This window comes from Coptis chinensis, chromosome 2, assembly GCF_015680905.1.
Source record: "Coptis chinensis isolate HL-2020 chromosome 2, ASM1568090v1, whole genome shotgun sequence".
Classification (NCBI taxonomy): domain Eukaryota; kingdom Viridiplantae; phylum Streptophyta; class Magnoliopsida; order Ranunculales; family Ranunculaceae; genus Coptis; species Coptis chinensis.
In genome coordinates, this window is record NC_141457.1 from 43,211,249 (window position 1) to 43,283,337 (window position 72,089).

The 72,089-nt window shown below is 39.7% G+C and overlaps 2 protein-coding genes across 2 annotated transcripts; one reads left to right on the forward strand and one right to left on the reverse strand.

Moving 5' to 3' along the window:
* Window positions 1-8,826: 8,826 nt before the first annotated feature.
* On the forward strand, window positions 8,827-9,432 carry LOC147516130 (uncharacterized). The gene has a single exon (XM_086593173.1). The coding sequence runs from the start codon at window positions 8,827-8,829 to the stop codon at window positions 9,430-9,432; it is 606 nt and encodes a 201-aa protein (XP_086449299.1).
* A 40,277-nt stretch (window positions 9,433-49,709) lies between these two features.
* Window positions 49,710-60,144, reverse strand: LOC147516131 (putative receptor-like protein kinase At5g18500). Its single transcript, XM_086588778.1, has 7 exons — window positions 59,381-60,144; window positions 59,193-59,297; window positions 53,198-53,320; window positions 52,933-53,103; window positions 52,696-52,825; window positions 51,968-52,180; window positions 49,710-50,339 (listed from the first exon to the last, which is right to left on the reverse strand). Exons 1-7 carry the CDS (start codon window positions 60,022-60,024, stop codon window positions 50,214-50,216), a joined length of 1,512 nt encoding a protein of 503 aa, XP_086444904.1. The 5' UTR covers window positions 60,025-60,144; the 3' UTR covers window positions 49,710-50,213.
* Window positions 60,145-72,089: the final 11,945 nt, after the last annotated feature.

Genomic DNA, 72,089 nt, shown 5'->3' on the forward strand with positions numbered 1-72,089 from the left:
GCGGGTGGAACTCTTATAGAGTTGCGTCAGTTTTTTATTTCCTATATTAGTATGTTCTAACCTTGTTTTGCAGATGTTCCAGAGTTTCACGCGTTTCCATGGTATTTTTCTACCCTCTTTATTTAAATGCTTTGAGGACAAAGCATGCTTCTTGTTTGGGGGCATAGAAACACGTGTAATTAAGGCATCTGTTAGGATATAGATATGTATAATATGCATTTGTTTTCAAGTTAAAAAATTTCAAAAATATAAATAAATAAGTTTATGCTATACACTTAGGAATATTGGTATTGTTTTATTTCTCTATGCTCTTAACAATCTAGAAGTCTCAATGAAGTTTTGCATCGTAATAATTGTTAGAAACTTAGGTTAATATGTAGGTAATAATCTTTGCATCTATCTATAAATATATTACATGAGTATCAATGATTGTTAACAGTAAGTTTCTGAAATCTAGGCTAGAGTACTTGTTCTACAGATCCTATGAGAATATAGCCTAAAGCCTTATATGAGCGAAACATTTGAGAAATGACACAAGGGAGAAGTAAAATCCGGATAGAGAAATCACACGTCCACTTGCTTGATCACTATGCCATATCTTAAGCGAGAATTTAGGCCCTCTTTGGATCGATATAGCCGGAAATTCAAACCTATGAATTATTTTCCGCTAATTAGCCCCTCCGAGCCTTTCTTTAGCCTTCCATAAACCATAATTCCTTTTACCCTCGTTACAAAACAAAACAAAATAAAAAATTCAACTTACCCAATCTAGAATAAGTCCGAGAATAGAATGAGTGAAGAAAGAAGAAGAGAAAAAACACTGTGTAAACAAAAATTAGTTAGTTGCTTCGGAAAAGAAAAGAAGTTTCCATCCAAGGAAAAGAAAAAGAAAAATAGAAATAAATAAAAACTCCAAAAATAGAATAAAAGGGAGTCAAAAGCCAAAGAAAAGAAAAAGAAAAATATGGCTAAGGATGGAAACAAAGTATAGAAGCAAAAAGAAAATAACAAGGTTTTCTCTAAGTTACATAATATGAAGACTCTATTATCTCGGACTTGTCCTTTTTGAATATCCATTTCCTTCCTTCTTAAACCATCTCCTAATCCCCAAACACCTAATAAAGACCTCTAGCTCAATTGGGAATAGGTTAGTGTGATAGTAAGTGGTAGATGTGTTGATCGACTCCGGCTTCCTTGTGTGTCATTGAGATTGTAAGGTAAAGTGTGCCCACCAAAGACCGAGTAAATAAACTTGAGTGGAAAAATCAGAGTGTTGTATCTTGACTATTATTGTGAGAACCTACTTAAGGACGCTATTCCGAGTTTCAGAAACGGACCTGTTAATGCATTTCATAGTATTACTCATTGTATATATGTTTATTGTAGAAGATTGATTATTATGCATATATTAGCTTAGGTTTCGACTTGATTATTCTATATTCATTGCTAGTGAGATGTATAGTTAATCTAGAGCATGAATAAGGAAACAATAGTTTTATTTCTTAGTCGTTGTAGTATAGATGAAGTTTGTGAGTACCTTCATCGAAAACTCTCACGAGGTTACAACTCGGCCCACTAGGGAATTCCTAGTGGTTTAAGGCCTTGTTGCATATGGTCAATGCAATCGCAAAATGAAAATGAGATTAGGTAGAACTCCATTTTTGGTCACTTATTCTAATTTCTCATATTTGCTTGAGGACAAGCAAAATGCTGTTTGGGGGTGGTTTGATAAGAGCCCAAAACTGTAGTTTTAACCCCTTAACAATCATACTTTTAGACCAATTATGTGAATAATAAGTAAGAGTTAATACTGATTATGAGTTTTTATGCATTTCAGGCTTCAAAGTCCATTATGTGCAGAAATGTGCCACTTAAGCGAGATAAAGGAGCAAAGGTCGGTTGCTAAGGAGTTATGTGATTAAAGGCCAATTTTTAAGAAGACAAAGCCTCTGTAAAGCCCGGTCAAAAGATGAAAAGTCAAAGTCCACGCGGGCGTAAACAAAGTCACAAAGTCAGAACTTCCAAATACCATATCTTTGGACTCAGACCTCGGAATTGGGCCTACCTTATGTCAAAACGACCGGCTCAGAAAGAGCTTTCCAATGGTCTAAGCCTGGACCAAATAAGAGTAGTAAAAGTGGACAAAAATTTTGTCAAAGCCAACTCCAGCTGAAGAGGCCTTTTTAGACTGAAAGAATTGGGTTTTGGGCCTGATTTTTCGGCCCAAAATATGGCTCTAAGCCCATGCACGATTTTTGGATCTGAAGCATATAAAAACAAAAGTTTAGCTCTTTGTTAATGGTAGCTAATTAGACCTAAACTATAGATAATTCTAGATCTAGTTTTAATTGTTTTTAATTAAGTTTAGTTTCAATTCAATTCTTGTTTTAGATTAAACTCTTAAATCATTGTTCTTCATCGATTAGACAAATAAAATAGTAGATTCTTGTTCATTTCGATTTTGTCATTTACAATTGTATAGATCTAAATTCCTTTATTACTTGTTATTCATTTCCCAGTTATTACCTAAGATTTCAATTATTGTTTAGACAAATTGCATAAAGATAGAATTTTTATATGATGTCTAGTTTTAAATTAATAGGAAATGATAGTTGTATGAATCAAGGTTAAACATCCATTAGAGGGGTTGAAGAAGCCTTGATGAAGCTTGATCTTTGTTAAACTTAGAAATCGTCGTGATAGTTATTCTACTCTAGAAACGATTAATTCACCATGAGAATGGGTTTAATCGCTCACATGCTAGTTATGAATTGGTAGAAATGCCATGTATAATTAGGGATTAGAATTACTATTTTGATATGCGAAGCATTCAATTTAGATCACAACGAGTCTTTGTTAGTAGGATTAAGTCGAGTTAAGGTGGATTCAATTCCCTTTAATTCTTTATCTAGATTCAAATCCTTAGCATTCTATCATTTTGTTATTCGTAACTTGTTAATTGAATTCATCTCGTAGTATAGAATTCCCCTCGTAAATCTCTCACTAGACTTATGATTGATTAGTTGACACGAAACCATCGCATGCTAAAGAACTAGGAGTGGAACGAACTTCCTACTCCACTATATCTTAATTTGATTAAGAGTAGAAATCTTTGATAAATTAGATACATGAAAATAGTTCTAGTTTTACTAGCGTTTAGAGTTCTCACGAGCTTTAGTCATTGGTAAAACTACTCTTTTTTTCATTTATCATCAGCCATGTGAATCCCAACAAATCTGCACAAAAGTATCAAACTTCTGAAGCTCCCACCTCTTGAACCAGGACTCCGAATGTGACAAGTGAGCTACTCAGACAATCAGGGCGATGAACTCTACGCATAGACGGGAAGTTGTAAAATTGCCAAAAGGCCGAACTACCACTAGACTGCACGTGGACCCACTATGTGGGCCCGCAAGATTTGATGAGTCATCATACAAGTCAAGACAAAGTTACAAATAATTGGTGCAAAAGTGACACCTTGCATGTAGTTAATAAAGTTAGATGAGATTAGTTATTAATAGTGAAAAAAGATAGGTGTCACTTTGTTGTGGATTGTGTGGTTAAGAAGGAAGTAAATGTAGTTTGGTGTTTCACGTGGGAGGAAATGAGATTTCTCTCAAATGGAGAAGAAAACAAAACAAGGGGGGACACTCCATTTACTCCCTTGACTTCTTTTCCTTTACCATGTATTATTTTAGTTCCTTAGTCTTAGATTTTATTTTAGTTTTAGTTTTTGGTAGAAAGCTTGTAATAGTTTTAATGGAGGAAACCTTGTGTTCTTCTAGTTAAAAACAAATCTAAATGCAAGTGAGTTTATATAGATAGTTTATTCTTTTTGTTCTCTCTCTCTCTTTTTACATTCTACACTTGTCATCCTTTATCCCAAGGATCATGAGCTAACCTTCCCTTTGTGGGGAGTTAATAATACTCATATGAGGGAAAATCTTTGTTATTTGGTTTAGTAAGTTGTTTAGGATGAACAACTAGACCTACATCCTATCCCAAAATGATAGTTGGTGTAGAGTCTAGTTAGGTACCTAAGTGATGAGCTTAAAGATAAGTCATTGCTTTGGTTCTACATACTAGCATGTATGAAACTTAGAGATGAGTCATATATGTTAGGGATCAAGTTTTCTTTTATTAGGACTTGTCTAAGAGTTCTAGGAAGATTAAGATGCACTTACTAAAATCAAATAACAAAAGTTATTTTCACATGAGGAGAATTAACTCTCCATTTTCGTTTTAAGTAAAATTTTATCGTGTCTTAGTTGCATGTTTACGTAACTTAATGTTTTCAATTTTTGTGTAGTAAAGAAACCAAGTATTTATTATTTACACAATCATAGCTAAACTTACTCACTAGTTTCCTAAAAGAGTAAAACCAAATTATAAGTGGTCCTAGAATTTAGGTTGGTTCGAATCCCTACTCCAAATTATATGAACACGAAGAAGTGAGTAAGGAAATACTTTGTTTTTGCATTTTGGCCAAGGAAGAGATTCAAATCTCTAACATACCAAAGGTGAATATCAGCTACCAAGGGCACGGTCGCACTTCGTACTTCACTGATACCCAGTGATTTGGGCACAGGTGGCGCTCCAAGTTAGGCTACCAAGGGCGCAGTCGCGCTCCGTGTAATCCTACAAGGAAAATTTCAGTTCTGAAATGGACAACCACAGTTAGAATCAAACAAGGGTGGGTGGGTTTAATGGGACTTTGGAAAGACTAATTATACTAACGAAAACAAATCTAAAGGGAACTAAGATGGCAGCGGCGCCATTTGATAAAAGTAAAATTATAGTTTTACCTTCGAATAAGTGATGAAACTCAAACGCAAGTAAAACTAAAACTAAACTTTGCTTAATTTATCAAAGATTTCTACTCTCGATTCTATCGAAATAGAGTTGGAGTAAAAGATTCGTTCCACTCCTAGTTCTTTAGAATTTATATTTCCTAAGATTATCAATCTATCTGTAGTGGCATGATTCCGTCTTGGAATAGCATGGGGATTTGGGCCGGACTTAGCGTAACCGATAGGGCCGCGTTGCACCGGTTGGATGACAAAGACGGGTCGCTGGTACGGAAACCCTACACATGGAGGGGAGTGGACCAGGAGATGAAAAGACAGGTGGAGGGTTGAGATGAAACTTGGTCGCGGTACGGAAACCCTACACGTGGAGGGGAGTGGACCAAGAGATGAAGAGACAGGTGGAGGGTTGAGATGAAAGGGGGTCGCGGTACGGAAACCCTACACATGGAGGGGAGTGGACCAGGAGATGAAAAGACAGGTGGAGGGTTGAGATAAGAGGGGAGGGGATATAAAAGAGAAGAGAGGAGAAGAAAAGAGGAGAAGAAAAAGAAAAAAGAGAGGGGGCGGCCAAGAGAGAGAGAGGGAGTCTTGCGAGAAGAGGGGAAGAGAGCATTGTGTAAATCATAGTCCGCAGAAGAGATTGCCATTATTATTTTGCGTTGTAACATTTGGCGCCGTCTGTGGGGACGACAAGATAGAAATGGCACCAAAGAAGGCGGTGGGTAGGCCCCGAAAGAAGAGAGGCACGGAAAACGGAGGCGGCGGAAAGAAGGAGAGGGAAGGGAGGAGGAAAGAGCGGAGGAGGAAGCGCGGCTCATGCGAGAAGAAATTGGGAGGCTGAGAGAGGAGAATGAGGAGCTGAGGAGAGAAAAAGAGAGAAGGGAGGAAGAATCGGGGAGTGAGACAGAAGAGGAAGCGGAGAGAGAAAAGGCGGAGGGGGAGGAGCAAGGACCGGCCTTGGTGGACAATCCGGTGACCGGATTAACAATGGAGCAGGTCCAGCAAATGATTAACAGCCGACAGAGAGGCTTAATCTTCAACCGCATTAAGGGCCAAACGGGCGCGGCCAGCCAGTGGTAGCGGTCTGAACCGCGAACCGGGCGGACGCCGATATGGACGTCCGAGGTACCAAAACGCTTCAACCAGCCGAGGTTCGAGAGGTATGACGCACGGGGGACCCGCAGATCACATCCATCACTTCAGATACAGATGCCTCTCCGGCAAGCAAGAGGCGGTATGATGGTTCAAGTGTGCATGATGTTCCCCGCTAGCCTTAAGGGTGGGGCCTCCGATCGGTACTATCGATTACCCTCAAAGAGCATAACGAATTTCCAAGAGCTAGAAACAGCATTTGTGGACCATTTTATACATCGGAAGAGGAGGGTAGTAGACATCGCGTCCTATTCAATGTCGGACAAAGATCCGCTGAGTCACCGGAGAGATCTATCGCCTATCGGACTTCACCTTAAAGGTGGAGAATCTGGACGAGAGAACGGGCGGTAATAGCGTTTGAAAGGGGCTCGCGACCCGGCATAATGATCCATCCATCCGGGTGGCTAAGAACGAGATTGCGAACTTGCATGAATTATACCCGCGGTAGAAAAGTACATCAGGTCACGAAGATACCATCTGCGTAAGGAATCGAAGAGAGGGGGCAAGACAGTATCAGCGGTGGAGAAAGAGAGGGAACGCGGTAAGACTGGGGGAAAAGACCGGGGCAAAGAAAGGTACCGCGGACAACCGTCGAGGCCGGAAAGAGGGAGGGAAGTAGTTCGAAGAGAACAGAGGGAGAGGAAGCCATACCACGAATTGGAGACCGTCCCGCTGACGAGACCGCTGAGTGAGATATTGCCGTTGATAAAAAATGTGCAAGGATATGAAGGGCCGCGAACCATTCCGGCTGAAATGCCTAACAAGCCATACTGCGACTACCACCAGGTGCACAATCACGAGACCAACGATTGTTATGCCTTAAAATGGTTAGTCCAGAGATTGGTGGAGAAGGGGATGCTGAGGGAATTTGTGGGTGAACCTCCAAATAGGGAGCGGTAGCGCGTCGGGCGAATCGAACTATAAATGTTATTTTCAGCGGGGAAGCACTGAGCCATAATGCCCACCGAGACAAGGTCAGAAGGACCGCGAAAGTATCCAAAGCAGTCAACGAAGTCACACCGAGGACAGAGATACAGAGAGGAGACAATGGAAGAGACAATTACATTCTCCAAGGCGGACCTCCGAGCCGTGGACACACCGCATGAGGATGCGTTGGTCATTACAGTAGCGATGGGTAATTATGTGGTAAAAAGGGTTCTGGTAGACTGTGGCAGCGCCGTGGATTTACTGTTCAAAGGGGCTCTAGAGGAGATGGGAATCGACCCGGGGCAACTGAGACCTCCGCGGACAAACTTGTACGGGTTCAATGGAAGCGTCACTGAGCCTATGGGGGAACTCTTGCTGCCAGTAACCGCGGGACCAGTGACAGTGTTCTCGCGGTTTATGGTGGTCGATTCCAGCTCCCAGTACAACGCAATCCTGGGAAGGAGATGGATACATGAGATGAGGGCAGTGCCGTCGACGTACTATCAAGTTATTCGATTCCCTACCCCAAAAGGCATATATGGTCCGCGGAGATCGGTGGCATCCAAGAATAGTCACCAGAATACAATCAAAAAGAATGTCCCGCGGACCAGAGGATAAGCCGGCGAGCTCCAGGAAGAGGGCCACGTAGCAATTACAGTGTGGGGCCGTGGAAGAGGGGGAGAAAGCCGCGGTGATCCCAAAAACTTTGGATGAGATAGAGACGGTTAACCTGGGGCAGGGTGAGGAAGAGAAGTTCACGTCGATAGGGGCTAGTTTAGCAGAGGAATGGAGGGAGAAACTGATACAATGCTTGGTGAGAAACAAAGACGTCTTTGCGTGGGGGATAGAGGATATCACTGGTTTAGATCCAGAGTTCGCTTGTCATCATCTGCACATGAGGGAGGACGCGAAGCCAGTGAGACAGAAGATGAGGGGTGTGAGGCCCAAATACGCGGAAGGATCCGAGAAGAAGTTATCAGGTTGAAGAATGCAGGAATTATAAGGGATGTGGAATTCACGGACTGGTTGTCCAACATTGTCGCGGTCCCAAAGAAGAATGGCAAGGTCAGGATGTGTGTTGACTTCACAGACGTGAATTTGGAGTGCCCAAAGGACAGTTATCCGATGCCGCGAGTTGACGAGTTGGTAGAAGCGGGACGGCGGGGGTTCGGCGTGTTCTCATTTATGGACGATCGATGGGGTACAACCAGGTGGCAATGTATGGCCCGACCAGGAGAAGACCTCCTTTGTAGTGGAAGGAGGCACCTCCATCGCTACACGAGAATGCCGTTTGGGTTGAAAAATCACGGGGCCACGCCCCAAAATACCGGCGGAGAAGATGTTCGAGGGCAAAATTCGCAAAGGCATTGAGGTGTACATCGATGATATGGTGGAAAAGAGCATGACGGAGCAGAACATTTGGAGGGTTGGAGGAGACGTTCGATAATCGCGGACCCACAATTTGAAGCTCAATCCCGAAGTGTACATTCGAGTAACCACAGGGAAATTTCTAGGGTATATTGTGACGCCGGGGGGGATAGAGGCAAACCCAGAGCAGATTAGGTCGTTGGTAGAGATGCCCTCGCCGCAGACGGTGAAGGAGGTACAGCGGTTGGCTGGAAGGGTTGCAGCTCTCAATAGATTCATATCGAAGTCGTCTGACAAATGCAGGCCGGCAGATCGACCGGGCTGAGGAACTCCGCCGGATTTCATGGACGGCAGAGTGTGAACAGGCATTCCAGGGGCTCAAAAGATATTTGGGGGAGATCCCCTTGTTGTCGCGACCGGAAGAGGGAGAGAAATTGTATCCTCAGATCTCTAGGGTCACCGATTACGCTAAATCGGCTTCGATCCTTGTTCGAAAGTAGTGGATAAGATAGAAAGACCAGTGTACTTTCGAGCAAGACGATGTTGGATCGCGAAACCCGGTATAGTCGCTATGGAGAATGCATACTTGATATTTTCGCCCCTGAAACTAAAGCCCTACTTCGGGCACACGGTGATTGATTGGGTCACGAACTTGCCCCTTAAGCAGGCTTTGAGGGCAGAGAAATCCGGGAGAATGTTGAAATGGGCCGTGATGCTGAGTGCTTATGAGATCCAGTACCAAGCTAGGACAGCGGAGAAAGCTCAGGCCCTGGCCGAGTTCTTGGCGGAGTTCCCCGCAGAGGACCCTACTTGGGGGGAGGAGATGGTGTTGGAAAACGAGGGAGCAAAGGAACCTGATAGCGCGGACCCATGGGACGAGGGGAACGGTTGGAGAGTGTTTGCCGACGGGTCAGCCACAGATGCAGGCAGCGGAATAGGAGTAGTATTGGTTACGCCCGACAATAGCAGGCTAGAGCTGACGATGAGATTGGGGTTCGCGGCATCCAATAATGAGGCAGAGTATGAGGCGGTAATCGCGGGCATGGGAATGGCAGAGGGCTTGGGGGTGAAGGAACTCACTGTGTATTCTGATTCTAATTTGGTGGTGTGCGGCCGAATGGAGGATTCGCGGCACGGTGTCCCCGGATGGCGAGATACTTGGAGGTCCTCCGGGTAAAGCGTCCTAAGTTCGCGGAGATTAGGTTTGTACATTTGAACCGTGGAGAGAAATCGCGCCCGATGCCCCGCATATGTGGCGCGCCCATGCCGGATCCGAAGGAAGGACTATAGAGGTGAGAAGACCGACGGACCCGAAAAGCGAGGAACCAAATTGGGAGTAATGAAATAATCGGAGAGCGGCGAGGGTGGATGTTGCCCGTCAAAGCGGTTTTGACAGGGAAGGGAGAATGTTGATCCCAGGGAGAGACGAAGGTTGGAACAGACGGCTCGGAGATACACCTTAGTGGGGGGAGAATTATATCGGAGGAATTTCAAGGGACCTTTGTTGAAATGCTTGGGGCGGTCCGGTCCGGGGAGGTGCTTTCGATGGAGTTACGAAGGGGATTCGCGGGGAGCCACTCGGCGGCGACGACAACGATTACCGCTTGTTGACGCAGGGTTACTTCTGGCCTCACATGAAGAGAGACGCTGTGGAGTTCTCCAAGAAATGCGAGAAGTGTCAGAGATTTTCCCAGCTGATATGGGCCCCAGCGGAGCCGCTACACAGTGTGTCCAGCCCATGGCCATTCGCGATGTGGGCCCTCGACATAGTGGGGCCGCTGCCCATGGCCCGTGGTAAGAGGAGGTTCTTATTGGTCGCGACTGATTACTTTACAAAGTGGATTGAAGCCACAGCTCTGCAGCAGGTTAAAGAGGTGCAGGTGATCAAGTTTTTGTGGGAGAACATCATTTGCCGTTTTGGGTTGCCCTATGCTATAATCGCGGATAATGGAACCCAGTTCACTGGTTCAAAGGTCAAGGGTTTCCTGCAAATGTATCACATCAAACAGGGATTCTCAGCCCCATACAACCCCGAAGGAAATGGGCAGGCGGAGTCCTCTAACAAAACCATACTCAACAATCTCAAGAGGAAACTGGAGGCGGGGAAAGGGCCTGGGCGGCGAACTAAGTCGGGTACTGTGGGCCTATCGGACGACCCCACGAACATCCACCGATGAGACCCCTTTCGCATTGGCATATGGTGTAGAGGCCGTGATACCAACCGAGATGGTGGCGGCGACCACTAGGACGACGGCTGTCGAGGATAAGTCAAACTGGGGCATTTTGGCCAGAGACTTGAACCTGGCCGAGGAAAGGAGGGACACAGCGCGCATCAGGTTGGAGGAGTATCACCGCCGCCTTCAGAGGCAGTACGGCAAAAAGCTGAGAGTGAGGAGATTCGCGGTGGGAGACAAGGTGCTCCGGAGGGTGACTCCCAGCACCAAAAAAGCCAGTGAGGGGAAGTTGGGCCCGACGTGGGAGGGGCCCTACGTGGTGGTCGGGGTAGGGGGAACCGGCACCTACAAGTTACAAACTGTGGAGGGAACAGCGGTGGATAAGCCGTGGAATGTAAGGTTGTTGAAAATATTTCACGAGTGAATGTAACGAGAGAGACTGAAAATTGCATGAGCTATTTGTACATATATAAAACCGTAGCACTTTTGAGGTGAACTAGTATTGTGTGAGTCTTCATTACCCCTTAGAGTGAAGGGAAGGGGGGGGATGAGCCCCCCAAGGACGAGAGGTCCAAACCTTAGAAGGGCAAAAAGGAGTTGTCCCCCTAAGGTAAAGTCTCTCAGGGCCGGGGTGAGAGGAGTCACCGCGAACCCTCGAGATTAGGGGCGTGGAAGCAAAAAGAGGCTTCCGCGATGCCGCGGCGCGAAGTGCTGCCAGAGTTAGAGAGAGCTGCGAAGCTCCAATTGGGGCGTGGGGCAGACAAACCAGACATCCCCAACCGGCGGGGAGGGATGCGTTAACGAGGCCAACTTTTACAAGGGCAAACACACACACAGATAGCAGAAAATACAAGGAACAGAAACAATCAGATAGAAAGGAGCAGAACATAATATATACATCCCTACTGGAGGGAGCAAAAGTACAGTAACAAGTAGCGGAAAGAGTAGGACAACACAAATCAAGAGACGCCTAGCCAGGGCACAAACAGGCTATAGTCAAGGACCGGTACTTTCCAGAATCACCGAATCGGCGGCTTCTTCTATGATTAGGTCCGCAGCCGTGTCTATAGCCTCGGCTACCCGTTCAGCGGCGTCCCTCCCTTCAGAAGCCGAGTCCTGCACCGGCACAACGCCCTCAGATAGCGGAGCGGCGACTGGAGCTTCCGGAAGAAGGCGGCCTTCCTTGGTGAGACGGTCAATCTCCTCCTTGACCTTCTTGGCCACCCTCTTCTCGGCCTGGGCCCGATAGATGTCCCGAAGCTCGTCCATGTCGGCCTCATGCTGCGCATGGATTGCTGCAAGAGCTTCCTGGTGCTTCTGAGCAAGGGAGTCCAGAGCGGCAGCGTGTTTTTCTTGAAGGGACTCGCGCTGGAGGGCGGCCGTGTTCATATACGCCAGATGGGCGGCCTCTGCGGTCCTCAGCTCGTCTTGGGCCCGGACCTTGTCTAGGTCCGCGGCCGAGTTCTTCTCTGCTAGGAGGGCCACCTCCTTATCAAGTTCATCGATCCGCGCCCTGGCACCAAATAGGCCGCGGATCATGAAGGATATATCCAGACTCATCTGAAGAAGATAGCAAAACTCAGAACACTTAAAGAGAGAGAAGTAAGAGGTCAAATGTAAAGAAAATAGTACCTTCTCCCAGCCTGTGTAGAAGGAAGTCCGGTGGGACTCAAAGGAGCCACCCTCGGCGTATGCCATATCGGTGGGCAGGTGAGACCCAAAGAACAGGGAAGAAGCCACTGCCGGGTTCTTCAGAGCAGAATCCTTGACAGTCAAGGGGCGGTTCCGGAGCTTGAAGGAGGGACAAAATAGAGGAATGGGCTCGTCGGCCCCCTTGTCGGTGCGGGGCGCCACCTCCTTCCCGGGGCGTTGTTCCACTTGAGAAGGCGCGGTAGGCGGGGGAGCGGCCTTAGATGGAGGGCCTTCTCGAAGTCGGATGGCGCGGGACGTTTGGAGGCGGGGAGGAGATGGGGAACAATGGTGGATTGGGGCGCCCGGCGACAACGTCCTCATCGGAGTCGCTATCAAAGAGTTTGCGTTTATTAGCCCCCATGCTTGAAGGGGGAGAAGAGGTGGAAGAGGAATGAGAGGGGGAGTATTGGTCTTCCCAAGTCTTCAGGGAGCGGTACGGAGTGGGGGCTGCGGACTTATTAACGGTCGTCTGAAACGGGGTTCGCGGTGCGTAGAGGCGGCGGTGCGGCGTTTTTTCGGAGGGGGGGAGGTGACACGGGGCTTTCTTTCTTTAGGGGGAGGGGGACGGAAAAATGGGGCGCTGTATTTTCCTATGGATGCTAGCGCAGGATCAGAGAGTAGGGGAGTAGCGGTGGCAGGATCAATGCCGAGTATCACCGACTGAGCCGCGCCCAAATCACGAATCTTCTGGAATGTCGTGGAAAAGATGCTGTCGTAGGGTCGCGATATCGAGTCGGGCCGCCAACCTGAAAAAGACAAAACAACAAGTTGGATTAGTGCCGAAAGACATATTTCAATGGGGATAGATAAAAAGCGGGACTCACCACTGGGGAGGAAAGCCAGGTGACGGAGGTTCAACTCAGGTGGAAGATCCGCGGAGAGGAATTTCCCGGATATATAGAGAGGGTAATGGTGCCACAATTTGTCGGAGGAGGTGATGCGAAGGATAAAGTGCTGTTTTTTGGGGCGGAGGCAGAATGAATGATAGCCCACACTGACTTCCTTGGTACTCTTCTTGAGGTAGAAGTGGGCGGCCATGTCGCGAACCGTTATCCGAGGTACTTCCGAGCGGTTGTAGTGGTTCGCGGCATACATGACCCTCCAGAAGTTGCCAATACCTTGGCAGGGGGGGATGTTATAATGATTGCACACCTCGACATCAAGACGAGTGAGAGGCAATCGAAGACCGGCGACAATCTGGCCGACCGTGGCCACGAGACACCCTGGCTTGTGGGGGACCAAATGGGGGTAATAAGTTAAATCAGGCACGTGCTCTAAAATGACGTCAGCGGGTATCCCGTAGGCCGCTTTAACAGCCTCGAGATTAGGTCTACGACTACGTGGTGGTGGCGGCGGAAGGGTAAAGGCTTGCCCGGAGGTAGAGGGGGCCTCGGTCTGGTCAGGGGCAAGGCTGCGGTGTAAGGAGGAGGAGGAGGTGGCGGATCTAGAGACAGACATCGAGGACAGGGCGGAAGACACACCGTCACAACAAGGCAAAAAGGGAAAGGAAGATGAACAGTTTCAAACACAAAGGGGAAATACGCACTATAACAATCAAAGGTAGCCAAAAAGAGAAGGAGACCAACCTGAGGAGAAGAGAGAGCAACCGGAGCAAGAGTGTCAGCCACAAGAGTTGAAGAGATCGACCGAAATGGCGGAGAGCTAGGAAAGACGTAAGAAATGTGGAAGAAGAGGGGAAGAGGAATTGGAAGGCGAAAGAAGGGCTAAGTGAAAGAGAGAAGAGAAATCGAGCGGGCTTTTTATAAGAGGGTGAGGGCAAAGGGGTAATTGCAGGGGTGCTGAAATCGAGGGGACACCAAAAGGAACCAGCCAATGAAAGACACGTGGATGCACGCGAAACGAAGGGTCAGAAGGTGCGACCGCATGAACACTCGTGAACCCAGCTGTGAGGGGAAGAGGGAAGACCACGGTGGAAAGAGGAAGGGGGCGAGCTCTCGACTCCACGAGCAAGATAGCATCGCGGACTCGAGAGGGGGCATCTGTAGTGGCATGATTCCGTCTTGGAATAGCATGGGGATTTGGGCCGGACTTAGCGTAACCGATAGGGCCGCGTTGCACCAGATTGGGATGACAAAGACGCGGTCGCAGATGCGGAAACCCTACACACATGAGGGGAGTGGACCAGGAGATGAAAAGACAGGTGGAGGGTTGAGATGAAACTTGGTCGCGGTACGGAAACCCTACACGTGGAGGGGAGTGGACCAAGAGATGAAGAGACAGGTGGAGGGTTGAGATGAAAGGGGGTCGCGGTACGGAAACCCTACACATGGAGGGGAGTGGACCAGGAGATGAAAAGACAGGTGGAGGGTTGAGATAAGAGGGGAGGGGATATAAAAGAGAAGAGAGGAGAAGAAAAGAGGAGAAGAAAAAGAAAAAAGAGAGGGGGCGGCCAAGAGAGAGAGAGGGAGTCTTGCGAGAAGAGGGGAAGAGAGCATTGTGTAAACCATAGTCCACAGAAGAGATTGCCATTATTATTTTGCGTTGTAACACTATCCAAAGTTAATGAGAGTTTTACGAAATTTATACTACGATGGAAATTTAACTAACAAGATATGATTTTATACAACTACGGAATACTAAATTGATACTATGATAAGGAATTAGGGGGGACTGATTCCACCTTAACTCGACTTAATTTACTAACGAAGAATAGTCGTAATTCAAATTGAACTGCTTTCGCATAACAATTGGTTCTTCCTAATCCCTAGTTGTTCATGGTAATCTCTACCAACTAACATCTAGTATGTGAAACAATCAAACCCATTCTCATGGTGAACTAATTGTTTTCTATAATGGAATGGGAAATCACTACTATTATACGCTTAACAAAAATCAAGCTTCATCAAGGCTTCTTCAACCCCCTCTAATGGAGGTTTAGCCTAGAATCATTATGCTATCATTAATATATAAATTTAAGCAAGATATGATATAAAATTATAACTTGACTTATTTGAACTAAATGGAAATCTACTCATGCAAGATTTAATTGAAACTAATAATGGTAAATAACTAAATCTATGAATTGAAACTACAACGATTTAATGAAATGAAACTATATTATGAAGAACTAACTAACTTTATTAATCTAATGAAGAAATAACAATTGATTCAAATACTAAATTAAAAACAAGGTAAATGAAAACTAATTAATTAATGGAGACTAAATCTAGATCTAAACTATTCTCTAATGGCTACTTGCTACCTAAAACTAAGAATACTTAAGAATTAAGTCTTATGTCTTGAAATGGAGGAAACCAGATCCACATTTTCGTGCATGGGCTGGGGAGCCATGTTTCGGGCTTAAAAATCGAGCCTAAAACCCAATTTCTTCAGTCCACATAAGCCTTTTCAGCTGGATTTGACTTTAATAGGCTTTTCATCCACTTTTGCTCCTCTGATTGGGTCAAGGCTTAGACCATTGGAAAGCTCTTTCCGAGCCGGTCGTTTTGACATAAGTTAGGCTCAATTCCGAGGTCTGAGCCCAAAGACACGGTCATCTGAAGTTCTGCTGACTTTTATGTGTTGTTTCTGCCCGTGTTGACTTTGACTTGTCAGCTTTGACCGGGCTTTACAAAGGCTTTTTCTCCTTGAATCTCGATCTTTAATCACAGAACTTCTTAGCAACCAACCCTTACTCCTTTATCTCGCCAAAGTGACACATTTCTGCACATAATTAACTTCAATGCCTGAAATACATAAAAGCACGTAATCAGAATTAACTCTTATTTATTACTCGCATAATTGGTCTAAAAGTATTATTGTTAAGGGGTTAAAACTACAGTTTTGAGCTCTTATCAAAAGATATCTTGCATCTCTTTCCTAGGATCATGAGCTAAAACCCTCCCAAAGGGAGGGTCAATGATGCTCATGTGAGGATCAGTGCACGTTTTATGGTTGTAGAATCACTACTTAGAGGCTTAGGTTTTATTTGACACCCAGTTACAAAATAACTAAGACCGACAAAATTTGGAGCCTGGAACTTTAAAAAAGCTCGCGCACGCGACCCATGGACACTGGGATCACTCGTGCGGGCGAGTGCTGGAGAATCAAGAATTTTATTTTTGTCTGGATGGCGTGAAATGAAACCAGGAGTTAAAAAAGCCATTTCAGAGATGAAATATCTCAACAACTCCTCGTGCTAGCAAGATGTACTCAGAGATGAATACCTTTTGCTAGGGATCGATACTCAAATCAGTTTCGGGTTTGTCTATGAACCAGAGACTGATTAGAGAAGAAGTGATTTTATTCCCTAAAAATCAATGTAACTAATCTTGGATGAGTAGGTTAATCCTCTCCTTATCTTTCTCTTAAGAAACAATTTGTAAATTTCATATAACTTGTATAGTAAGTAATTGTTAGGAAAAAGGAATCTTGAAAATACCAAAACAAAAATACTTCTCACTTAGTTCTCTAAGGAGCTAGATTTTAGTTGTGATATCATTCTTGTCTTAAGGTTGGAACGAAACCCTTACTCTAAACATACCGACAAAAACATGGGAGTAAAGAAAAATTAAGTTTTAGCACATAATAGGTTGAGAAATTCTAATTTCAAAATATACTTAAAAGTGTTAACATCAAATGGCACCGCTACCAACCTAAAGACGCAAAGATAATACGTTACAAGCTTGAACTAATCCAAAGGGAAACCCCCAACTCCTAACCCTCCATCTTTTTCATTTTACGTTTTTGAGTGTGTTTCATTTGTAATTTCTTCGCGTTTCGTTACTGATCCCGTACTGTTGTTTTGTATCGCTTACAGGAACCATAAGCACAACCCTAGAACAGCATCTATACCAATTTCTAAGACCTTTGGGAAAATTTCATCAGACTGTGGATTTATTGGATCACGTATGTGGAAAGAGTTGTCGCGTCCGCGAGTCACTACAGTCGCGTGCACTATCATATTGGTCGCGTGTGCTAGCCATTTAGATCTGTTGCAGTCCGGATTTCAGTGCAAGAACAACCTGTTCTATAGCACTCCAGTTGGGGTCGAAGCCTAGGCTCTCTATTTTGAATTAGTCCAGTAACTTCTGGAGTTTAGGACGTTCACAAGTTGAAACAATGGTTTCCTTTCTTTGGCGAAATTGCGGGACGCTTGCAGGTTCTAATTTTTGTTATACTTTTGCATGATTCACATGTATCTAGTTATTATGTCATAGGTAATGGACTATTATTTGCGTATTAGGTTAGAAATATGTATGAGTCATGTGAATACGCCTGATAATATATATATATGCGTGGTTGAGTGATTATGAATTGCGTCTTAATATATATATACATGCCAGTGATAATGTTTTGCATGGTTATATCTATATATACGTATAAGTGGCTGTTGTTGCATGTTTAGTATCTATCGACTTATGAGTAAATCGTCTTATTTAATAAGTTAATTTTGTCATGAAAGAAGAGAACATTCCAACGAGGGTTAAAATCTGAGTTGGGTAAGTTGTTTCTAAACCCTGTAGGGTGAAGCTGCTCTCTATATGACATTCGCAATCTCAATGAGTATTTATGAAATTGAATTATTATGCAAAACACGAGTAGTATATTAGTCTATATATAATACGTTGCCTGTTTAGTTTTTACGTATATGTTACGTCTTGGCCTATCAGTATATATACATGTACATATATTATCTTCGCATGCTACCATATCTAGATACGTATGAGTAGTTACAATTTGCCTGGAAGTATAGATATACGTATACGTAATATATATTTGCCTATTAGCCTCCATGTACGTATTACTGATGTGTATTTGCATGTTCGTATAAAAATACTTATAGATGATACATCTTTGCCTATTAGTATTTATATACGTCTTAGTAGAATATTTTCACATACTACAATCTCTAGCTACATTTGAGTATATTATCTAAGCTTGATTAGACTTTATATGCCTATTTAGTAATTTTATTTAACTAAAAAAAATGAAAATAAAAATAAAAAAATTAATGAGGACCGTGCATAAATTTTAATAATAATAATAGTAATATTAATATTTTGTGGCTTTATCCTATGCATAAATTTTAAATAACTTCAAAAAAAAAAAAAAAAAATCATAAATCTTAAACATATTCCAACGGTGTCTAGCAAACTTGAAAGATTGAGGTTACTTAATTAGAATCGTGTTTGCACGAAAAACCTCCCTCATATCTTTCCTATGACCTGCCTATTGGTTTATGCACACGTATTCCTAGCTTCACTACTATGTTAGCAGCAGCTTAGGCCTACATTGTTCACTTCTAATGCTTCAGAAAATAATAAAATTCAAGTAATAATAAGTTCCTTTTGTGCATCAGATCTAATTTTATGCTTGCATGAGATTAAAGTCTGGTAATAATAAAGAATTTGAACATACTTATCGTAGGAGAAAATACGATAGGCAATTGAGTAAGTTCTCACCTCAACATAGTTCTTCAACTGTTAATAAAAATCATCAAGATCCTTTGTTACCATTAACTTCATTCGTTATGGCTGACGAACTCCACCAGCTGAGAAGCCCTTTCCGGACTTCTATACTGCCTTACAGGAAGGACCTTCTTCCTGCATCAAACTCGAGGATATTGCCGGTGATTTTCAAATCCCGCATAACATTTTTGGATTGTTACCTATTTATCATGGTCTAAACCATGAGAAACCTTAAAATCTCCTCCGTAGGATTCAGCAAGTAGCCACCACATTTCACCATCCATCCTTCTCTACCGAACAAGTCTTGCTTAGGTTGTTTTCTTTCACTTTAGCTAATAAAGCTTCAGTTTGGCTAGTAGGACAATAGCCATAATCCATAGAAACATGGAATAAACTTGTGCAGTGCAAGTTTTCATGTTACAATTTTACACTCAGAAGAAAACTTCTAAAATGCTTCAGAAAATCCAATTCTTTCGTCAAAATCCTCATGAATCCTTTACGGAAGCATGGAGTCGATTTACTGATCTTCTTTTAGAATGTCCTCGTTATCAGTTCAACACCAATGTCATTGTTCGTTCATTCTTTAATATAATCAAAAAGAAACACTTGATATAATCAGTTCAACTCCAATCATCAAAAAGAAACACTTGATATAATGAACAGCGGTTGCTTCATGGACAAAGGAGCTACTGAGGCATATAATTTTCTTGAAAAACAAGCAACAAGAGGTACACATTGGCGTAACACTGATTTTTCTAGATCATCTAAAGACACTGTTACAAAAGTTATATCTATTTTTGAGGTAAAACTTGATCCCGAATTAAAAAATCTGATAAAATCCCTGACTAAAAAAGTAGATGCCTCACAGTTCAAGTAAACGATCAACTCTCAAAACAGGTCATGAATGTTAACACCTCCTCATGTATTCTTTGTCTCAGTCCTGACCATCCTGATGCTTATTGTCCCTTGTTATATGCCCCCCCCCCCCTTCCCAACCATCAGAAGAGGCATGTGCATTCAACATTCCTAATGCACCTTGGAGACAACATCCGAATTTCACTTGGCGCCCAAACACCTAACAGATGGCTCATCCTGGTATCACCAATCCACCTGTTCGACCATCCCCCAACTATATTCCATACCATCAAGGAAATAATCAGCATTATCAACAAAGTCAAAATCAGTTTCCAAGGTGAGGTGAATGCAATCACTACTCTTCGATCAGCCAAAACCATAGACAATCAAATACGTATGCCGATGATCAACCAAAGGTAACTGGAGATTCCAATAAATCTGTTTATGATAATGAACCTACGATGGAAGCACCAAGTCCAACAAAGTCACAAACTCAAATATTGGGAAACGAGTAAGCAGATCCCTATGCCAAATTCCGCCCTAAGGCACCGTTTCCTGCCAGTTTGGCAAAGAATAAACCTGATGAAAATTTTGATGAAATTCGAGAAACTTTTAAGAATTTGACAGTCAACTTACCTTTACTCGATGCCTTCAAACAATTGCCAAAATATGCAAAGTTTCTGAAAGATATGTGCATCATAAAAAGGAGAGCCAATGTTCCTCACCAAGAGTTCCTCACCGAACAGTTTCCGTCCATCACCGAATACAATGGTATAGTCAAATACAAGGACCCTGGTAGACTAATAGTTCCATGCACATTAGGTGACAAATGTACGGCTGTTGCACTACTAGACCTAGGAGCTACTGTGAACTTACTTCCATATTACTTATTCAAACAACTAGGTCTTTATGAGCTTAAACCTACCACCATGACTCTGCAGTTAGCTGATCATTCCATTAAGTATCCAAAAGGCATTGTCAAAAACGTCCTCGTAAAAGTCCAAGACTTTTACTATCCCGTCGATTTTGTCATTCTGGATACAGAAGTTGCCTGTGACTCCATTCCTATCATCTTTGGGCGTCCATTCCTAGCAACTCCTAATGCTCTCATAAACTGTAGGGATGGTTCCATTACCATGTCCTTCAGAAATCTTTCGATCGAGGTTAATGTGTTCAAGTTGATGAAACAAATTCCAGAGGTTGACAATGATGGAGAGGTTAACATGGTTGACAGCCTTGTGCAAGAGTATTTAACAAACACTTTTCCTGACGATGAAGTACATAAAATTCTTTCCTTTAGTGTTTCTGAATTTGATGTCGATGCTTACACACAGGAAGTAAATGCGTTATTAGAATCAATACCACTATTTGACCCTACTACCGTGCTGTCGAGCGATTTGGACGAACATCAATCTGTTTTCTCTATGGAAGACGACTTTCCTCAAAAATCATTGATACCCAATCCTCCCACCCCTGACTTAAAGCCTATTCCTTCGGATTTAAAATAAGTACATCTTGATCCAGGTGGTAGTCACCCAATTATCATATCATCACAATTGACTGACGATTAGGAATCCCGTTTAATTAATGTCATTCAAAAACACCATTCTGCTATTGGAGGTCTCTCGATGGCATTAAAGACATTGACCTTAGTGTGTGCACCCATTGCATACATCTTGAAGAAAATGCAAAGACGTCGTGTGAACCACAACGTCGTCTAAATCCCACCATGAAGGATGTGGTAAGGGAGAAAGTTTTAAGATTACTCGATGCAGGTATTATTTACCCTATCTCTGATAGTGTTTGGGTAAGTCCAGTACACGTTGTTCCCAAGAAGTCTGCCATTACAGTTGTGCGAAATGATAAAGATGAATGCATTTCCACTCGTATCCCAGTGAAATGGAGAATATACATTGACTATCGCAAACTTAATGCTGCCACTCATAAGGATCACTTCCCACTTCCGTTCATCGACCAGATGCTTAAACGTTTAGTGGGTCATGCATATTACTGTTTTCTTGATGGTTATTCAGGATATTTTCAAATAGTCATAGATCCATTTGATCAAGAAAAAACAATGTTCACCTGTCCGTTTGGTACATTTATATATAAATGAATGCCTTTCGGCCTTTACAATGCCCTTGGTACATTCCAACGCTGTATGCTTCACATTTTCAGTGATATGGTTTAACATTGGAAGTCTTCATGGACGATTTCTCAATATATGGTAATTATTTCGATAGATGTCTATCAATTCTTGAAAAGGCTTTTGCACGTTGTGAAGAGAAAAATCTCGTTCTTAATTGGGAAAAATGTCATTTTATGGTTACAAATGGAATAGTCTATGACATATTGTTTTAAAGGATAGAATCAAAGTCGATAAAGCTAAGATTGAAAAAATTGCTTCCCTTCCTATACCAAAAATAGTTTGCGACATACGTGCATTTTTAGGACACACAGGGTTCTATAGGAGATTTATTCAAGATTTCTCTAAGGTTGCTAGACCTTTAACAAATCTCCTGCTTAAAGATGTCGTCTTTGACTTCAATTTCAATTGCAAACAAGCTTTTGAGACCTTAAAATCTGCCCTGACTACAGCTCCTATAATTTAACCACCTAATTGGTCTAAACCTTTTGAATTAATGTGTGACACGAGTGACTACGTTATTGGAGCTATCCTAGGGAAACACCGAGATGACAAGCCAATTGTCATTTACTACGCTAGTAAAACTCTTAATGAAGCTCAACGTAACTATACCACCACTGAGAAAGAGTTTCTCGCTGTTATCTATGCATTGGATAAGTTTCGTCCTTACCTAGTTGGTTCTTCCACAATAGTCTACACTAACCATGCGGGGCTTCGATACCTATTAGCGAAAAAAGATGCAAAACAGAGGTTGATCCGATGGATCCTCCTCTTGCAAAAGTTTACTCTAAAAATTAGAGATAAAAAAAGTTGTGAGAATGTGGTTGCGGACCATTTATCACGACTCATCAGTGATGTCGATAATGATACCGAACCCATCTGTGATTCCTTTCCTGATGAACACTTGTATTCTGTCTTTTCGTCTCCTTGGTACGCTGATATAGTAAATTACCTAGTTACCGAGGAAGTCCCTTCATCTTGGTCTCGTACTGACCGAAAAAAGTTCTTATCCACTGTGAAATTTTATTTGTGGGATGATCCCTACCTCTTTAAGTATTGTTCAGACCAACTGATCCGCCGTTGCATTCCCAACTGGGAACACAATCGTGTGGTTGTCATTTTCGTGGTAAGAAAACTGCGGCCAAGGTTCTACAATATTGGTTTTATTGGCCAACACTATTTAGATATGCACATGAGCATTGCAAAGCATGCACCCGCTGCCAGCAGCTAGGACGCATTACTCAGCGTAATATGAAGCCCTTAAATCCAATTTTAATTGTGGAAATTTTTGATGTGTGGGGCATCGACTACATGGATCCCTTTCTAAATTCTCATGGTTTTCTCTACATACTGGTAGCTATTGACTACGTGTCAAAATGGATTGAGGCAATGGCATGTCGTGCGAATGATCAAAAGACTGTCATTTTGTTTGTAAAAGAAAATATTTTCTCTTGTTTTAGTGTTCCCAAAGCTATCATTAGTGATTGGGGAAAAGATTTTTGTAATAAAATTTTTGAGTTGTTAGTAAAGAAATATGGAGTCACTCACAAGGTGGCAACTCCGTATCTTCCTCAGACCAGTGGCCAAATAGAAGTCTCTAATAGAAAGATTAAGTCTATTTTAGAAAAAACAGTTAATCCATCTAGGAAAGGTTGGTCTCTCCATTTATATGATGCCTTGTGGACATATAGAACGGCCTTCAAGACACCTATAGGCATGTCTCCTTATCACCTTGTTTTTGGAAAACCTTGTCATCTGCCGGTTGAACTTGAGCATCGTGCTCTATGGGCCATCAAAATCCTAAATTATAATACCAATGCGGCAGGTGAGAAACAAGAATTGCAATTAAATAAGCTTGAGGAAATTCAGAGTGACGCATATGATCTCTCGAAGTCCTATAAAGCCAACATGAAAAGAGTGCACAACAAACACATATTGAGAAAAGATTTCAAAATTGGTCAAAAAGTTTTGTTGTACAACTCAAGATTACACATTTTTCCAGAAAAATTGAAAACACGATGGTCTGGTCCTTTCACTGTCTCTGCTGTCACCCCTTATGGGGCTATCTCTTTGAAAAATTTAAATGATAACAGCGAATTTCAAGTAAATGGCCAACGCATTAAACATTATTATGAGTTACGTTCTCCAGATGTCAAAAAGACTCTTCTCCAAGATCCAGTCTATATAGACTACTATATTCGTTGGTGTACTTCCTTCCATGTGTTTAAAAAAAGGGAAGTACACCATTAGGGTAGTTGGGCCCTCTTTTCTTTTCTTCTCTCAAATCTCTTAGAGTGTGTGGTTGCAAGCACCGGAACCATAGTCCACAAAAACTCTATTTCATAACTGAGTATAAATGTCTTCTGATAATCAAGCAAACGTGCCTTCTGGTAAACAATAGGTACCAAAAATTTCCCATCCTTCCTCTTCCCTTTTCTATTCTCTTCCTCGCGAACTTCAGCTCATCATTTCGTGTAAGTCTCACCCATCTCGAATAGGTAATGGTCGTAGTACTTTTGCTCGTAAGCGACATGCGTGAAAGATGGGGTGGTGTATGCATTGTCAAACACCTTTCTGTCCAGGTTTTAAATTGCTATCCGATATTTGCTGGTATAAGGTATAATTTTGTTTGACACCAACTGAGCAGGATAAACTTCGTCGTCGCCCCGTTGCTCCCACAGGTTGGGATTCATCTTAAGGATCTGACGTTAAAAGACTCACATTCGTCTTGAGGATCTGACGTTAAAAGACTCACATTCGTCTTGAGGATCTGACATTTAAAGACTCAACATGTATATACTCGTGTCTTTTATTTTTCACTTTGTACTAAGCATTGTACACAAAAAGATTCATGTTCAACATCGGATGTTGCCTACTTGGGACGAGCAATGGATTTCACCCGTCCAACCCCAAACTGTTTGCTATTTGATTTCATTTTGGGGCAGTTTGAGGCTATACCATATGTACTAAGGGTAATATTATTATTAGACCATTGCACAACGGTTAGGGATGATACCGTCCCGCACCCTAGGCCCCCAAAACATAAAGGTTAAGCCACAGTCTGGCTGGATTAGGTTCGCTCTAGAGCCGATATGACAGTTGCCTGATATTGTATGTGGTGAGTCTTCTGGTCGTCCAGTGTTGTTAACATGTTAATCTCCCCTTGTACATTTGTACATAGTAAAAAAATATAAAAAATAATAAATAATAAAAAAAAAATGAGGGAAGGGTTGAGTTCTGTTTCCACAAGACTCAACCCCTTCACATTTTGTATATTCTTCTCTTATCTTTTTCAAAAAAAAAAAAAAAAAAGTTTGAATTAAGCTTGCCATATACCATTGAATGGAATTTTAAATGTTGATCGTTTTGGTAGCTCATTTGTCATATTTGGACTTGAAACGTATCAGGAATCCGTGTTTGAAATTTTCGGGAAAATTCAAGACATAATGGGCTTTTCGGTTTTCATATGGGCTTGGGCCAAAAATTTCACCCCGACCTAAGCCACGGGACCTAGTCTTAAAACACCCACGTGACCCATCACACGCATCAGTGCATTCACCTTTCTTCCCCCACGAAAACCGGATCTGGTTCTCTCACAAACAGATCGCGTCCGCCACTTAAACCACCATGCCACTCATCTCGTCCACCAGCTACTCAACACCAATCATAAATCCGTTCATACAGCAGTTTCCCCATCCATTTCTCATCTCACATCGACCTTACACGAGTCTAAAACAGTTCTCTATGGCTCAGAACAGGCGCATAACAGTTGAGCGGAATTTTTCCACTCTCTTCAATGGGGGAATGTTTCACCCATTTTTCGATGAGGAAATTGAGGATAGAGGATGGGAGTATCTCCTACATCTAAATGAGGAGTGTTACTCCCAATATTTGGTGTTGAAGTTTTACAACAATGGAGGTTTCCGGGAAAATAAATTTTGGGTAGCAGTCGACGGAGAAGAACGTGAACTCACGTTGGAATTAATCTCGGAAATCACGAGCATTCTAATCATGTTCAATGAACCAACACTACAACAATCCGAGTACCCAAGGATTTATGACCTAATGGTCGACACGCTAATCGAGGGGGAATACAATGAGACCTCGAGATGTGCAGTCCAACACTCTCTACATCACAACCAGCTGGTAGTGACTCAGTGGTTGGCATACAATGTCATAGGCACTTCCAAGACGTCTGACATCAACAAGACGTTTTTGCACCTACTGTGGATTCAACAGGAACGCAAGGTAATTTTTTGTATGGTGGAATTCCACTGCACTATCATTACAAATGCCAAATCCAGGTCAGCACCTCTTGCCGTACTTGTTACTCAAATTATGCTTCATTGGGGTTTCCAGTCTGTGACTCCTTTTATTGCCATGAAACTGTTTGAAAATTTTGGCATTTTTGAGACTTGTGTCCTGAATCACTGGGACCCGCAAGAGCGCATAGCGATAGAACTCCCTAACGTACCTACCCCTCCTCTGTCTCCCTCACATTACTTTAATGAGGATGACATGCAAGAAACTCGTCATCCCATGGAAGCATTACGTTTGATGAACACTGGCATGCACGAAATGTGTTACTCGCCAAGAGCGTATGGAAACTTCCATGGTTGCTTTTCAGCAACAGATGCAAACTTCCATGGGTGATTTTCAGCAAGAGATGCATAATCGTTAGAGCCGTTTCCAGTGCATGTTGATGGCTAACCAGCATCAGTTTTTGGAACAAGTGGTTCAGTCTTTAGGCAACATACAGGACCAGTTAGCTAACTTAGGAGTTCATACTGACTGTCGTCGTCATAACCCTGGTTCATCTTCAGCTAACCCTGAAGATTCATAGTAGCAGCTTCCTTCTTTTAGTTTGAAAATTACTCTGTCATTTGCTTCCCTTACGTATTGCATTTTATTTTTCTAGTGATGTAAAATGGTATGTTGATTAATTTCTCATAATTTTGTATCTCCAGGCGGATTAAATGAGAATTTATTTATGTATGTGATTATTGTCTTCCTATTATAAATATATATTAGTTTGTTCCTTTATGCATTGGGTCTAATCTTTAAGTCCAATAGACTGATTCCAATAGTAAGCCCATCGGACTTATCCAAAGTAGGCTCAACGGTCAGATACCCCACTTGGCCCAATGGCTTGATTATGCATGTTAATCCACAAACGGTCAGATTTTTGCCTATAAAATCCGACACTCCTCATCCCATTCTCTCACTCTCCACAACTTAATCTTCACAAACTCTCATCTTCTTCAACATAATGGATCCGATCGAGAAGTTTGAAAAGCAGTAACGTGATGCTGCATTCTAGGTCTTCCTGATAGCAGTATTTATCGTTATGATACTGTTAATCATGCATAACATCCTCCAGAATATCTAGATCTATGTAACCTACATCTCTCTATTCCTTTGTCGCTTTGTATATTAGTGTGGTGTGTTAAATAATTCTCAAACATTTGTACGGTTTACGTATTAAATGGAGAAGTCCCCTATTTAATATTTGTGTGTATTAGTTGTATTTTTACCTTATCGTAAACATAAAAAAATCATAAAAACCATAACAAATAAAATAAATCAATAACTCACAAAAATAAATCAATTTCGACTCATTGTGTTCATAGCAAGTCATGCACGCTACAAGGTAGGCCTAACACATGTCGCGCACGTAGCTCTATCATTCTATCCATCTTCTATAATTGAGGTTTGCTACATCAATTTAGAAATTATCTGTAGGTTTAACTATACTGTGGCTACTTCACCTTTGTACGTTCTATCTCTTTGCATACCTCAGTAACAGTCTTAGGGGCGTTATTTTCAATACCCTATTTGACAACTCAAGATAGAAAATATGTGTTGGTCTAACTGTCATGTTAAATCTTCCTCTGTATTTTCTAACATTGTGAACACCTCATTAATTGTTTTGGGAATCTGACATGAAAGGACCTACTATGGATACCCATAGTTGCTATTACATAATTATATGTAACAACAACACATGTTTCACTTGTGTTTTCCACATATTAATTCTGGATCTAACTACACTTGCCATCCTGATTCATAAAGGCTCATATGTTGGCTATAATCTCTTCTTTTCAGCCATCTTCATTTCACGCATTCTTCACTATCCTTCCCTCACTTATACTTTCAAATTGATCAACCAAGAAAGATAGTGCCCGAGAAAAATTATTTGAATTTTTTTTTATGAAAGCCTGTTTTCTCCATATTTTAACACAGAAATTGTACGTCGAGGATGGATGCCTCTTCTATATCATTCGGAAGCTGCTTATTCCAGAGAATTGGTTTTGATGTTCTACCAATTTAGCGGACCTGACCATGGTAAATTCTATTTCCATGCCCATGGACAATGATTTGAATTGACTAGGGAAATTATCTCCGACATACTTCAAATTCCAATGAATAACCCAGAGTTCCATATTCAAGAGTCACCAATTGATACCATCAAACAAATACTACATGCCATTATATCTCGTGGCGAAATCAGAAACGGACATCACGTTGTTCTTCAACGCTCTTTGCAACAGAATCAACGAGCTGTGCTCCATTGGTTAGGACACAATGTGGCAGGTACATCACAAACATCTGAAGTGACAAAACCTCAACTCCACCTACTTTGGATTATGCAGAATCAAAGGGATGACTTTTGCGCAATCCAATATCTCTTAAACTCGATCACCAGGCCTAAAAAATGGTTAGCACCTCTGCCTACTCTAGTCACAAAAATTATGTTGTTTTGGGGTTATCCAACTGTTTATCCAGAAACACCTCTGCAAATAGCTGGCCTTACTATAATTCACACTGAATGCGCCGCTAGTTTTTGGACTCCATATACTCTGACAGATGAACATGAAGACCAAAGCTCATACTCTGAACATTTCTTTGATTAAAATGTCATGCATAACATTTTTAATCCTATGGAAGGCATTAATTTTCTTCACCAAGGCATGCGGGAACTGCACGCACGCCAGGATATCATCATCAAAAATCTTTTGAAATTCCAAGAACGTCAAGCAATGCACGACATTGAACAGGAGGAAATCTTGGAAAATCACTCTCAGTCCTTAGAAAATCACGCTCTCCTAATGGATAATCAAACTAAGCTCTCTGCCAACCAAGGGGACATCCAACATCAGCTCAGCCAACAAATTGATGAACTAAATAGTCGTGTACACAATCTGCGTCTCCATAACCATCAGCATCGTCATCCTGGTCTATGATCTTCTTCTAAAAAAAATAATAATAATAAATAAATAAATTATTAATTAAGTTTTTCATCATGTGCACTAATAATAAAAAAATTGTGTTATCTTTGTGTCTTCTTTTGTAAGCAAAGTTTAACGAGTATGCCTACTAGGATTGTCATAATTTAAGTTATTATTAATATCCAATAATCAAATTTTAACATATTATTTTAAATTTGATTACAGGAAGGGTCTATCTTCTTCCATACTCTTTCATCCATCCAATTAGACTTTATTGGGCACTTCTCTTCATATATATCCTTATCCATCAGATGTGGGAGACATACTTGATTTCCTTCCTGTAGGACACTCACGTTGCTTTATGCAACGTGGCTACTTCATTTTGGACGTTTCCTCACACTAATTGATAGTCTGCTAGGACTATCTACCTTACCTCTCTCTCTGCTCCTACTGAATTTTCTTCATTAAGCATGGATGCACTTAAAATCATTCCTGAGCAATCCTTCCAGGCTATGCTGGATTCCAATGCTTATAGCCTTCATTTCTGTGATTACATCACTAACATCGGGTTGTCTTCCTTTGTTCTTCGACCTGACCAAACTTATTCTCCAAGTTTGGTTGCATACTTTTATGCTAATATGGGAGACACACCAGCATTCAACCATGCACACGGCTTCTTCTTAGACGGGTTCACAATCCAAGTTGGAGGCACACAACATATCTTTTCTGAGCCAACGCTTGCCCTAACTTTGGATCTTCCCTATCATGAGCCAGCAACAACATGGCCATACATCAGCCAGAACTCTACCCGTTCCTTTTCATGGCATGCTTTTCTTGCAACATACTGTGATGGTCTTGCAATTAAAAAAGAAGGAGTTGCACCTGGCAGATGGCCAGACATCACCATTCCCTTAGCAATCAAGACCATGAACGTGGGGAATGCGATGTTGTTTATCCTTCTGAACATCATGGGAGATTGGCATTTTTCTACTGCCAATGATGTTGCCTGTGTAGTATGCAATGCGCTTGCTCAAGGTCATACATTCTTTGATATCTTAAACTGTGTTATCTCCAATCTGAAAAGAGCTCGCACTGTTCGGCATTAGTATCTACTTTTACCTGTAACCGCTTGCCGAATTATGAGGACATATTTTCCACAGTTCTCAGCTACTTTTCACTACTAGGTTTAAGTAGATTCTATGTGCCCGGCAGACAGAATAATTTGTTCATTAAGGTTTCGGCAAGGGCGTGCACACTCTTCACGGTACCTGAGGAACGTTGGTTGCTACCCGGACGACGATAATATGTTGGCACATTTGAATGAGTCGGGTGAACAACAATGGAGCACCATTCGGCAGGTCATTATCTATTGGTGCAATGCTAAGAAAATATATTTCACGTGGGATGACGTGAGAACATCAGGACCTACTGGATGGTAAATTTGATGATGGCTAATATGTTTATATATATCTAATATATTGTCTATATTGGTCTTTCCTATGTTATTGTTGTTCTTTGTTATTTCTGTATAATATATTATGTTATAATAACTTTCTGTTACAGCAATTCAGCCCTAATTTTGCCCACGGTTCTCAGGTAATTTCTTTCTTTATCTATTGATACTTCGAGGACTAAGCATTATTCAGTTTGGGGGTGCTTTAAACCTGTAGCAAAAATTAGGTAACTTGTAAGCTGTATATAGTTTCTAGTTTCTTGTTAGTGAATGTATTTAGTGACAAAGTCTTGTTTCATTTTCGATGATGAAAATCATCTAGAAATCTCACATTAGCATTCGAATTAAGATTAGGATTAGGATTAGGATTTGGTTTTAAGAAACTTAAGATAATATGTACGCAATAGTTTTTACATATTTTCATGAGTATTCATGCACTGAGTATCATCGATTGTACATAGCAGTAAGTTTCTGGAACCCACAGTTAGTCTACTTAAATTAGCAATCTTGTGAGAATCTAACCAAAAAGCCTCGATATGTGTTATATGTGTGTAATGACACAGAGGAGTAGTTTTTCCGAATAGAGAAAATCACATGTCTACTTACTTGATCACCATCCGAACCCTAAGTGAGAATTTATGCCATTTTTGGATCAACATAGCCAAAAATTCATACCTGTTACAAATTTTACCGCTAGTCACTCCACTGAACCTTTCATCAAACCTTTCATTTTCACCAAAAATTCCTTACCCATCTATTAACCCAAAATAAAATAAACCTACCTAAATTATGAGTATGAGAAATAGGATGAAATGTAGAAAAATAAAGAGAAAGACTTGTCCCAAATCAGTTACTTGCCTTAGGAAATAAAAAGAAAAGAAAGTTAGAATGATATTTTCTTAATCTTTTGAAAATAATAATAATAATAATAATAATAATAATAATAATTAATTAATTAATTAATTAGAACTCCAAAAGCTTAAGAGCAAAGCATGGAAACTCATGTAAAAGCAAGAAAAGAAAACAATGATTTCTCTAGTGTAAATTAAATATCTTGAATACCTTATTCTCTCATACTTGTCATTTTTTATTTTCCATTTTCATTTTCTTTTACACCACCACCTAAGCCCCACAATACCTAATAAAGACCTCTAGCTCAATTAGGAGTAGGATGATGTGATAATAAGTAGTAGATGTGATTGATCGACCTCAGCTCCTCTGTTTGTCATTAGGATGTGAGGAAACGTGTGCCAGCACACTGAAGTTAGCAAAACCTGAGTGGAAAAATTAAGAGAAAATTTGTGTTTCGACACATACCTGCGAGAACCTATTTAGGGACGCTCTCCAAAAGATCCAAAAATGGCCATGTTTGTACATTTCAATGTAAAGTTCATTGTATGCATGTTCATACGTAGATGTTTTAATTATTGTATGCATATTAACTTGAGTTTCAAAGGAATTAATCATCGTTCCCCGCTAAGGAGATGTATAGATATCTGAGATTAATTTAGGAAACAAGTTTTTGTTACTGAGTCGTAGTATAGATGAAGTTTGTGAGAATCTTTTCTGGAAAACTCTCACGAGGCTATAACTCGTCCACTAGGGAATTCCTAGTGGTTTAAGTACTTGTTGCATACAGTCATCAATGCAACCGCACTCTGCGAAACGAGAACTAGCTTAGGACTACACATTTTTGGCCACTTATCTGTTAAATGTCTCTTCTTTGCTTGAGGACAAGTAAAGTGTTGTTTGGGGGGTGGTGTGATAATCACCAAAAACTGTATTATAAAACCCCATAGAGACGTAACATTTCGGTTAATTATATGTTTAATAATCATAAAATAATCGTATTTTCGTGCTTTTACAGGTTTGCACAACCAACGTAAAAATGAGGATAAAACCAGTATTTAAGCACGAAATAGTGTGTCTACGTAAAGCTTTCCAAGTTAGCTCATGCAAAGCTCAACAAAATCTGCCTAAAGCCCAGGAACTCTAATAGGACGATTCCAAGTCAGAAAGGGATTACATGTACATAAGCATCAAACTTACGAAGCTCATATCTTTTGAACCGGGACTCCAATTTCGGCGAGTGAGCTACTCATACGATCAGTGCGACGAACTCTACGCAAAGACAGGAAGTTGTAAAAATGCCAAAGGATCGGCCCGCCACTAGACGCAGCACGTGGACCCACTATGTGAGCCCACAAGATTGGATAAGTCATCATACAAGTCAAGACAAAATGTGCAAATAATTAGCACAAATTGACACCTTGCATGACAGTAATGAAGTTAACTAGATTTAGGTGCTAATAGTGTAAAAAAATGCAAGGTGTCAATTTGTTTTGATTTGTAGATAAGATAGAAGTTAATGTTATTAATGGTGGGAGTTGGTTCACGTGGGTGAAAGGGGAGAAAGCTTGAAATGAGCTGATTTGTATTTTATTTTAGACTAACTCCATTCATTCTAGATTCATGCATTTTATTTTTCTAAGTTAAGCTTAGTTTGGTGTAATAGTGTTAATGGAAACCACTTTAGTTTTCTAAATAAAAGTATTACTTTTTAGCTTACAAATTCTTCTATTTGCATTCTTTTTCTTCTTGAATTTAGAATATAACAAACATATCTTGCATCTTTTTCCTAGGATCATGAGTTAAAACCCTCCCAAGGGGAGGGTTAATGATGCTCATGTAAGGATCAGTGCACATTTTATGGTTGTAGAATCTCTGCTTAGAGGCTTAGGTTTTATTTGACACCCAGTTACAAAATAACTAAGACCAACAAAATTTGGAGCCTAGAACTTTAAAAAAGCTTGCACACACGACCTATGGACACTAGGATCACTCGCGTGCCCGAGTGCCGGAGAATCCAGAATTTTATTTTTGTCCGGATGGCATGAAATGAAACCAGGAGTTGAAGAGCCATTTCAAAGATGAAATATCTCAACAACTCCTCATGTTAGCAAGATGTACTCAGAGATGAGTACCTTTTGCTAGGGATCGATACTCGAATCAGTTTCGGGTTTGTCTATGAACCCGAGACTGATTAGAGAAGAGGTGATTTTATTCCCTAAAAATTCATGTAACTAATCTTGCATGAGTAGGTTAATCATCTCCTTATCTTTCTCTCTCTATTGATTTAAGAAATAATTTGCAAATTTCAAATAACTTGTGTAGTAAGTAATTGTTAGGAAAAAGGAATCTTGAAAATACCAAAACAAAAATCCTTCTCACTTAGTTCTCTGAGGTGCTAGATTCCAGTTGTGATATCATTCTTGCTTAAGGTTGGAACGAAACCCTTACTTTAAACATACAGACAAAAACACGTGAGTAAGAAAAAATTGAGTTTTAGCACGTAGTAGATTGAGAAATTCTAATTTCAAAAGATACTTAAAAGTGTTAACATCAGGTTTCAAAAAATCTAGAGATATGAATGCTACTCTCTTAGCAAAACATAGTTGAATCTCTTCAAGAATCAGGAATCCCTTTGCATTTCCTTTTTCAAATCCACTTATAGTAAGTGGTGGAGGAAAAAAGACACTAGTAAATTACCTACTGAATGCTCCTATTTTAGGAGACGAGTATGTAAACACTTGGACTTCATAAGAGAGAACTCTTGCACTATAGTAGGTGATGGTACATCTATTTCTATCTATGATGATCCTTGGCTTTCCATAAGCAATAAACCTTTCATTCTTGAGGAATTTAAACCTCCTGCCACATACCTCCATTCCCAAAGAGTAAGTTCCCTTATACATCCCTTGTCTAAGTCTTAGGATTTGAATATGATTGGAGAATTGTTTCCAATCCACATCAAGAACCTCATCAGTATGATACACATCAAACCCCATGCCACCCAAGATAATTTCACTTGGCTTGGCAATAAGAAAGGCAACTTCACTATTAAGCCTGTTTATGCCATCAAAAGTAGCAAATCAACTTTGGCACAAAGCTCAAACTTCAATATCAAAACTGTTAACCAGATTTGGAGGATGAAAACTGATGCAAGTCTGCAACTCTTTATATGGAAATTATACCTTAAGTATCTCCCTACTAGGGATGTTCTTCTCCCTAGAAAGTTTTAAGGAGATCTGTCCTGTTGCCTATGTTATAAAACTATTGAAACAGATTTTCACCTTTTCTTTCAATGTGATTAGACCAAAAGGCTTTGGTTTGGATCTGCTTGAAATCTTTGTATAGATTATCTTACTTTTCATAGTTGCAGAGAATGGATTGATTACTTCATAGCCTGGTATTCAGGTAGTGATCCTGATCTATCTCAAAAAGGATTGTATTATATAGTCCTCATATATGAAATCTAGAAACACATAAATCATATCAAATTCTCAAATGGTACTGCCAAGATTGGAAAAATGCCCTTTCCTCTTGGCACCATATTCTAGATGCTTATAAGGAGGAAGACCGAATCGGAGAAATCAGAGAAGTGACACCTTCTCCAACTAACAATTCTCATTCTCTTCTGACATATGGCCAATTTTCACTTTTGACTCTACTTTTGACAGGTGCAATCTAAAGGGTGCAGCAAGGGTCTTATGCAAGAATGAAGATGGCAACATACTTGGTGCAACTTTTACAAAGTTCAGAGCTTACAATGCATAACAAACAGAGTTTCTAGCTGCTGAACTGGCTTGCAAACTTCTAGCAAATTATGCTCCTTCATATGCAAGATTGTCAGGTGATAACAAATCGGTTATCCAAGCTCTACAAGCAACTCAAACCTATGAAGACCAAGCATCAGTGGATTGGATCAACTCATCTATTCTTAGCAATTCTAGAAATCGTAGCTCTTTGCAAACTTCTGTATTTTGTGTATGGTTAAGTAGAACTTTAAATAGAGCGGCACACTCAATTGCTTAATGGGAGTTGAGATACAATGGCTCAGAGCCACCTCCATAATTTTTGGTCTGTAACCCCACTTATTTTGAATGTTAATATATAGAGTATGTTCCCATAATATAGAGTAATTTTCTAAAAAGTAGCTACTTAAGTTAACTTAAAATAAGTACGTACATAAAACTTCACCTACAAAATGAATTCAAACCTAATTTTTTGTAGTTATGAAGTACTCGCCATAATGATTATCTTCCCAAAATTTCAGCTCATTTGGAAACCTCTAACATAGATAAAAATTGTTGTCATCTTTAAAAAGAAATCTAACGGTTCATAAATGTTGAATTTTTGTAATTGTTTTTTGCCAATATTAGAGGTTTCCAAATAAGTTGAATTTTGTAGAGATGATCTTAACATTGAGCATATCATATGCACAAAAAAATAGGTTTAAATTCATTTTGTAGGTGAAGTTTTACTTACGTACTTATTTTAAAGTTAACTTAAGTAGCTACTTTTAAGAGAAGGATTATATATATATATATATATATATATATATATATATATATATATATATATTTCTGAAGTTAGAGCATGGACCATATGGTCAGGGCCAGCCCTAAGTTTTAAAAGGCCCAATGCAAACTCCCCAAAATTGAGCCTTTTCTATTTTATGAAATGGGCATTTATATTGGATGCATGGACTTTTTTTATAGTTTTTTAACATAGTAGTGGGCTTTTTTTAAGCTAAATGGAGCCTTCAATTTTAGGTTTTCATTAGGGGCCTATGCAAGGGCTTAGACTGCATAGGCCTAAAGTAGTTGTATATTGGTAAGTAAATCAAAGATTGATGAGGTTCACCATAGATTGTTTGGAAGATGGATTGATAGGAGTAATGAAGAAGAGAAGGTAGTATTCTTAGCTTTAGGACTTATTTTTAATGACTCAAACTTTGTATTGAGTGAACAAACTTAAATGAAACAACTTGATTGATGGAAGGAAAACTTTGAGTGAAGATTGCACCATAAACTGGAAAAGAAATAGCTTGATTGAAGATTGAAACATAAACATGAAAAGAAAAAGATTGAATTTTAGAACAAAAAGTAAAAATAAAACTTGAATGTAAATGACTTGAAAATAAATCCTACTCTACTCCTACATAACACTAGAATAAGTCTAGGTGCATTCTCTCCTCCTACTTTTAGGTTCTTATACCCCTACTTTTACAAAATACTGCTTTGCCCTCTCTCTTTACAATCAAGACACCTCACCATGTTGTTTTATGTTTTTTCTTTATGCTTTTTCTTTTGCTTTTTCATATCTTCTTGATCAAGCTAGATTTTGAGCAAGTCTTCTTTTGTATCAAGGACATCTTTCTCTAGCGTTCTGAGTTAAGGACGTGACTTTCAGTTTTCTAGTATTGAGTCTTTGACCTTTGACTTTGACTTTTTAAGCATTTTTTTCATAGCAACTTTGAGTCTTCATAATAAGCGTTAATAAGGCTCATTTTGGTGCTAAGATGCAACTTTTATGATAAGTGGTCTGAAATGCTCTATAATCTGAAAAGGGCAATAAAAACTATGAGTTATCTTTTCATTATGTGTAAGAAGAGATGTAATACAGTAATGTAAGGGTGATAAAACGCACATTTGGAAGCTAATCAAGGCCCAGGGCCGGCCCTGCATAAGGTAAGAATATCATGTGCAGTGTCTGGAGATTAGAGCAAGTCTAATGGGGCGCTATATAGGCTGCTAAAGGGCTATATATATTTCTCCCCAAACGCTAAAATGTCATTCCAATGGGGCTGCTAGAAGGGTCCTAAATTTGGCTGGTGTGATAAATCCAATCAAATTTGTGGCCTTGTCTAGCAGCTATCATAATAAGTTGTCTGGGGACAGACAACACAGTTTCTATCGTCTGTTGGTAATTTGTGTACAGACGATAGAAACTGTGTCATCTATATCCCATTTTAATTAAATGGACAAATAGCAGATTCCATCCCTTCCAGATACTCAACAAGATTTTTATTTAGTGAAATCCAACTAATTCTTCACTCACATGCATTTACTTGTCATCAAAGCTTCAACCTTCAAATCCTCAACCCTCACAGCCTCAACCAACTTCATTTATACAATTTCAATCATAGCCATCTGTTGTTCTAACTCCATTTCTTGTTTCAATCACATCCATCTATTCCATCAACTTCATTTCTTGTGTCAACTTTATAGACCACAAATTTCTAATATTCTCCTTCACTCACACATTTTTTTTCATTATACCATCAAAACCTCACCATTCTCAACTTTGCAACCTTTCTTCTCACATTCAAAATGGCTTCTTCTTCTCGCTATGTTGAATCAAGCTCCTCATCCAAAGAAGAGAACATGGTGAATGACGATGAGAATATGTTCCTACCTATCTTCTCGTTGTTGCAAGACATGCACGAAACTAGTCATGATCATCGAGGCTTGGTCACCGGTAGAAAGTACATTTATTGTGATCGAATCGAGGCTCACAATAGGATTATGATGGATCACTTCATGCAAAACCTGAAGTATCCCCTTGATGTCTTACGTAGGAGGTTTAAGATACAACACCATCTCTTCTTTTGAATCTTGAAAGTCGTCTCCGACTATGACAAGTACTTCACATACAAGGTTAATGGCATTGGAAAGCCGTGTTTAACGGGTATGCAAAAGGTGGTTGCTTGCATATAGTTGTGGTGCAGATGCGTAGGATGAATACGTTTAAATAGCAAAGAGCACTCTTTTCGAAATCTTGAGGCATTTTTGTGATGTCGTGATGGCGATCTTCGAAGAAGAATATTTGAGGGCTCCAAATGAAGAAGGCATTCAACGTTTAATTCAACAAGGTGGAAATCATGGCTTCCTGGGTATGTTTGGAAGTTTGGATTGTATGCATTGACAATGGAAAATGTGTCCTACGGTATGGCAAGATACACATGTAGGACATAAGAAGAAACCTACGATAATTTTGGAAACCGTTGTCGATAGAGACTTGTGGATTTGGCATGCATTTTTTGGTATGCGTGGGTTCAAACAATGACGTCAACATGCTTCAACGTTCTCACGTCTTTGACAATCTTATGTTTGGTGATACTCCTCGTTGCAATTACATTGTGAATGGTCGCCAATACAAAATGGGTTACTATCTAGCCGATGTGATATATCCTAAATGGGCTACACTTGTACAACCCCTCACCAAACAACTCAAAGAGAGGGATTATTTGCTAAGATGCAAGAAGCGTGTCGAAAAACTAACCATTGGAATGGTCTAGACTATACATATGGCAGAGTTTCTGCTGTCTGTTACAACTTAATAGATAGACGGCATAGTTCTATTGTTCGTCTCCCAAACTTAACAGCTGCTAAAAAAACGTGATTGGAATGGTTTTTTTTATTTTGGGCAGCCAAATTTGGCTGGGCAAGCTAAAAGGCTTATGTGACACCTTTTAGCAGTCCAATTTAGCAACTCCCCATTGGACTTGCTCTAAGGCTACAGTAGGATGAACGATGTGGGTCGATGGAGTAGTTACTGATAGAGGTTATAAAGGTGGAAATATAGGGGATAGTTGAAATGGGGAAGGAGTCAAGGAGAGCATGTATACATATTGCATGCCTCCTTGTGCAGGTGGTTAAACACATAGCATGTCATCTCAATAGGCATTCTTAGCTGTTATCGGTAGTCCAACAGTGTTTTATGTGTAAAAAAAATTCAAAGACAAATGTGTGATTCTTGTATGCAAAGACAACCGAAGGTGCCAAGGTTGTTGGCATACTTAAAGGTGGTGAGCCAGGAATTGGAGACTGTATCGAAAGTGAACATTTTATCGGATTGAAAAGATGGATCATGCATCCCTGCACACAACAACCTCCAACAAAGTAAATCCTAGATTCTCAGGTTGCAACGTTGCCAAACAATGAGTTCCGATAAAAGAGATGGATAGGCAGTCAACTGGCTGCTAGGATCCTTGATCTTTTCTCCACCAACGTGACCACCATCAGTATTAAAAATAAGGAGCTCCTTCCATATGAAGATGAATCAATTTGTCTTTTGCTGTTCAGAATGGAAGATTTCCCAAAGGGATAGCGTTCCCCAACACACTATCATATATGTGAAGCTTCGGGGATTCTGATATTTATACCATTTTCGTTGCCATTTTTTGCTTCCAGAGTCACCCCTAAAGAGTAACCTTTACATAGGCTTTAATAGTAGCCTCAGCTCCCTCATAACTTCAGTTGTAAATTAGACATTTTGTCCAACACAAGATAGTGAGCTACCTTGCCCACGACTCTCTCTCTCTAGGACCAATGCTCTTCCCATCGCGAGTGAAAAGGTTGGATCCATTATAAAATATTCAATCTGCCACAACATTTCGAGATAAAGAGAGTGGGTTTTGTACTTACCGATTTCTCTACCCCCGATCTTACAGGTCTTTCTCCAGGAATAGTGCTCACTCTCACTGACCGGCTGAACCCGAGTGGGTTGCCTACGTACCCCTTCTTTGGGGGTTCAAGCCGAACCGTAGTTCCTCCTTCTTCCCTCTCCTCTCTTCTCCTTTATATATCTTCTAACCACCACCTTTCTCTAACCGCTCTCCGCTCCCTTATCCCCTGATCCTCTTTCTCGCTTCTCTCCACTAACTATCCAACTGTCTCTTGATATATCACGACTTCGCTATCGTACTCCCGTATGCCCCTTCACTATTCCGCCTCCCTTTGGGTCACTGAAATCCCACTGGTCCCTATGCCCCTCCAAATTCCGCGCCCCTTACATGACTCGTAGACTGGATCACGTGCTCCCTCTTTCTTTTACCTCACTTGCCTCGGTCCCGAAGAGATGTCACCTTGATGGTCATGAATTAGGCTGATACAAATGCCCCCTCTCGGGTCCGTCGACAAAGCCGGTGGACCCGAGAAGACCTTGATTCACTCTCACTCTTACTCTCACTCTTCCACTCAACATATTGTCCACGAAGGGTCTCATCCCCTTCGCACTTACTCATGGAACTCGATATCACGTCCACAAATGGACTCGTACCCTCTATTTCTCTTTTGTCGAACTCAATAGTATTGTTTCTTCTGGATACGCTGCTTACTCCCAATTGCAGTTTGGAACTCCGGCTTGCGGAAGGCTCATCCCTCCTGCTGTCTCTGCTACGGAATCGAGTATGATAAGGGGCAACTCAGCTTGCCCCCATGTTTGATTCGGGTCTCATGTTGAAACAGCTCAGTTGGCTCAATTGGAATAGCGTGTGGCTGTTAACCACAAGGTCGAAGGTTCAAGCCCTTCTTTTGATTCGTTATGCATTGAAGCCATTTATTCTATTAGAAAAGTTAATATGAATATCCTTTTCATAATCTTTGAAGTGGCTATCTTGATTTTCATCCAAGTTGTTGCACTCATTTCCCCTGCCGCCTTAGTTTAGCTGTGAAGCCAGCTAGGGTTGCCCCCAAGTTGTCTACCACCGCGGAGGGATTAATCCCCTCATTCTCTTTGGTTAGCTGTGAAGCTAGATAGGGGCGGCTCAATTTGCCCCCAGTTTGATTCGGACGTAAAGTCCGCGAAGGGCTCCCTCCCCGCCCCCCCCCCCCCCCGCTCTTTTTATGCAGCTGTGAAGCTATTTCAGGGTTGCCCCAGTTTGATTCGAACGTGCAGTCCACGAAGGGCTCTTCCCCGCTCTCTTTGATCAGGTGTGAAGCCAGATGGGGGCAGCTCAATTTGCCCCAAGTTTGATTCGGACGTTTAGTCCGCTGGGCGGCTCACTGTCTTTGATCAGTTGGAAGCCGTGATATGGGGCAGCTCAATTTGCCCCCAGTTTGATTCGGACGTTTAGTCTGCGAATGGCTCCTCCCCCCCTCCCCGCTGTCTTTCACCAGCTATGAAGCGAGATAGGGGCAACTCAATTTGCCCCCAATTTGATTCGGACGTTTAGTCCGCTGAAGGATCCTCCCCTCACCGCCTCTGCGCTTCCTGAATGGAGTCTGATGAAGGGCAACTCAGCTTACCCCCATGTTTGATTCGGATCTCATGTCCGAGGAGGGCTCATCTCTCCCGTTATCTAGGCTCTGGAGTGTAGTCTGATGAGGGACAACTTAGCTTGCCCCCACGTTTGATTCAGATCTTATGTCCGCGGAAGGCTCATCCCCCCCCCGTTGTTTATGCTTTGGAGTGGAGGCTGACGAGGGGCAACTCAGCTTGCCCCCAAATCTGATACGGACACGAAAGACTGCGGAGAGCTCATCCCCCCTGCACTCATTCGGATAACCCCGCGACACATCCGCGAAAGGTCTTTCCACTCTCTTTCGGAATGCACATCTGGGGACAACTCAGCTTGCCCCATGTTTAATTCGGACACGAGGGTCCGCGGAGGGCTCATCCCCCCCGCACCCCTCCGCTCTCTTTCGGAATGCACATCTGGGGACAGCTCAGCCTGCCCCATGTTTGATTCGGACATGAGGGTCCACGGAGGGCTCATCCCCCCCGCTACTCTACTCTGGAGTGGAGTCTGATGAGGATCCGCAGATCCTATCATGCTCGAGGCTTCGGACAAGAGGGTCCGGGACAGCTCTGTCTGCCCCACACACGCTGTTTGGACACGAGGGTCCGCGGATCCTATCCCGCTCGAGGCTTTGGACACGAGGGTCCGGGACAGCTCTGCCTGCCCCACACGCGCTGTTTGGACACGAGGGTCCGCGAAGGCTCATCCCCGCCGCTGTCTTTGTGGTGGGGGCTGCTCAGTTCGCCCCCACGTTGAATTCAGACCTTATCGTCCGCGAAGGCCTCATCCCCTCCGCTATCTCTGCGTACTAGAATAACGTTGTGGCATTATCTTTTGAAATCATCTTACCATCTGTATTCGGGAGCTCCACTCCGTCGATCTCAGTCCCAAACTCCGGATCTCTTTGTTCCTCTGGATTTCCGAGTTATATACAAGTAATTCAAGATATGAAACAAAACAACAGCATTTCTAACTCACTCAAATTATGTGTCCACTGCGGACTAAGAGTGACCATTATAACTCCATGCATAACGCAAGTACCTATTCAGATCAATAATTGAAAGCTTTACCAAAACACCTAGGGGCTAAGCCTCTCTCGCCCTACCACAATAAATATATGTAGGCATGCACCTATAATTAAATACCCATATCGGTTTAGTCTGGAACTATGAATCTACAAAGGCCGTAAAGAGAAAGTGTAATCTTGAAATTGAAATACTAATTGTGTGGCCCGAACTCTAGCAACCATCTCAGTTTAGCAATACCCACTATATATCTCAGCAACCACACCAGTGTGTGTTGTAATGTGTAGTTCCTGCACCAATAGGACTGAAGAAGAAACAAGGCATAAGGGCATAACTAGCAGACTTCATGTTAGCCTACCGCACCACTTAACTTAGTCAATTCTATGATAACAAGAGAATTGAAATGCAATACCAGCACGCTATGGGTACATTATGTAACGACCTTGATCCCTACGGGCTTAGCAAAGAAAACAAGAGCCAGCATAACATGAATTACTCAACAACCAACAACAAGATGTAAATACGCCTAAAAATATATCATCTCACAATGTATAAGCTCACCTGGAAATGAAACACGGGGTTTAGAAACTACCTTGAGTCTACACGCGACTGATGGTTCTTAAAGCATACCCGGAATCACTGTCGTGCACTGAACTTGTAAGCACCGCAACTCATCCCACAATCCTTCTGCCGCCCATTTCTACCGGCACCTTCACACCCTTTTCTACGTATCCGCTACATCGAGACTAGTTATGAGCCGTCGTCTCATGAGATTGATTCCAAACAGCTAATGACCGTCTCTTATTGGTTGATTTACCCAAAACCCAAGGTCTCTTAAGCATATAGTCGAACACTTGAATACTTTCATGTACACGTTTCCGACGTCTTTCTAGCTGAAATCATCATTCTCTTTTCTGCCACTCGGTTGTTCGTCATCTTCTTTTATGTCAAGAACCGCGATATAACAAGAACCGCGATGCCAAATAATCAAAAGAAGGAGAATACAAATCAGCAGGACCGATTACATCTCTAACTTGATTAAGTTTTTCATTATTGGCAGCAATAGAAGGTGTCCCGTCATTCTTTGAGGTATCGAAAACAGAAAGTCCAAGTCCACATATACCCATCACAAAATCTGAATTACCCCATACTTGAGATATTGCTGAGTAATGAGAGTGTGAATTGGACTCTGGCAGTGCATATGTGTTGACAAGTCTTCCTTTACGCAATGAGAACTGTTGCACACATGATCGACCCAATTCATTCACTGCCAATCTTCCATTTGTGCATCCAAGAAAGATGGAGTCCCCACAAGTTGTTATTCTCTTTATACTCAAGCAAGTTTGTAACAGGTAAGAACTCCTTCATCTGAATCTGACTAACCCCATTGTATACTACAACAATATAACCGGATGAATTTCCATATGACATCACGACACACCCAAGATAATAACAAGAAAAAGGAAAATTTCAGCATAGGTTTCTTATGAACTCTTCTTATCAACCACTGGAAATGGGTGAAAATGAATCCAACCCCAGTGATCCAAAAACTCCCTAACCAGCTGCCTCGCACCCAACTCTCCAACTGTCGGCTCAGACAAATCTTTAGACTCAATTTGCTTCTTCGGGTAGTTATGATACTTCCTCATGATCGCATTTCTAATCTCCACATAACCATCAGGTGTTCGCTTCTCCGACTTCCCACTAAAGAACGAAGGCAATCCCCGCTTCTCAATCCCATGAGTTTTTGTCCATGAAAACCACGCTGTAGGAGTAAGAACAACATGAACATTAGACTGACGAGATCTAATAACCTCAAATTCATCCTCAATAGCCAGCATCATAACTCCCTTCTTATTATTCTTCTCCTTCTCCCCATTCTTCTTTGGTCGCAGATCCAACGTTTTCGACCCATTCTCTCTAGACATCTTTGCTCCATTCGAAGGTTTCCCATTCACTAACCCCAACTCCAACAACCGATCACTTTCTCAAAATTTCCCCAATGAAACAACAGCAATGGCCCATGCTAAAATAGACTGGAAAGAAACCCCAAATGCACATGTAATCAAAGCTGACGTACCAGGGCTGAAAATGCTAAAGCTGATGAAGTCAAAGCTAGTATGGAAAATGGGGTGTTGACTGTTACTGTTCCTAAAGAAGCTTGGAATTGTTTGATGCTCCGCCTTCTGCTGCTTTCTTCTCCGTGAAGATATTTGCCAAAAACCAAAATACCTCGATCTGGAAAATCGAACAGTGTAACCTTTTGTTTCTGGTCCCCACAGACGGCGCCATTTGTACTTACCGATTTCTCTACCCCCGATCTTACAGGTCTTTCTCCAGGAATAGTGCTCACTCTCACTGACCGGCTGAACCCAAGTGGGTTGCCTACGTACCCTTTCTTTGGGGGATCAAGCCGAACCGTAGTTCCTCCTTCTTCCCTCTCCTCTCTTCTCCTTTATATATCTTCTAACCACCACCTTTCTCTAACCCCTCTCCGCTCCCTTATCCCCTGATCCTCTTTCTCGCTTCTCTCCACTAACTATCCAACTGTCTCTTGATATATCACGACTTTGCTATCGTACTCCCGTATGCCCCTTCACTATTCCGCCTCCCTTTGGGTCACTGAAATCCCACTGGTCCCTATGCCCCTCCAAATTCCGCGCCCCTTACATGACTCGTAGACTGGATCACGTGCTCCCTCTTTCTTTTGCCTCACCTGCCTCGGTCCCGAAGACATGTCACCTTGATGGTCATGAATTAGGCTGATACAGGTTTCTAGTATGTTAAAAGACCTACAGACCACTACCAGTTTCTACAACCATAGATAGAACTATAGAAGAAGGTATATGCTTCGTTTGCTTAGTTTAGTACACTACAGCTTTTATGTTTTGGTCCAATACAATTATTAGGGCTATGAGATAGTTTAGCACACCCCCTGTTGTGGTCCATTCATGTTTTGATTGAATGTTAGCGTACGTAGGGCTATGAGATAATTTCATCAAATTATGTTTTTAAGGCGCAGGCAGAGCCATAGTACAAAATATCGCGATATATCGCGATATATATCGAGATTTCAGAGATGGATATATAAATATCGTGATATTGATTTGGATAAATACCAGTGTAAATATCGATGATATTTGTAGATATATTGCGATATTTCGACGATATAAATTTTTTTTGTTTTAATCACGATATGTTCGGATAAATTGGTGGTGGTGGTGGCGAGGGAAAGAAACTGGAGAGTTTAGCAAACCGACGAACAAACTAAAAAAAGGCTACTCCTACCCTCTCCCACGCGAAATTTTGATGACTATAAAAGCTCAGTTTGATGGAAAGGATACAGTTGTTGAGAAGATGGTTGGTTGTTTTGAAAGAAATTGAAAGATTATCTACTAATGAGGCATGTAGTGAAGCAAAGGATTCTCCAACAAAACTTACTTTGGTCAAGAAACTTTCTTTTTCTTGTTCCGTTTTTATCTTTGCTTTACTCAATGGCTTTGGTTATAAAACAGCTTTTTATTATGATTCCGATTTGGGAGGAAAACCGATGAACTTCCGCGATGTTTTTCTTCCTAGTCAAGCTTTAGAAGGCATAATAATGTCTATGGTGAGTTACGGATTAATAATTTTGATTTAGCTTGCAACCGTTAGTGTAGATTTTGATTTATCTTTTCCGTGTTTTCAGATTCTTGAAGCACCGGATGAGGAAGAGGTTTCTATACTCATCGAGATATTTGGGTGAGTTCTTATAGACCTTGCATTTATTTGAACAACTCTTGCAACATTAAATTGCCTCTTCATTCAAAATCATTTATTAGCTCGAACTTGAACTTTACTATTCTCTTTATGGTTGCATGGGCTCTTTATCTTATATTATTGAACCCTACTCCTACCCTCTGTTGACTGCAGAGTTTGCTTACTCGCCACATCCCAATCATCGAAAGGTACGTACTAGACTTTTCTGTTCAAATGCAATTCTCGTTAAATTCTTAGCTTGATCGAACTAGTTTAATGACTTTTGACCTCAGGGAGGATTAATAGGGACTCATTGTCGGTTCTTCGTTGGTTCGAGTGTGGAAGCCGCCAAAGATCTTGGGGTATGAGTTTAAGGGAAACTAAACAATATTTTTAGTAGAAAAGTGAAACTGTGAAACGGTGGTTTCCTTCTTCATTTTTTTGCCCAAGTCTATGCCACCTGAAAAATGGACATTATATATGTAACTGAATTGTGTAATGCCCAGGAATTTTAACTAGCATCCGTATTGTCGCCGCGTTAGTTTTATCAGCTAAGAACTTTATTGGACCAACGTAGAGCCCCCTTAGAGTATCGAATTTGCTCAGAATTTTATTTGACCAGTTGATGGGATTGTACATGTGGACATTATGCTTCTACAATGCGTGGTTTATCCCAGTCTGATGCAGGGTTTCATTTGGAATGAGCTATCTATATACAATACATGATCACTTGTTGATGCAGGTCTGGAGGTTAATCTTAAAGACGCACCGAAAGGAATCAGTCCTTGTGCAGGTAAGCTTGTTAAAAAGATTTTCTTTTAAGAAATCAAGTGGCTGATTTCACCATCTCGGCACATGTGAGTCTCTATTTCTGTATATTCTTTTTATGAAGGTAAAAATTGTGCTTACAGAAATTATAAGAAAATCACTTGGGGCCTAGATTACTTTCTATATATGTCAATGATCATGTCTATAATCTCAAAGAACCATTTAATGTTGTGATATATGCGAACCTTATTCATAAGTTGAATTTCATCATTAGTATTTTATGTGATCACAGTTTCATGGACGGCATCGATGACTAGATTATGAGAACATTAATCTTACAAACCCAACCAACCCACTGATCTAACCCAATCTGACTGGGCTTGCGATGCGTTTATTGGGTTGAGACTTAGGTTGAACGGACGTACATCCCTTTAACCCGCCTTGTGTATTTTTATCCGGTAAAATATTTTCATTATTAAATGACCGAAGTCGATTCACGAGGATTGTTGAGGTAGCCAGTTCAAGTTTTCCCAACAGTGTTTACCAAAAATAAAAATAAAAATCCTGTCTACACCTCGGGCTTTTTAGAGTCACTGAATTGGCATCAATCTTGTAATATGAGATATATTTATTAAGCTTTAAAAACCAAGGAGATCCAAGTACTTTTTAGAAGAGAAGACACGTAAAATGGTTTTGACAAAGTCATGAACTAACTCACTAAACACAATGGAAACACATTTTCTGACTTGACTAATAGAGGTGTATAACAATAATATAAGTGGAAATTATGTATATGTTGTTTTCATTTTAATTTTTGTATATAATTTATAGTATTCTTTTGATTCGAGGATTGGTTACTTGACTTAACTGGCATTGGTCGAGATGGTTAAGTAGCTTGTTCTACGAATCAATATATATTTAAGTAGTTGGGTACTTGGGTTTACGAAGTATGAGGTTTTAATATATGTTATGGAATTATATTATTTGATTTTCAGGTTATGACAGGTTTTAAATTTATGAAATGTTGAAAATACGAAGGAAACTCTGCCGATTTTTTTTTAGAATGTGATATTAAGTGGTGGTTTTATATTTGAGTTATGTATATCATAAGATATTTTGTATTCGTGAAGTCATCTAGAAGAGGATTGTACCCATCTTTGGTCCTTGTCTTTGAGGGTAGAGCAAATTCTTCCATGAACTGATATGTACCAAGCTACATCCAAAGTGGTAGATGTGAACATATTATAGGAATTGAGATGAAAAATTTATTGAAGAATAATGACCTCACATCGTTGTACCCAGTCGATAATGACTCAGACTGTCCTATTTTTGATTGGATCGATGACAGAGAGAGAACCCCTGAGGCATTATTAGATGAAAGCGGTCGTCCTAATTCATACATTGCAGAGCAATCTGGTGTGCCAATAGATGGAAATTGGGAACCTGTTCCGAATCCCAATCCTGAGGATTACTTTGAAGTAGCTCAATCTCCTAATGACACTCAACTTGATGGTGAAACATATTATGATCCTGATGCATGGAGAATGCCTAGTTTTATCTATGCTTCCCCTATTGTCCCAAATAACAACCTCTATTGAAGGATGTAAAATCCTGGCTTCTACCAAAGGGCTGCAATATGTTGTAGATTGCCTGATCAAGATGATGGATGCGGTTTATGGCAGTGATGGGGAGGATACTAGTGGGAGCATGGTTTTGGCAAGTGATGTAATTGAACACGTCCTATTGACAACTAATGAAGTGGATTGGAGTTGTGTTGGTCGTCTCCTGAAGACGTTAGAGTGTTGGATAGACTCTATAAGCGAGGCATCTATGGACATCAGGGTTGTAGGCCTTCACGCTCTCATCATGGATTCAATCACAACAGAATATCTAATAGATGCGCTATATGATTGAACACTCAGTGCAAGTGCAACAAGTATTGTAATATGTAGAAAAAAAATTCAAGATTCATTGTTAAAGAATGAAAAGTCAATGTAATATGTAGGGATTCTGAGGTGTATTTTTGAGTATTAGAGAGTAATTTATATTAAAAGTATGATCGAGGGGGAATAATATATTTATATATATTATGCACGGTCCAACACCTAATCGGAAAAACTCATGGAAGATCATTACAACATAACACCTTGTCTAGAACGAGGTGAAAACCTCTAGGGCTCGTGACAGATCGTTACAACATAACACCTCGTTCAGAACGAGGTGACAACCCGCACATGCACGGCGATGAACGCTCCACGTAGCTGTGTTAGTTAAAGTCGTAGCATCAGTCGCGCTTATAAATACACTGTCTAAAAGCTCATTTATTCTCATCAAGATAGGGACTTGAGCTTACGGAGGAAAGGGGGGAAGCATTGGAGAGGAACAACGTCTGACTTGATTCAAGTTCATCACAAAATCTTGATATGTAGGCAGCTCGTTCCAAAGCGAGCTCAGTCAAAACTTGACCCATCACAATCTTCTCCATTATTCACACTTGTAAGGACTAATCAAATTCAACCTTTACAATGACCACATTCAAAGAAAATATAGATATTTGTCGATATTTGTCGATATTTGTAGATATTTGTCGATATATCGTGATATATCCACGATATTTACATTCAGAAATACCCACACATAGTCTGTGGATATTTGTCGATATTTATCGATATATCTCGATATATCCACGATATTTACAGATACCCAAATGTAATATATCCCCACACGGGGGGATATATCCACGATACATATCCATAAATCAGAGGTCGATATTTTGCCATATCCCGATATTTTGTACTATGGGCGGAGCTTCCAGGCAAAATTTAGCTAGAACAGGGGGTGATGTTTCTACCTTCATACTCCCTCCCAAAAGATGCAAATAGGAGTAAAGATTTCCAGTTTTGAAATTGCAGCAAATATTTAACTGAATTTCCATACCTTTTGGTAGATTTCCAGTGGTGGAGCCATGCACCCATCGATTACATAAAATTCCTGTGTTATAGCATGAATTTACAGTGGAATTATTTCCAGGTAAACAAGCACAAGCCACAATTGCAAATCCAGTCTAGTTCACAAAGAAAGAAAATTTTCAATCAACTTTATTTACCCCAAAAAATTAACTCCAGCCCCCAAGCCTTTTAGCGCCCGAGTAATGATGTTCAAATCCTTACGGAAGGACTTCACCACCTTCACTCTTTGGAACTGGTGGTGAAGATTTACCTGAAGAGGTATACAGGCTTGTAAACATGATGTCAAGTGATACATTGGATCTGTGGGATAACGATAAACCATTTTCTTCCACTTTAGTAATAGAAGCAAGTTCTTCTTCTTCCTAGTAGCATAGCAGTCCTACAAATGCATGTACATGTCACCCATGGTTTGTTCTATATTCGCACCATCTTTATAGAAAAAAGATTATTCACTCTAAAATCTATAAGAAACAAATCCCAACAATATGATTCGGGCCTTTCCCAGTGCCACCACCACATTGTATTCCATGACTCTGGATAATGTGGTAAGATCGTAGGAAACAAAGATGGTTCTATATTCCTATTATCCACTGGATGGCAAGCATCTGGGTTCATCTTCGCTGGCTCCTTCTGCTCTCTGATCTTGAATCTGGATTTTCACTTCTGTCCGTATCAGAATTTTCCCTCTGGGATTCAGTCTCCATACTTTCAGCATAACTCCTCCGATGCCTCCGATCCTGAAATTTCAGAGTACGCTCTTATTCAGTTGACCTGGACGAAAATATTACTCTCTAACCATTCCGAAACCCTTTGAAAGCAATTCCAGAATCCAAGAGTGAACAAGAGAATAATCTCAGTGAGATCATCCACTAGCTCTAGCCTTGACCTATCTGTGCAGTTACTACAGTACTGCTCTTTTGTAATTATTGATTATAATTGAACTCTTGGTTTATGAATGTGTGTAGGGTATGTGAGAGAGGTTCGGCAAGGGGTGATCGAGTGGGCTGTGGGATATGTCTACTCCCTTAGTCTTCAAACTTGTTAAGTACAATTGAAGGACAGGTTTCAAACTTCAATCCCGTATCAGTCAACCTAGAAATGACAATTATTTTCAAACTCTGTAAACCATTAAGTCTTTAATAGAGATGTGTCATACAATGAGAAACCTTACTTGAAAGTACCTAGCTCTGTTGATTCAAAGAAGAAGAAGAAAATTTTAAAAAAAAAAAAAAAAAGTTGGTGTGGACTTCCCATAGTATGTCACGAGCTCACTTTGTTTTTTCATATCGTCTAAGAAGCCCTTTCTTAAATGTTACGAGGAACTCGTATACCCAATGTGTCAATGCTCAATAATTCTACCACTAATTCTACAATGACACAGTGACGTGGAGGATGATACATGTCATCGTATCCAAAGGATGTTTCATGTCATATATCATCATATTTGCTCATGATATATGACATGTATCATCTTTCTGACATATGATACATGACATGTATCATCCTCCACGTCACTATCGGTTCATTGTGTCAGTGTAGTATATTACTCATAATTCTACACTGACACAAAAAATTGACACATTCATCCGACACAGTGATATGGCGGATGATACATGTCATGTATCATCATGATATATAACATGTATCACCCTCTTACATAATGATACATGACGTGTAGCACGATGATACAAGATATGTATCATCCGCCACATCACTGTGTCGGATAAATGTGTCAATTTTATGTGTCAGTGTAGCAGCACTCAACTGCTAGATGCACTGAAGAGAGACCTGAAACAAGGAACTCGATGTATAAAAAGGTAACCAAGGGAAGGAAGTAACAGAAAAGGCTTTGGATAAAACATCTAGGGGGTGTTCGTTTTTTGCTACTTATAAATGTTTACTGCTTATAAGTGTTTGCTACTTATAAGTATTTGTAAGTCAAGTTTTGAGTTTTGGTACTTACACTTTTGGCATTTATAAGTAACAAAAATATATCATAAAAAGGGTCTACTACTTATAAGTAGCTGAAAAACAAACACCCAAAAAAAAGTGGTCTACCACCCGGTGTGAATAAGTAGTAAGCACTTACAAAAACTAAAAAACAAACACCCCCTAAGCAACAGAAACTCAAAGGTTTACGTGTGAACTCTGCTTTAATTTTTAACAGAAACCTTTCTGGTAATGGTAAAGATAAGAACATGAGTACAGGACAGCAAACAAGGCAACGATGAAGAAACCTTAATTTAACGTTACTAAACAATTTTGGTATGGAAGGAGTTTCATTCTATGCATGAGAATATGACATAATAGTTAAAACTATCAAATAGGCTGTCTGTTATTTTGAAGATAAAATTAGAATCCAAACCTGTCGAGGTATGGGGTGTTCCTCTGATTCAAGCATACTGACTACCTGCCCCATCTTTGGTCTTTTGTCTGAGTCCGGGTCAACACATCTCAGAGCAGTCAAAAGGGCTTGTTTCAGTGCTCTGGTGGATGGCTTCCTCTCAATGCTTGGGTCCACCACTTCTTTGGAGCGCCTACTACCAACCATCACTTTCAGCCAGTCAACCAGATTTACCTGCAAGCCGCAGAAAATCGTATAATTACCCTAAATGGAAAATAAAGCAGGAGCACTTTTCTTTCTTCTTTTAATAACTATACAAATAGGAATCAAAATTTCAAAAATCATGAAAAGAGAGACAATGACGAGGCTACCAAATCTGCAAATAAATGACCATATAAAGAAATTTCTAGCTTTCGAAGGATGGACTGTCGAAGTGGTCGATGGATCAAATTTCAAATTTAAGCAACTTTACAAAGAAAGACATTATGGTTGAGGATGAATCCAATGCAGTATAAAGCAACCTTTTGATGGATCAAATGAGGTGCACATTGAGGCAGGATAGCAGTTCAAGAAACCGTAAGTCTACATCATCCTAAAATTACTTTATGGGCAACAGAATTCTCATCTCTCAAGGCTCCTAATTTCTAGGAACATTTGATTGGAATAGACTAGTTATTCTAAGAGTTGTAACCGTTCATCCAGTCAAAAGAAGTTTGACACCGTACGAAAACATATTTTACATGCACTACCTCAGTGGCAGGTCGTGCATAGTCTACAGGGTCTCTTCCAGTAATTGCTTCCAAGAGAAGAACCCCAAAGCTGTATACGTCACTCTTTTCATTTAGAAGGCCTGTATTTGCATATTCTGGGGCAACACATCTGTAATAAAAATATAACATCTTAGCGATGTCCACTACAAGTGTACAATTTTGGGACCAAAACAAAGACAAAAATTAATCATTCGTAGTTTTTTTAAGATAAGCTACCCAAAGGTTCCCATAACTCGAGTAGTGATGTGGCTTTTCCCGGCACCAAGCAACTTGGCCAAACCAAAATCAGAAACCTTTGCGTTGAAGTCATCATCAATCAAAATATTGCTTGATTTAATGTCGCGGTGAACCACTTTTGGCTCAATAGCCTCATGCAAGTAGGAAAGCCTATAAAAAATCAATCATGCTTATAGAAATAGAATCCAACAACAACAATAAAAACAACATGAACTGGTCGATTAAATATGATGACCCAACTTACGCCTTAGCAGTGCCACGGAGAACTTTCATTCGGGCCTCCCAAGTAAGACATCCTTGCTGGCACCTAGATCCATGAAGCCATTGATCTAAATTTCCATTGTTAACATACTCGTAAACCAGAATCCTGAGAATTCAAGAGAGGGCAAAACGTTACTCAACATGTCTAGCTATAGTCAAAAAGTCCATCTATATCGATTAGGTTATAATCAATGTCTTTGATTTGGGAAATTCTCTCTCTATTAGCCAATACTGGGAACAAGCAATAATACATGCCTCTAGAAAAGAATACATTGCTACATATCCCATTCAGGCATGGAAATATAAAACTGTGTAGACCATAGTCCAAATTGATAGAAATTGGAGGTTCTAAAATATCGATAACAATAACAAACTATCTATTGTATTCTTGTTTCACCAGTAGTAACAGGGGATACCAGATTGCATAAGAACATTGCCCAACCAATGAAACTATTAGATATTCTGCAGAGGATGTCCAACCTTCAATTTGTCATAACTAACTTAGTCCATGTTTGGTTTATAAAAAAAGATGGAAAAGTAAAAACGTTATTCGAAAACTATCTTAGTTTCCTTCTTGGTCATTAATGGAATAAAGAAAATCCAGTTAAGTTCAGATAAACTACGGAAACATTATATCATTTTCAAAGGATATCCAATCCCACGTTTCAAACACGATTAGTATATTTTCAGTGCGCAAATAGAAACAGTATCCGCGCCCAAAGAAAAATTAAACAGAAAGCCAAGGAATAACTGGATAACCAAAAACATGACATTAAACAGAGGACATACATACAAAAGAAACTTGGTGTTCATAGGGTTTTGGAGGAGAATCTCAAGCTTACTTGTGATCTCTTTCTAAACCTCTTTCTCACTCTTCCAGAATGTCTGCTCCGTTCAACGGCGGAGCCACATGGTAGTTACATGGGGCACATGCCCCAGGTGAACTTGGGAGAAAATCTCAAGTATCCATACATACTAACATACCAAGTTACAAATATCTACCATGTAAGGCCATGAAGTCCTCCAATATAAAGGTAACCACCACTTTAAGCAAAATATATTCACACCACAATCAGTATAGGACCAAAGTTAAATGGACAAGGTACCCAATGGACAATTTATCTAGTATTCTAATCGTGTAAGTATATTAATTCTTGACAGTCAATATTACATATTTACATAAACCTGACTTTGCGCAATTATTGATTTACGAATTAAGTGATATGGGGTATCTCAAACATGTCTACAGTTAAGTTATAGATGATGTTTTGATATTTACATAGGTCTCACAAGTCAAGCCTAAAATTTTGTATGAATACTAGACATTTTTGTAACTTTTCACTAAATTTCCCCAAGAAGGTTGTTGTGGGTTATGTGATGTATATATAACATGTCGAATATCCGGACGTTTGGGAAGTTCTGATCAAACTTTGGGAATTTCAAACTATATAGATACCTAATATCTTCAAGTGAGGTGCTATATTTCTAACTTTACAAAATGTGATTTAGCCTAAACCGCCCAGTGCCCCATTTGGAGGGGATTCCTGGCTCCGTTGAGTGTGTATGTAGTCTAGGTGAAATATAGAGTGAGGATACTAGACTACGATAAAGGTAGTACAGTAGAGTACTAATAGAAATAGAACCCTTCTTTCTTGGTTGGGCTCCAAGCATACATCGTGTTTTAACCCTACACACACTTACGCACACCATCCTCCTTCAAGTTGACTTGTACACCGGTATATTGATTTGCTACTGGTTTTTATATTTCCACGTGGCAAGTCCAATTTCACATACAAACAATAATAAGGTGGTTAGACATGACAGGAATCGAGGAGCTTAACTTTAATAATGTGGTTGTTAGATGTAACTTGTAAACTTCCCAGCTCCTTTTCTGGATAGAGAAATCATTTTAACAGCCTTGAATAATCCTGGGATTATGAAACTTTCTCAGCGCAAACATTAGGAAAAGTTTCCTACTACATCTTCAATGTGCTTATGTTAGTGCCGAGGTTGGGCTTGGCATCAATGATCCCCTACCCTTTGGCTTACTACTGCGCTGCCACATTGGTGGATAGCCCTAACCGAAAAACGTTTTCTATTGAGTATCTTCCATTGTATGTTTTAATTGTGGTTTCTTAGGTCACCATATGTTAAGCACCATTGCTGATATTGCCCCTACAGATTACTCTAGGTACTCCCCTTCTCTACTCCACGGAAAACCAGATTATTCCTAAATCTTTGGTGATCCTTCTGTGATTTTCCCTCTCTATTGAACCTTGTTGTGAATGGAATCAACGTACACTACCTTCATCGTGCAAGTCCTGTTAGGTTCGTACTCAGTATCGATTTAGTTCTGGTGGTCCTAGCTGCTACCATGTTGTCCCTAGATTGTGGCTGTTTAGTTCCCTGAACCTCTGTAGGAACCGTTATAGTTGCATCGAATGATTAGCAAACCATGAAAACCCATGCGCAGCGGAATAGAAGGTGTTCACGATTTTGGTTAGAATCATACCTTTGATCAGCTGTGATAACTTTGAGAATCCAAGCTCTACGAATCAGCAACCAGCTCTTGATCTTCTGTTGTATTCCTATCCTTAGAATGGACGTTGTGTGGGCAACGATCTTGCAGCCCTTTCTTTCTCTCTTTCCTTGGCTCTCTTTTTCAATCACTGAATGAATCAAAAAATGGCCAAGAGAAAAGGGATTCTTTATATAGGCTACAACAGGGACCATGATGAGAAATTAGGGTTAGGTCTCCTAACGGGCTTGGGCTTCCCATATTCGCCCAGAACACACGGCCCAAGTCTGTCAACAAATGGCTTATTCCACTAAAGGCCATTGTTGCGCTACCGCCCTAATCCCAAATTACATGTATTACGTTTATGGGCTCCATATTATATGCTCGTTGATCTCCCCGTGTTTAAGATATCGAATGCCCGTTGATTAAGTCAAGTTACTGACAACTACATTAATCAACTTCTTATGTCCTTAAGTAGTACCACTCAACCTCATTGTCATGTCGGATAAAATCCACCTGCAGGGTTTACATGACAATTCTTATGAGCTCCTCAAGGGGACATCATCAACCCGATTTCTTGCGGGTCATAGATTTCTTCTATAATCAACAACACACCTTACATACAATGTTATTACCCAATCCATCGAGTTTGTTGATTCACAAATGAATCTCACTCATTGATGATTTAAAGCAATGTATAATGCACGTAAGTGCCTGTTATTATATCTGGATTAAGAGAGCAATCATCCATAATAACAGAGGTATTTATTCTCTTATATAGTCAGTATAAAGATAAACAACCTCACTTGGTCCTGCTCGATCAATATACACAAAGTGTACTAGTGTAATCATGTAGTCAAGATAGACTAATACAAGATTATACTACAACCATACCAATGGTTTGTCCAAATCCATCTAGGTTGTGAAAGTAATGATATGATTATAACACCACACACCATATCATCTACAACATAAAGTATTAGACGCATGCATATAACTAATAACATATATAATATGCATAACATTTGCCCATATGATTTTCATTCAAAATATAAAGAATTATAGTTAATACAAAAGTAATGTTTTTAGTATATAACTCTATCAACATCAACATTTATCAACCACTTTATCTGAGCAGGCTTGGATCACCATCCAATATGCAATTCTCATTGTTGTTGATGCCCAACACCTTGTACCATTGGTCTTTACAACTCAAAGTCCCTAGCATCATTTTCAAAATATCCCTCCCTCCAACTTCTTGCAAGTTGGACCTCTTATGTCCAATCCAACAAGCCCAAATCTACCATTTTGTGGACATCTCCACTTCCTTTGCTTCTCCAACTGTTGAAGCAGGTTCCATAGCATTCAAAGTTAATGAAGTTAACCAAGGAGAACCCAATGCTCAATTCAAAGTCAGAGAACAAGAGAAACTTCAGTCTGAATCATATGATGGTATTTCTTCAGGATCAAGAACAGGGAAGGGGAGCCTTTTGCATGTTCAAAGATGATCACTATAAATCCTCATTTGGTACATCGATTTCCGTTTGTGAAAAGTGTAAACCAACCACCATGTAAGGGGTGCTACCCGCAAGAAGCACCCAAGGAAACAATGACGATTTTATGGTGGTAATGTCATAGAATAGGTCGCCCATTGACAGTTAACGAGCTTTCACTCAAGATATCACAAGAGTGACCAGACTTGTGTTATGTGATGAAAACTAAATGCTCTGATAAGACATTAAGTAAGCTACTAAGGAAGATTGAAGATTATGGTATGAACTCATTTGGCTGATGGTATGTGGTTAACATGGACAAATGTACACAAGTTGATTTGTTTTGTACATAGTCCGTTGTAAAATTAAATTGGATGGAATTAAGGAAGAATTGCATTATTTTGTGTATGGACAGTACAAACTTTATATCAGAGTATCAGACAGTTACAACGGGATGCTTTTCTTGGTTTCATATCAGTGGATAAAAGTTTGTGGCTCTCTATAGGTGACTTTATTGAAGTCGTCACAGGAAAAGAAATCGGGTGGGTTACCTTTTAAGCTATGAATCAAAGCGAGTTGCTGAAACTCCCCATTATAGGTATGGAAAAACAAGAAGTTTAGGTAAGAAGAATCTGGGAAAGAATTGATCATGCATTAGCCAATCATGGATGGAGAAAGATGTTATCTAAAAGCTGAAGTGTTTCATAAAAATGCTATAACTTGAGTCACAAATTCCTTCTACTCAACCTACATGGGTGCTTTAGAAAATTACGTCGACCATTCGAAAAAAAAAGATTTGAGTTGTAGATTAAGTTTGAGGCAATGTGTACTTTGAGGCAATGTGGCCAAAAGATTTGAGTTGTAGAGATTAAGTTAAACTTTCCAAGATAAAATAAGATTGATGACTCCTATTCTTTCAGTTAGACTTAACAAGGCCCAAAATATCGCCGATATATCACTGATATATATCGTTTATTTGGTACTACCGATATGGATATATTCGATATATCTCAACCGAATATTAATTTTTTTTTCCCGATATATATCACAATTTCCGATATAACGATATATACGATATAAATTGTTGACTTTGACCAAATATTATTGATTTTGACTGATATATTGACAATATTTCCGATATAATCAACGATATTTTCGATATATCAACATATAAAACAAAATTTTTACGGATGAACAAAAAAATAGATATCTCTAATATTTTCAATATATATTGGTTTTTGGGTACATTAAAATATTAACCGAATTCGATATTTTGGGCTTTAGACTGGAAAGCTTGGTCTCAAATGGTCTTTGAAAAGCAAATTCTCGTGCAAATACCTAGGCCACTGATATCAATTGGAAGGCAAACGCAACTACTAAAAGGATTCTTGGCCCAATGATTTATGCTCTTGAAGTGACTCACTTACTTCAGCTTGGTGGTCAAACTACCCGTCTTTATATATTTACTAGCAAACCGCACGTGCGATGCATGTGAGCAAAAAATATATTTATAATATATAGGGCCTATAACTGGAGAGAGAAAAAAAAATAGTTTTTTTTTTTTTTATATTTTTTAATTATTTTATTCTAATAGGGTCTATAGAAAACATAAAAAAATCCAAAAATGACAAAATAAAAAATAAAAAATAATGTGTGGACACTATTATTCTTGGCCCACTATTTTTATCTTTAAGACTTAAACATTCAAATATTTACCGTTATGCCATCAATTTTGGTTTTTTTAAGTCTTTGAAAATTAGATAATTACCATTTTGCCTTTGTGACAGACACAAATGTGACACCAAAATACTATTCCTCCTCCCCTATATTTTTCTAATATAGTAATATATATGGTACTCTTTATAATTACTACATTCTTGTACTCCTATGATACTTAGCATTCTATAATATAACAACAATAATAATAATCCCATAAAGGTAATGACTGCACATGAGAAATTTAGTACCTGTGAGCACCTTCGATGCAGTATCCCAGAAGCCGTACTAAATTTTTGTGGCGCACGTGGCCGATGGCCTCAACTTCAACTTTAAACTCTTTCTCTGCTTGACCTCTATATCAAGTGTACATAAATTAGCACTCCCCGAACTGGAAGAATTTATAAAATTTGCAACATTAAACCATTAGTGAACTTACAAATTGTTGAGAAGCTTTTTAACAGCTACCGGATTCCCATTGATTAAATACCCACGGTAGACAACACCATATCCACCTTCCCCAAGGATATTTTCCTTTGAGAATCGGTTGGTTGCAATTTCCAGGTCCCTCAATGTAAACCAGTGACCCCATCCTAGTTGAGAGAACTCAGGTAATCCTGTAAGTGGTGACGGAGTAGTTATCACATGCGAAGATGACTGCCTGTATGCAATAACTGACCCAGTGCTCCCTTCTTCCCCTGATTGATAACGGGCAACTGCTTCTTTCTCCACGCTGTTAAAATTTCCAGCATTCTTTGCTTTGTCTGAAAATAAGTTGGTCGCAACCGTGCTATACTCCTTAGTGTAAGATTTATTATGAACTGTTAAAATTCCCCCACGAGTAATTATTTGATTGGCCAGTATATGTTCCACCCTGACCTCCTTGATTTCCTTTGACATGGTTGGTATATGGCTAAAGGGGAGTTTATCATTGCTTCGTCTTGATTTCTTCCGTGAAAGACAAACAGAAAGCACAGAGAGCATTGTTACAAAAAACACACCAACAACGATTCCAATTACAATCCAAATCTTGAGACCAAAAACATATGTCTTCTCTGACATTCCAGCACTAAGAGTTGTCATTCTTCTGAAGTTGAAGGCTACAAAACCGGTTATTGAGGAAAGTATAAAAGTGGTGAAAAAAACTTGGCTTTCTCATACAAAAGGGTGTCTAAATGTAAGCTCAAATGGAGCTTTCTGACACAACACCTTAACCCAAGCATTGGTGATAGGCTGCCTGATAACAACAGTAAAGAAGGGTGGAGTAGTTGTCAGTGGTGGGTGAAGAAGAGGTGACTTGCATTGTAGTGAAAGGGAGCATGGGAATGGAAGGTTGGCTGGGTTGGGTTTTTCTTCATTAAATTCTGTGAAAAATGACTCATCACCATACTTTCTAAAAGTTTAAAAAATGGCAACTCTTTTAATACTGAACTTTTTACGTTAGTCAGACTCAGACTCGAACATGAGGCTGGAGTCAGTAATGTGAATACGTGATGATGTTAATTTCTAGCTTGCGTGTGGTCTGGGCATTCTCACGTACGGGTTTAAAACGGTGAAATTGAAAAAAAAAAAACTTAGTTTGTATTTTAAACCGAACGTATCCTGAAAAAAAAACGGAAAAAAAAAAAGCGTAAAAAAACGTAAGACATACAAAACGGGTTTAAAACGTATAATACGTAAAAGAAACGGTAAAAATCGATGATAAAGAATATAATAGATAAAGAGTTTGATTTTTTATAAGAGTGGAAAAAAAAAATAGGCACATAAAATAAAAATAATAATAATACAAATGAAAGAAAATTCAAATACATGAAAGTATCAAATTATAATTACTCATCCAAATACTAGAAGTTTTAGATTCAGTACCAAAACACGACTCTAAATAAGATACTACTAATTACCAACCATAATGACATAATCAAATACTACAAATAAGTTAATAACTTTAAAATTTCCAATTATTAATAGTCCAAAACAAAATAAAGCTGTCTCAATCATAGTACAAAATATCAGGATATGGATATTTATCGATACTCAATTTCTGGATATGTATCGTGGATATATCCCTCTTTTTGGGGATATTTGACATTGTTTCACATGCAAATATCGTGGATATATCCAAAATATCGACAAATATCGTGGATATTGTGGATACTTCTTAATATATAATGATACATTATTTATATTTATTTGAAATATAATAGTAAATATTAAATAAAATTGTTATATATACAAAATATCACAAAATATCCCCAAATATCACAAATATCGTCAAAATATCACCGATATTTGCAGTCGTATATCTCTCTAAACATATCGTGATATTTATATATCTTTCTCTAAAATCTGGATAGATATCCCCAAATATCGCGATATATCGGGATATTTTGTACTATGGTCTCAATAAGTCAATCGTTAATCCACTCTTCAAAAAGGCAAACTCCAAAATCCCTTTTTCTTCTTTTTCTTTCTTTTTAAAAAAAAAAACAAGAGATTTTCAAAATCTTGGGTTTTAAATGGTTTTTAAGTTTAAAACACGTTTTTTTTTTAAAAACTCGGGTTTTAAACTGTAACAAGACGCCTTGCCAATATCTCGGGTTTTAAACACGTTTTTTTAAAAAAAAAACACCGGATTTGGTGACAATGGGTCTGGGTCGTTTAATCTTCTACAAGAAGGCCATACTAGTGTAGTTTACCCATTTACCCTCCACTAGATTAGCCAATTAGGATTTACCACACTTAATTAGAGCATCTCTAGGTGGTAGTATCACCTCCCAAATTCTTCAAATTTGCTTCTAAAACTCAGAATTTCGCAAAAATCCAACTATAGGTGGAATCAAATTCGATCGCATCACCTGTCTAGCCGCATCCTTGTTCGCAAATTTGGGATTTCGGATGCGGATGCGGAGCGACAGTGGTAATGTCGTCCCAATTTTTATTTTTTTTGACTTTGACCAGCACGCTGCACCAATTGTACTGTCGCGCGCCACTCCTAATGTTGCATGAGTTTTTTTTTTCAACTTTTTCAATTTGGGCCCTACATTGGGAATGTCGCGTGGATTATTATTTTTTTTTTTCACTTTTTTCAATTTTGGCGACAGTAATATTAGCGCGCGACATTACCAATGGCGTGTGTGGTAGACCCTCCAATCAAATTTGCGCGACAACCTAAAGTTGGTCAAAATTTGAGTCCAATTTCTCCAAATTTTGCCTTTAAATTTGAAGGAAATACTACCACCGCCTAGAGATGCTCTTATAATGACTTCAACAACTGTTTCAGCATGTGGATTTCACAATCATTTCTTTCGAACTGGAAGGACAAGCGTGTGGATTGCTATCACAAAGCTCATAGATTTGAATATAGCAACGTTTATAAAGCTTGGTGGCATGTTATTAGAGCCCAATTCAAAATTAGAGATGGTGAATTATACTTACCAAGCTCGGTCTTATCTGAGATACGGCCAAGAATTCAATAGGTAGCTAATGGTGAGTTCCCTCAATATTGGGCCGTGACATGTGAACGGAACTTTAAGTCTTTGACAAACTTACCATTACACAAATAAGAAACAACGCCAATTTTCAAAGCCATGGGAAAATGTGGACTGCAATATCTTCTCTGCTTAGGAATGAATTTCAAATCTTATTTAGTCACAACTGAGTAAGATAAACTAAGAAAAATCCAGACATATGATGCGCATGGTCTTTACATGCAAGTGGAGCTTTAAAATTATGAGTATGTCTTTAGTGCGCGTGATGTATGGCTACGCACAATTCCTGACCACATATTTTCCAACCCGTAACCGGTAGCCGAAGTGCCCACCTAAGGGTAGCGTTGGCATTTCACATATTTTCATTCATCCCCAATTTATCGTATTTTCTATTCTTCTCAATTAGATTGCGCGCCCAAATCTTCTCACCCCTTTCACCTCTTCTTAAATTCATGGTCAATCATTTACTTCTTTCACTCTCTAAAGTTTACTGACAAAGGAAGTAGAGCAAAAAGAGTGACAACAACCAACAACACTACACGGCTTGAATACGTTCAACATTGAGGTTAGTTTATCATCCAATCAACGAAGTCGATTTAATCTTTCCTCTTCTCTTTAAGGTACATTAGAATTTTTCATATTTAGGTCGTTTGTACTAAAAAAAGTTTTCTTTATTTAGGTAGGCTCTCTATGATGGCCAATCGAATAAGGCTCGATGATGACGAAGAGTTTCTTAGAAGTCTATGTTTGAAAGTTTTGGGTATGATGAAAGTGATTCTCTGGATGTGGAATCAATTGTTTCCACGATGGAGAATGAAAATATTGACAAGATAGTGATAGTGATCTTTGAAGAGTCCGATACATATAGGGCTTATATAGAAGACAAAGCAACATTTTTATCTATCTGAGTTCAAGACCTCGGACGAGGCCTACACTATTTATAATGAGTATGCCAAATCACCGGGCTTCGGTGTTAAATAAGGATGTTTATAGAATTCATCCAAATGGAGTTGCTATTAAGCGGAGATTTGTGTGTTCATCCCAAGGTCAACGACATGCAGATAAACTCCAATCGATGACACCCAAAAGAACACCCAGACAGGGCACTAGGTTCAATTGTAAAGCCTGCATTGTTGTTGTTTTTTATTCTGAAGCAAAGTTTTGGACTGTGAAAGAGTTTATTGGGGAACACACACATCCACTTGTATGGTATCCGACTTCAATGTTTCTTCGGTCACATAGAAATGTGAGTCGAGAAGCGTTGGAATTTGCTACGTGCCTAAATGATGTCGGTGTTAAGAATGCCAAGTGATGGGTCACTATGCACATATAGGCCGGAGGTTTCCTTAATGTTGGTTTTACGAAAAAGACTTGTATAACAAAATGGGAAAAGAGGAGGAAAGTCAGTATTGATGGCGGCCTTGACAACACACCGCTTGCCAACTTAGAGGACAAGGTGAAGTTAGATCCTTTATTTCATTACAACTATGAGTTAAAATCGAGGTAGGCGGTTGGTCAAATTTGTTTTGGGCGGATTCCACCTCCGCTGCATTCTCAGTAGCTTTGGTGATGTGTTGTTGTTTGATTCAACGTCTGAGAGCAATCGATTACGGATGCCGATCGTTGTGTTTTTGGAATCAACAACCACCTACGGACTATAGTTTTGGTTTTGCTCGATCATAAGTGAGTGTGACGACACTTATAAGTGGGTATTGAAATTATTTATTGACGATGTGTGGTGAACACCCTAAATCGGTCATTACCGATGGTGACGCAAATGATTAAGTAATGCTTTGAAATCTATTCTTCAGATTCAAAACACCGGTACATTGCTCTTGGCACGTATTGAAAAATTGCATCACCAATATCAAAATCCCTGGATTTGCAACAGAGTTCAGCTCTATTATGTTTATGAAATGTTCTTGGGGAGAGTTCGAAGAAAGGTGGAGACAGCTAGTGGAAAAATACGAAGTTAGTCATAACACATGGGTGATGAAGGTACAGAAGAAACGGGCGAGGTGGGCAGAATCGTATCTTCATGGTGAGTTCTTTGGCGGTTCGCGAAGCAACCAACGTTCTTGAAGTCTATTAACTCTGTTATAAGACATCATGTTAAGCCCGGGGATCGCGGCTGTTTGAGCTATTTGGGAAAATGGAATTGGCGGTTGCAAATATCCGTCCACCGAGAGCACTGAAGAAGAGGTAAGGGGATCGAACGCCGAAGCCTTTTTCATTGGTAGCCACTTGATTGAATATGCAAAGCGGTGAGAATCCATCTATACTCGAAATGCTTTTCTTGCTTTTATGAAGTAGTTCTGGGGAGGAATCGATGTACACCGTAGAAGATAAACATGATGTGGGTGACAATATTCGTGTATACACCATCACCGCCATCCGAGCAGGGCAAAAAGACGAGTGTGGAATACAACCTTTTAGAAGCGGGATGCTAGATGTTCATGTGGGCTATTTCATTCGTTTGGATTTCCATGTAGACATATCATTTCAGTTTATAAACACGAGGACCTTCGTTGAAATACCCCGAGCTGTTTTTTAGGAGATGGACACGAAGTTGCTAAATCTGTCATTCCAAATAACGATCCAAGTTTTTCTTCGCAGGCTGCTTCCATTATTCGTCACAGTGAGCTTATAGGGAAATGCAAGAAGATATGTTTGTGGGCCTCTCAAACAGCCAAAAATAGTGAAGTTTTTAAATCCATGTTATCATCTTTTTCTAGAGCTTCTGAAGGCAGTCCACAAGTTCCCTTTGAAATGCCTTATGTTCCACCAGAAAGTGGTACAATGGATGGCATTCCGTCTTCTAAAGGCACCACCGAGGTAGAGATGCCTTTCACCCCACCTAAAACCGCCCATCGTCCATTTGTTAATGATCCACCACACGTAAAATCGAAGGGTAGGCCGCATAAATGTAGTAGATTGAAAGGTCAGAATGAGACAAGAAAAAAGAAGTGTGGCCACTGTGGTATCGTCGGGCACACAAGGCCCACATGTCCACTTTTGCATCCAAACGATGGGGGTAAGTTTCTTATACCATTGCCATATTTCACTTGTCTGTTAACATTAAATAGTTACAAAAGTTTGTTGATTCCGATTTGTATTCGTCAATATATTTCTTGTGGTGCAATCGCTTTTTGGTCCAAGTGCTAAAAGCCTTAACTATGTCGGCGTCTTTCGCGAGGAGTTACAATGTGAGTGAGGATGATGACGGGTTAAATAGAGATCTTTGGATGTAAGTGATAATTTTTGGCGTTATCTTCTTTTTATAAACGCAAGAAAATGTTTCTTGTTTGTTATTTTCATGGGGTTCAAAGTAATGTTGCTTGTTTGGTGAAGTAGTGGAAGTTGGTAATGAAGCGGGGGATCTCGAAAGACCAAGCAATGTAGCAAGTGTCGATCTATGGAGCACACAAAGTGTAGGTGTCCTGATTTGGAAGGTATGACACAATTTTTACCGACGTAATTTTTCTAGTAGGGAGTAAACTAAACTTAGATTGTACCATTAGAGTGACTATTTTTCTCCTGTTGAACTTATAGTGTTTCCCGTGGATGAGGTTGGGAGGAAGGTTTCGGAGAAATTCAATGTTGGAAAGTTTTATAGTGACGACGGGAGAGTCTTTTTCCGTATTACGGATGGTTGACGTTAGGAAAGAGGAGTACAATGCTGCTAAGCTTTAGAGCAGTTGTTGCTAATCTTCTAACAAGATTTTTGTAAGCATTTTTGTAATATCGCACAATGGTGAAGATTTCAAGATTGGCTTCTAAATTATTTTGTAGCGGTATCTATGGTGTTATTTTCTTATTTTCTTTGGTTTAATCAATGAAATAGAGCAATATTCTATAATGCTATATTGACAAGCATTGTTTGTATATTATATTATGTGTTTCTTATTGTTGGGATGTTGGGGTTGTCCCTCACCATGAGACAAGACCATCAGCAGACATATGTCAGTTCATAAATGGATCTGTTCGTTCTTACAGCGCCGAACAGAGGAATATGCCATAAACAGTAACATAACATTCTGGTATGACAAATATAGTGTCATATCTATCTGTGATTGTAGTATACTACCAAACGTATATATATTATAAAAAGTCACATAACATTCGAAAGTATGACATATATAGTGTCATATCTATCGATCGATGAGTATATAAAATTATATGACATAACTCCTAGGAGGTCGGAAGATCTAAAATTATTGTGAATATACCTGCTGGTTCCTCCTCGTATGATGAGGACTTGCCTGATTAGTACTAATTACAGTAATGAGATTAAGAAACCAATTCTTGATTGTAATGCGTGGGGAGAAAGGGACTATGAACATCTCATTATTCATAGCTACCGAACTATGAACAATTCTACTTTCCGGTATGTTTCTGTATACTGTATGTACTACGAACAATCAATGTTCATAGTCATGAGCTATGAATATTCTTTCTTCATACCACAATTCGACTATGAGCAATGATTGTTCATAGTTCGATCGGTAGCTATGAACAGTGATTGTTCATAGTTCGGTAGCTATGAACACTCAATGCTATGAACAATAAGTGTTGAGCTATGAACAATGAGTGTTCATACCACAATTGACTATGAACAATGATTGTTCATAGTCATGAGTGATGAACATTCTTTGTTCATACCACAATTGGACTATGAACATAACAGAAGGTTGGAGCGCTTGCAGAGGAATATGTCATATGTTAACATAACATTCTAGTATGACAAATATAGTGTTATATCTATCTGTGATTCTTATGATATACTACCAAACGAATATATTATAAAAACTGACATAACATTCGAGTATGACATATATAGTGTCATATCTATCAGCGATTCACATAACATTTGAGTATGACATATAGTATCATATATATCGATGATTGTAGCTTTGACATACTACTACCAACTGTATAAAACTCATACTAGCATATATTATAAAAAGTAACATAATATTCGAGTATGACATATATCTAATTGTGATTGCTACGCTTATGAGACCCAACGTATAAAACTCTTATTGATATAGCTTATAAAAAGTGACATAACATTTGAGTATGACATATAGTCATATATATCAGTGATTGTAGCGCTTATGACTTACTATTACCAAACGTATAAAACTCTTATTGACATACTATCCTCTTAAACAATTGTTTTATTGTACCATCCATAAAGTATGATATACTTTCTGTTTATAGAACATGAGTACGATATACCATAAAGTATGATATACTACATCCTATATGACATTTTTATAACATATATCCATGCTTTTACAATGCAATACCGGTAGTAGGTCACGTACTACTCGTACTCTATGAAATATTAACTTATGAGTAATACTTTCGTCACCCGATTGTCTCTACACACGGCAAATTTATTCAAAAAAAAACTGGTGCTGCTCTCTCCACACCCCATTTTTTGTTAATATAACCATTATAACCTTAAATAACTCTCCACTCTCTCCACACCCCATTTTTTGTTAATATGACCATTATAACCTTAAATAACTCTCTCCACACCCCATTGTAATTCAAACGAGCTCTTCACCGTACTTACTACTCCACGAACACTCCTACCACTCATGCTCTCTTAAATTTCTCCCCCTCCCTCTGTTGTTCTCTTAGGTTAGTCTTGAGTTACCCACAAAATTGTTGTTATTCTCACCAAATTTTCACTTTAAGAATGGACTCATGTGCTGGAAGCAACATTCAAGATAAATTCTCCCGCCAAAATCAAAATGATAACTTTGATTAGTGTTAAAAGTGACATGGAGTCAGCTTTAACACTACTGCAATCAAATTATTATTCCGATGATGAACTTTACAACAATGTTGAAATTAGCTATCCCGATATGACCGAATCATTTACAACAATTGAGGTAATAATGTAATTTAAAAGCTTGTATTTTTTATTTATTTTATCAATAACTTAGCAAAAAATAATTTTTGTCAATAGTATCTAAGATCAAGGGTTTACGCAGGTCTTCGAAGATCGTCACTCATTGATCCGATGGTGTTCGATAGTTGGTATGACTGTTGGAGTTGTGGTTGTGATATCAAGGTCTGATAATTCGGGACTTGGGCGAAGACCTAGAGTTTTCTTGAGTTCGAAAAGGAGTGGAAAATTTAGACCATCCGTAAAAGCCGAAAAATATTGAACAAAAAAACCAAAGAATATAGGCAATCCAGTTCGAAGAAATGTGGTTGTCCATTTGTGTTGAAAGGCGAATTACGAAACGAAGGTGGATGGATACTGAGTGTTATGTGTGAAACTCATAATCATACTATTGGGGAGTATCTTATAGGTCGTGCATTCGTCGGAAGGTTAAAAGCTGAAGAAAAATTGATTGTTTAGGATTTGTCTTTGAGTGGTGTTAAACCGCGTGAAATTTTACCCCTCTTGAAACAGAGAGATGACAATAATTTGTCAAACAAAAGCACTTTATACAATTATCATCACAAGAATCAGTTGGTTCGGTTGAGTGGATGAAACCAAATGCAAGAATTTCTAAGAAATTTAGAAGAATTTGGGTACACAGAGTTTCATAGGGATAATCCAAAGAATGTGAATGTAGAGATTTGTTGTTTGTACATCCCCAATCAATTCATTTGGCAAAGTGTTTTCCCGAGGTCATTGTCATGGATTGCACGTACAAGACGAATGTCTTCAAGATGCCATTGTTTGAAGTTGTTGGGTTCACATCCACGATGAAGACATTCTATATTGCTTTTGGGTATTTGGAGATTGAGAAAGAAGGTTCTTACCTATGGGTTTTGAAGAGGTTTGATATTACGGACTACAAAGCTACTTACAGAAAGATAATTACGACTGATTGTGAGTTGGCACTTATGAATGCGATAGCTATAGTGTTTCCTGAAGCTGCACACTTCTTGTGTCGAGTTCACATCAGGAGGAACATTGAGTTCACATCATTGTGGATTGGCAAGATGTTGAACCGAATGGACATTGTGGATTTAGCGCGATTGCACGATGCTTAGGGTCTAATGGAGGTGATGCATGGATTACTGTGAGGACTCTTATGTTGACAAAGTTGATTTCCCATGAGGCAGATTATACTTCAATGATGGGTGGAGAAGAACGAAAAGAAGCGATCAAGACAAATCTACGATGTACAGTTCCATATACGATGAACCCCAAAGAATGGTTTGAACTTCCTTCAATGGGATTTTTAGCCGCTAATACTTTTCAGTGTGTCTTTGTTGTCATTAGAGAGAAAGAATGTATGTCATACTTTCCTTTGTGGACTGCTCCTGATCCAACTCGTGTCCAGATAGCGGCAATAGGCCACATTGGAGGAGGCACACATTTTGTGAAACTCGTGCTTGAAGATGATAGTCCTATTCCGCCACTTGCTCCAGGGTGGGAGTCATTTGCATGGACAGAAGCTTGGGATTGGGCAACTATAATGGAACCAAGGATCGTGAAGTGGTATAAAAGGGTTCCAAAAAATGTTATGGATTTAGACCTTTCGTAACTATCCTTGTACTGACAGGGTTTTTTGGCTTTAATATCTATTTTGTGTATGTGTATATACTGTCATAAATTGCAGAATGTATTAGAATATTTCAGAAATGGTATTAACTAGTTTTTGTTAAGTGCTCTGTAAATAGCATTAAAATGCAAGAATATGGTAAGTGCTTTGTCGGTTTAAGGTAGGAACCAAAGGCGATCGAGCTTCAGTGAGCTTTATCACTTGTGTTGTGACAAAAGAACACCAGTTTGCCTTTACAGCCTAAAGTGAACGAGGGACTGATGGGTTCTAGAACAAGCTATCTTAATTAAGTAATAAGAATTCGTGGATCTGCGAACTAGCAAGGATATTCTGTCATACAATAAATGCAAAGAGATTTTTTTCTCTTTGTAAACATAAGTCGAGTATGTTTATGATGCTCTGCAGTGTACTCTGAATCCTGTTTTTATAGCTAATTTTGGCACTTGTTTGAACTTGCATTAATTTAGTGAATTGGCAATGGAACGAGCAACCCAGAGTCCAATACATATCTTAATCTCTGACAAATGTTTCTTAATCACGTTTTGCACAAACTTTTGTTTTTCAAACATTCTATTATAACATTTTTTATAAAGTTTGGGATATCATATGTAGCAATGACTTCATGGAGATTACAATTATCATTACCCTAACTATCAATGTTCTAAACCGTCATTTTAAACATGCCTCCACGAACACGAGGAGGATCAAGCACCCAAACCCGAAAAAGAAAATGTAACGAAGTGCCACCAATTCCCATTGTTGACAACTCCTCCACTAGAAATTTCATTGCCAACCATCGTAGGCTTAGAGTAGGTTCATCTCTCTTTCATTTTGATTTAGTTATGACATTTTTAATGCTTGTTGAATGTTCTTAGAATTTGTTGTTCTCTGCCAAAAATTTGTAACTGGTCGAAATATATTTTATGGCTATACCCTTATCTTATCTTCACTCTCTTATCTTATCTTCAATGCTACTCTATTGTCCTCCATACTACATAGTGGAATTTAAGTGTTCATACTCCTAATGGCTCAAACAGGGGGGGTATCTCAAATTGACCCATGAACATTTAGTGTTCATACTCCTAGTGGACTATTTACACTAAATGTTCATACTCTTGTTAGACTATGAACATTTAGTGTTCATAGTTGACGCAGTACTGTTTGCCAATGTATATGTCAATGAACTTGGCATATGATGCATATGTCAATAATTAACTGGAAAAGCGGGCAACAAAGTCGGAAAGACATGGACGCGGCCATATTTGATTGGAAACGTCAAAATAAGCATAACCCACGGCAAAACATCCATCGTTTAGGCCTTCAAAATCACGTTTTTGCCGTTTTAGGAAAGTTTTGTTTTTTTTAATATCTTTTGATAAGAGAGTCCGTTTTTTATTTGGTCAGTTGGGTTAGTTCTATTTTGATTAGTAGTTTCTTAATATGTGGTTATCCCAAAACTTTCCATTTTTGGAAAATTTCGAGTTTTGTGGTAATTAGGGTATTCTGCCTATACAAAAGCTGGTAGTCCGTATTAAGGTTTTCCGTTTTGGTTAGAGTTAATAATATTAAGAGTTACTTCTCTTGTTTCCATTGTTTGGTATTCCTTATGTGTGAATCCACAAACCTTGAAGCCATTAATCCCTGGTATTTCACAAGAAATCAACATGCTTTAGTGTAGGTTGTGAAAATCTGCAACTTATAAGTTCTTCTCTACATCAATAATCCTATTGGACTACGAAAAATGAATGTTCATACTCTTGTTTGACTATGAACATTTAGTGTTCATACCATTGAATTATGAATGCGATGAATGTTCATACTCTTGTTGGACTATGAACGAAGGAATGTTGCAAAACCCTTACCCTGCACAAACCTCGGCCCGACAAAACCTTTTGCATTCCCATGACAAAGAATGATAACTCACCCACAAACCGCCACACATTTTTCAAAACCTAATTAAACAAACCCAGCTGTCCCAACACGTGTTCCAAAACTTTATTTTACCCTTCCTTTTTTTGCAAAACCCAAAGAAGAACGGATAAAAGGGGGGTTGTGTAAGTACCCTCCGTTCTACACGATACACGCGTGTCCACACATCAGTCGTGTTCCACCAGTTAAA

Bases quoted from the DNA above. Each gene is read 5' to 3' on its own strand.
- LOC147516130 (XM_086593173.1), top strand. From the start codon at position 8,827: ATGGAGAATGCATACTTGATATTTTCGCCCCTGAAACTAAAGCCCTAC.
- LOC147516131 (XM_086588778.1), bottom strand. From the start codon at position 60,024: ATGACAACTCTTAGTGCTGGAATGTCAGAGAAGACATATGTTTTTGGT. The intron at 53,321-59,192 runs GTACTAAATTTC...TTGAATTCTCAG, and splicing joins TGCATCGAAGGTGCTCACAG to GATTCTGGTTTACGAGTATG. The intron at 52,181-52,695 runs GTAGTGCATGTA...TGCGGCTTGCAG, and splicing joins ATGCACGACCTGCCACTGAG to GTAAATCTGGTTGACTGGCT.